Source organism: Gopherus flavomarginatus, chromosome 3, assembly GCF_025201925.1.
Source record: "Gopherus flavomarginatus isolate rGopFla2 chromosome 3, rGopFla2.mat.asm, whole genome shotgun sequence".
In the NCBI taxonomy this organism is placed as follows: Eukaryota; Metazoa; Chordata; order Testudines; family Testudinidae; genus Gopherus; species Gopherus flavomarginatus.
This window is the reverse complement of record NC_066619.1, coordinates 55,693,744-55,765,832: the sequence shown is the minus strand read 5'-3', so window position 1 is coordinate 55,765,832 and position 72,089 is coordinate 55,693,744. Positions and strand designations below refer to the sequence as shown.

Genomic DNA, 72,089 nt, shown 5'->3' with positions numbered 1-72,089 from the left:
GAGGCTCCCAACACTTCAATCCAAATTCACTTGGTTAGAAAAAACATTGCAACAAGTTTATTAACTACATAAAAATTGATTTTAAATTACTGTAAATACTGAAGCATAAAAGTCTGAATTGGTTACAAACAAATTAAAGACGTAGAATGCAAATTAATACCTAACTTAACAAGCTAAATGAACATAAGCAAATGGATTTCTCTCACCATACAGTCACAGCAAACTGGATTCCTTCAGCCAGGACCACTCCCCAGTTCACTCATGCTTCCTTTGTCTTTCAAACATTGTTGATGCTGTGAATAGAGATGAGGGGAGAGAGGTAATTTGGGGCATCTGTTCCTCCTTTTTATATATCATTTCAGCCTCTTTGAGAATCATCTCCATCTGGGGTTCAGGCAACAGCCAGTCTATTAACATGGGAAGCCCCCTACTGTTTTATTGCCAAGATGTAAATTTCTCACTTACACCCTTCTTCCTGCCAACAAATGGTTGCTCACCCATGTGACAGTTCAGTGGTTTTCAAACTTTTTTTCTCGCAACCTAGTTGAAGAAAATTGTTGCTGACCAATGAAGCTGGGAATGAGGGGTTTGGGGTGTGGGAGAGGTTCAGGGTTGGGGCAGAGGGTTGGGGTGTGGGGTTGAGGGCTGTGGAGTGGGGCCAGGAATGAGGGGTTTGGGATGTGGGAGGGGGCTCTAGGCTGGGGTAGGAGGTTGGGGCGCAGGCTCTGGGCTGGGTCCAGGAATGAGGGGCTTCAGGGTGTGGGAGGGGACTCTGGGCTTGGGCAGAGGGTTTGAGTACAGGACGGGAGCAGGGCTTTGGACTGGGGGTGCATGCTCTGGGTTGGGGCTGGGGATGAGGGGTTTGGAGTGTAGGAAGTGGCTCTGGATTTTGGGGGGGGATTTGAGCATGGGCTTACCTCAGGTGTCTCCCAGTCAGTGGTGCAGCAGGGGTGCCTGTTCTGGCACCGTGGACTGCGCTGCACCCCAGAAGCAGCCAGCAGCAGATCTGGCTCCTAGGCTGAGGCACGCAAGCGGCTCCATGCAGCTCATGCCTGCAGGTACCCTCTGGGATGTGGAGCCAGTGCTCAGGACAGGGGCAGTGTGCATAGCCCCATGGGCCCCCCCACCTAGAAGCCGGACCTGCTGCTGGCCACTTCTGGGGTGCAGCATGGTGTCAGAACAGGTAGGAACTAGCCTGCCTCAGCTGGGCAGCACCGCTGATGGGACTTTTAATGGACTGGTCAGTGGTGCTGACCAGAGCAGCCGCGACCCGCTACTGGGTCGTGACCTGCAGTTTGAAAACGACTGTAATAATTCATCTGATTTTGTTGACAGCTGGCTGAGGCATCAGTTTGCCTTTGTCTCTGAGGAACCCGTTTGGGTTGCTTCCCCATTTTTGGAATATGTCTTATAACATCATACAATAGAATCTTATAATTTAACATGTAATGTTTCTACACATTTTATCAGGACAAAAATTATCAGTGAATTATATGTTTTCAAATGATATCGCACAAGGGATACCTTGTTCAAAATTTATCATAGTCTTGTAAAAGTGGTGAACATAGGGGTACAGTCTGTCACTACAGTACAATCAGAAAAAAAAATGGTACTTGCCTTTTGAATTTTAACTAGTATGCAACAAGTTGGGGAGCAGCAATCACTAAAAAGAGGACAAGATGAGAAAGTCTAAGTAGAGGGCATGTGCACATCTTAGTGATTTAGGTGACATTTTTAAAGTGTATTTTTATTATTCATATAATTATCATTATGGCTTCACTCTTGTGGGCAGTTAATAGCTTTTAAAAAAAGTAAAGTCTTGATCCTAAAAGTTTTGAAAAAGTAATTATTGTTTCTTTAAATCTGTATCAGTAAGCCAGAAAGGTTGGGCCTGTGAAGATTCTAGGCAGAAGCTCTGCAATGAAGTAAGAAGAATGAGATAGAAAAGGTTTAGGGGCAATAGTGTTTTCCTTATTCCAATTCGTTCTTCAGCATTGGAAAGAAAGCATCTCTTGCTTGTACTCCTTTACCAGTATGATATGACAACAGTTAAACATATTAAAGCATTGAGATTTTTAATTATTATTCCAGAGATCTTTCATGGACATGTAACATTAATTGTTGCAATAATTTCTCTTGTTTTGGACGTTGAACAAGGCTATTCTATCAGTCTACATGCTTCAACAATAACAGAGGAGGTATAAGCTTCTCATCTATTTAAAGATATTACTCTTCAGACTAAAATTATTTATTTTTTGTTTTAGAAAAACATTGTGTGGGTTATTTCATAGCAGGAAAGTGTTCCCTAGTTGATAACATTGTGTTGGCATCCACACTGTGCCATATTGCAGGGTATCTCACATAAGAGGCATTCACATTTCCCATTGCCGGGAAACTGACATCTGGTTCATAATTTTCAGCATAGTTAGTGTGTCTCTTGATATAACATCAATACAGCAAATCAAGCACTACAAAAGCTCAAAGTAGGAGATCAAAGGGAGACATGCTGAAATGTCAAACCTATTTTCTGTGTCATTAATTTCTAATTGTGTATTAAGAAAAAATTAACTTTTTACAACAGGATATATAAGTTCAAACTGAGAACTAATGGTCTAAAAAGAAATGGCAATTTTTGAATAGTAAAACATTATTCCCGTGTGAGTGTTTTCCCCAGTCACTGAGGTAATCTCTAGTACTGCCTGAATATTAAGAAACCAGAGTAAACTTTAGAAACTCCTACTACTGTGTGAAATGAATATTAATAAAAGAAAACAGTTGCTCTTGACTACAATATGTGAACTGCCTGTCGGCATAATGAGGCTTGACAGAGCACTGCAGGCATTTATGTTCTAACCAAAGCTTGTCCAATGGCCTTATGTTATCCCTATCAAAATATTTTTGAAGCATTTTTTTCCAAAGAAACTGAGATGCAGTAACTGCCTTTGAAGGTGTAAGCCCTGTAATCCACCTCACAATGGACTTCAGCTTCAATTCCCTAAATACAGATCTCTCCCTGAGAGATCTAAAAGTCCCATTGGGCTTCTTCAAGATTTTCTCTGTATTTTAAGAGCTATGATCATCCCTTCAGGGAATCATGTGATTTATTTGACCAGTTAGAAAAGTGGGAAAAAAAACATAGCTTAAATTTTCAGTGTTAGCTCTGGCATGTTTGCACTGAACTCTTTAGGATCACTCAGTAATGACTAGAACTCAATTTGAGTAAGGGCATCAGCATCTGGATTCAAATACGTTCTAAGGAATACTTTTCAGATACATTTCAAAAGCAGAGAGTTGCTAAGTTAGTCAAGTCAGTTGTTCACTGTAAATTCTAGACTTGGCTGTATTTGTGGCTTACAGTTGAGCTAGCTAGTTCATTTATGGCCCATTCTGCAACCCTTATATGTTGATCTCAAAGAGACTACTCACATAAGTAAGTACAACTCAGCATGAGTAAGGGTTGCAGAATCAGGCCCTAAAATAACATACTATAATTATTTTAAAAATTATACCTAAATGTTCTATGTTCCAGGGGCAACGTGTCATGAATGATGTGTAAAAGAAGGTCCACCAATAGTTTGGACATGTACTTTGTCTTATGGATGATTGCTGGTACAGAATTGAGCTGGTTATCTCCTCCTCAGTCCATCACTACAAAACTTCAGGAAATGTAATGTTCTTAGAACTGCTAAAGAATTAAAATGCTGTCCACAAAATGGGACAGAAAGCTTCTTCCACCGTTCCTTCAACCTACATAAGGAGCAGGCTCAGTTTGGCCCACTAGTTTTTGGTGAGTCAGTAAATCTCTATGTTCCTTTTTCCAACATGTAAAATGGGAATAATAGTATTTATCTGTCTAACTGAGTTATAACAAGACTTAATTATTTGTAAATCCTTGGCTGGAGGTCTTACAGCGGTTCAATGTATTAGTATTTATTTGAACAGAGAGCGAGTGAGTATGAACTGCCTTAATCAAAGCAACTGAACATTTCCTTAAAATTAACTCATGAGTTTTCCCAGTAGCAGGGGATTTTTTTTTTAATGGCATATGGTAACACAAATGTTATCCTATGTATTTCCACTTTATCAGTCCTACTGAAACCACTCAAAACATATTTTGAAGGTACCAGTTGGCTTTCCTCTTATGATTTCAGTGAGCCACCCCACAAAAAATAGGGAATGTTTGTTTTCTTTTTAAGGTGCGTTTACAGCTTGCCAAAACTGAGAAACCACTCATTTTTTAAAAAAAATATCTTTCTGTGCCATTACCTTATTGCTTTTATACAATGGATGAGGTAATTGAACTTTCATTCAGAAGTTCAACTAATAAAATGACTCCTCATATTTTACTGTAGTACCCAGAGAAAATATTGGGTAAGCTATTCTTTATTATAATGTTCATTTTCCTTGTACTGCACTGCCCCTGGCCTTGGCATATTTCTTATGAGCTGTTGCTGGAAAATTCTCTGTGCTTGGCAGAAGGCAAAAATTTATGATATGCCTCTGAGCAGTACCGAGGCAAACAGCAAAAACTTTTATCCTTAATGCACTTTTGCAAGGCTCTCTCTTAAAATGTGCATCTGATCTGAAATTCCTGTTTTGTGAGTCAATATTGTTCTGACACTCCTTCACTAGCAAAAAACATGCCCTCTGTGGAATTCAGAAGCTGCATAATCCCATAAAACACAGATCAAATGTTTCTTATCTGCAAGGCATTCTAAAATAAGTCAGAAAACAAGAATGAATTACCCTTGGCCTTTTTTAAACCAGACGGTGATGTGTGGTATAAACATGGACCTTCATTATGCTGACTTTTGATAAGATGAGGACTTGTGCTTTAGCATCAATGACAACCTTGGTTTCTGGATAAATGTACACTACTAAAGTCAGTGTCATAAGCTTATGATGTGAATAAATACCTGAGATATCTGCTAAATAATTCATCACATAAAAGAACATATTAAGGGTGACTTTCTTGGGAATATCATTTACGTAAATGTATTTTGCAATGAAGACAAGTTAGCTGCAGCTGGAAAGATTCTAGGCTTTCTGTCTTCTCTTTTCCATCTGCTATGGGCCTAGCTTTTGTGATTGGTTGGTTGCCTTTCAAAGAGGCATAATTCTGTTACATTGAATAGAGTGTTCTGTGTCATACACGCGTATGAATGGAGAATTGGACCCTAAATCTCAATTGATTATAGCAAAGTTTTCTTTGGCTATCCAGTGTCAATGTTAGCTTAAAAATTCAGGTCATACAATATAAAGGCATGTGGTGCAGCATTGCTATATGACAGTAACTACCAGATTGTCTAATTTCAGCACAGTGGCCCCTCTTGAAAACAATCACTCAATATTATCTATCCCCAAATGAGTACCATCAGAGTTATATCTCCATCAGCTAAGGCTTAAGACCAAAACTACATGATCACATATAAGAGGCATAAGAAAATAAGAACAACCATACTGGGTCAGACCAAAGGTCCATCTAGCCCAGTAGTCTATCTTCTGATAGTGGCCAATGCCAGGTGCCCCAGAGGGAATGAACAAAACAGGTAATCAAGTGATCCATCCCCTATCACCCCTTTTCTGCTTCTGGCAACAGAGGCTAGGGACACAATCCCTGCCCATCCTGGCCAATAGCCATTGATGGACCTATCCTCCATGAATTTTTCTAATTCTTTTTTGAACCCTGTTATAGTCTTGGCCTTCACAACATCCTCTGGCAAAGAGTTCCATAGGTTGAGACAGCGAAAGAGAAAGAAAAAAGTTCTCAAAGAGGGGCTGTCTTGAGGACACAGTGAGTGAGATCTCTAATAATATTTAATATTCCAGTGGAGGAAAACTAAGAATCTGAGGCCTTGGGTACACTTGCAAGCTAGAGAGCATTAAATCAGCCCCAAGCGCCCTAACTCCTGATGTGTCCACACTGGCAAGGCATGTAGAGTGCCTGGACTCCATGGCTGGAGAGCCCTTGGTAATTCACTTGCACGAGAAGCATAAATCTTGCTGTGTCCCAGATGGAGCACTGCGGTGCCAGTGTGGATGCCCTGGTCTAGTAATGTGCTCTGATCAGCCTCTATGAAATGTCCCACAATGCCTGTTCTAGCCACTCTGTGTCCTAGCATTCCCTTTCAGATCTGAACCTTAGAGTTCAGAAAATGAGATACTAGTACCTGAATCCTCTAAGCTTAATTACTAGCTTAGATCTGATAGCACTGCCACCATCCAAAAATATAGTGTTTTGGGGCACTCTGACCTCCCCAACCTTCCCTGAGGACCCCAAGAACCCAGATCCCTTGGGTTCTTAAAACAAGGAGAAATAAACCATTCCTCCACCTTTCCCCCTCCCAGGATTTCACTCCCTGGGCTATCCTGAGAGATACTGATCCAACCTCTTAAATTATCATACAGAGAAGCATCTCCCTTCCCTTCCACAAAGAGGCAAACAGATTCAAGGAAAACAGAGAGAGATTCTATCTCTCCCCTCTCCTGTCTCCCCCATCCGTCCTGGTGAGTTATCCCAATTCCCTGGAATAAAACAAGGGAAACAAGGGGAAAAAATCAATCAGGTTCTCTAAAAAGAAATCTTTTAATAAAAGAAAGGAAAAAGTAAAGAATTATTTCTGTAACTTCAAGATGTAAATATTACAGGGTCCCATAGCGTAAAGACACCAGAAAGAGACTTTTCCACCAGTACCAATACAAATCAAAATATACCCAGCAACTATGCATATAAAAGTTAACCAGCCAGATCAATTGCAAATAGAGTAAAACAATCGAAAAGCCTAAACCGCCTGTTTTTACTTACTATTTGAAAAGAAACTTAGAGAGCCTGTAGTAATGTCTGTTCTCTCTCAGACCCTCCGAGAGAAGAACACACAACGGACAAAGAACACACACAAAAGCTTCCCTCCACCCAAACTTAAAAGTATCTTGTCTTCTGATTGGTCTTCTGGTCAGGTGTCCAGTTCCATGCTTGTAACCCTTTACAGGTAGAAGAAACATTAACCCTTAACAATCTGTTTATGACACGCCCCTCAAATCGCAGACAGTGGGGAACGTCACTGGCGGCAAATTCTTCCTAGAACTCTAAAATAAACAGATTAATACAACACATGCACCTTTACATATACTACTAAGTATATAACTTTTTAACTAATGGATTTTGGGAAACTTTCACGAGAGAGTGCATCAGCTACTTTGTTAGAAGCTTCTGAAATGTGTTGAATTTTAAAATCAAAATCTTGGACAGCTAAACTCCATTGAAGCAGTTTTTTGTTGTTCCCCTTGGCAGTATGAAGCCACTTTAGCGCAGCATGGTCAGTCTGTAGCTGGAACCGCCTTCCCCAAATGTATGGGCGTAGCTTTTCCAGGGCATACACAATGGCGTAGCATTTCTTTTCACTGATTGACCAGTGACTTTTCCTCTCAGACAGTTTCTTGCTGAGAAACATGACAGGATGGAAGTTGAGATCCGGTCCCTCCTGCATGAGAACTGCTCCTATACCATGCTCAGATGCATCTGTGGTTACTAGGATTGGCTTGTCAAAGTCCGGGGCCGTGAGCACAGGGTCAGACATGAGTGTTGCCTTAAGCTGGGTAAAGGCCTTCTGACACTCATTAGTCCACTTGACTGCATTCGGCTGGGTCTTTTTGGTCAGGTCGGTGAGTGGGGCAGCGATTTGGCTGTAGTGTGGTACAAATAGCCTGTAGTACCCAGCCAAGCCTAAGAAGGATTGGACCTGTTTCTTTGACTTTGGGAGAGGCCACTTTTGGACAGCATCCACCTTGGCCTGTAGGGGGTTTATGGTTCCTCAGCCCACCTGGTGTCCCAGGTAAGTCACTTTGTTTTGACCTATTTGACACTTTTTGGCCTTAACCGTTAGTCCTGCCTGCCTGATTCGCTCAAAGACCATTTCCAGGTGTTCTAGGTGTTTGGGCCAGGAGTCAGAAAAAATGGCTACATCATCGAGGTAGGCAACTGCATATTCGCCCAGCCCTGCTAGTAGACCATCTACCAGCCTCTGGAAGGTGGCAGGTGCATTTCGCAGCCCGAAAGGAAGTACATTAAATTCATACACCCCCGCATGGGTGATGAATGCTGACCTTTCCTTGGCAGGTTCATCTAGCGGTACTTGCCAGTACCCCTTGGTTAAGTTTATTGTAGATATGAATTGGGCATGTACCAACTTCTCCAATAGCTCATCGGTGCGTGGCATTGGAGAGTTGTCTGGACGAGTTACCGCATTTAGCTTCCGGTAGTCCACGCAAAAGCATATTTCCCCATCTGGTTTGGATACCAGAACCACTGGAGATGCCCATGCACTGGTAGATGAGCATATTATACCCATCTGTAGCATGTTCTGGATTTCCTGTTCTATAGCAGCTTGGGCGTGAGGAGACACCTGGTAGAGTGGGGTTCTAATTGGGTGAGCATTACCTGTGTCAATGGAGTGGTATGCCCGTTCAGTCCGTCCTGGGGTGGCTGAGAACAATGGTGCGGAGCCAGTGCACAGCTCCTTGATTTGTTGCCGCTGCAGACGTTCCAGGGTTGTTGAGAGGTTTACCTCTTCCACGCCACCGTCTTTTTTCCCTTTGTAGTAGACACCGTCAGGCCACTCAGCGTCATCTCCTCCCTGGACTGTAAACTGACAAACCTGTAAGTCTCTGAAATAAAAGGGCTTGAGAGAATTAACATGTTACACTCTGGGCTTTAGGGATGAATTGGGAAAGGCTATGAGGTAGTTAACTGCTCCCAGGTGCTCTTGGACTGTGAATAGCCCTTCCCATGATGCTTCCATTTTATGGGCCTGTTGCGCCTTCAAGACCATAACCTGATCTCCTACCTTGAAGGAATGCTCTCTGGTATGTCTGTCATACCAGGCCTTTTGCTCTTTTTGAGTATCCTTTAGGTTTTCTTTAGCAAGGGCTAAAGAGTGTCGGAGGGTGTTTTGTAGGTTGCTTACAAAGTCCAGAATGTTAGTCCCTGGAGAAGGCGTAAACCCCTCCCATTGCTGCTTCACCAACTGTAATGGCCCCTTAACCTCGTGACCATACACAAGTTCAAACGGTGAAAACCCTAAACTGGGATGTGGTACAGCCCTGTAGGCAAAAAGCAACTGCTGCAACACTAGGTCCCAATTATTGGAGTGTTCATTGACGAATTTACGTATCATGGCCCCCAAAGTTCCATTAAACCTTTCCACCAGGCCATTGGTTTTATGGTGGTAAGGGGTGGCAACCAAGTAGTTCACCCCATGAGTGTCCCACAGTTCTTTCATGGTCCCTGCCAGGAAATTAGATCCTGAATCTGTAAGGATGTCGGAGGGCCAACCTACCCTGGCAAAAATGTCTGTTAGGGCCTGGCACACAGCGTTAGCCCTGGTTTTGCCTAGAGCTACTGCTTCCAGCCATAAGGTAGCAAAGTCCACGAAAGTCAGTATGTACTGCTTTCCTCTGGGCGTCTTTTTTGGGAAAGGACCCAGAATATCCACAGCTACTTGCTGAAATGGGACCTCAATTATGGGGAGTGGCTGAAGAGGGGCCTGTCATAAACAGATAGCTAAGGGTTAATGTCTCTTTCACCTGAAAAAAAAAAAGTATCCTGAAACACCTGACCAGAGGACCAATCAGGAAACCAGACTTTTTTCAACTCTGGGTGGAGGGAAGTTGGTGTCTGAGTTCTTTGTCTTCTGCCTGAATCTTTCTCAGCTAGAGAAGGATTTTTCTATTTCCTGCTTTCTAATCTTCTGTTTCCAAGTTGTGAGTACAAAGTTGGTTTTTTGTTTTGTATTTACATGTCTATAGTTGCTGGAGTGCTTTAAATTGTATTCTTTTGAATAAGGCTGTTTATTCATATTTCTTTTAAGCAATTGACCCTGTATTTGTCACCTTAATACAGAGAGACCATTTGTATGTATTTTTCTTTCTTTTTTATATAAAGCTTTCTTTTAAGACCTGTTGGAGTTTTTCTTTAGTGAGGAACTCCAGGGAATTGGGTCTGCAGCTCACCAGGGAATTGGTGGGAGGAAGAAGTCAGGGGAAAACCTGTGTGTGTTAGATGTACTAGCCTGACTTTGCATTCACTCTGGGTGAGGGGGGAAGAGAGATTGACTCTCGGTAATTCTGTTCTCCAGGCTGGGAACGGGGAGGGTGGAATCCCTCTGTTTAGATTCACGGAGGTTGCTTCTGTGTATCTCTCCAGGAACACCTGGGGGGGCGGGGGGAAGGGAAAAGGTTTATTTCCCTTTGTTGTGAGACTCAAGGGATTTGGGTCTTGGGGTCCCCAGGGAAGGTTTTTGGGGGGACCAGAGTGCCCCAAAACACTCTAATTTTTAGGGTGGTGGCAGCAGTACCAGGTCCAATCTGGTAACTAAGCTTGGAGGTTTTCATGCTAACCCCCATATTTTGGATGCTAAGGTCCAAATCTGGGACTAGGTTACTGACAGGGCCTTGACCTGGTCTTGGAGTATTCCCACTCTTTGGCACACCCCACTAGACCGGACATACTTGGCAACGTCCTTGCCCATCCCCTCCCAGTGGAAGGACTTTCCCAACTGGTCTTTGGTTTTGTTCACCCCAGCATGGCCACTGGGATGATCATGGGCTAAGATTAAGAGCTTTTCCCGGTACTTAGTTGGAACCACCAACTGTTTTTGCGGATGCTAGTCTTCCTGGTGTCCACCAGAAAGAGTTTCCTTGTACAAAAGTCCTTGTTCTACAACAAACTGGGATCGATTAGAAGAGCTGAGAGGCAGTAGGGTGCTCCGTGCCACCACTCAAGCTTTCTGAAGGCTTTCATCTGCTTCCTGCTTAGTCTGGAACTGTTCCCTTGAAGTTGGAGACACCAGTTTTTTCTTAGACTGTGGTCTTGGGCTTGGTTCCCCTGGAAGCGATGTAGGTGATGGGGTTGTTTTCATTACTGGTAAACCGCTCTCTGCTGGTGCACCAGGGGGTATTTCAGGCTCTGGCTGAGCCTCTTGGGTGTGGTTGTCTGCTGCTTCTGCCATTTCAGGCTTGCTGGCGCCCTCTGGCATTGGGGTTGAAGATGGATTTGCAAGCATTGTCGTCAGTGCTGGCAACGGTTCTGGTGCTGGTTGCTTTTGCAGTTCCTGGTCTGGGACTGGAAGCACTGTGGCTGTTTCCGTTGTTGGCATGGGATCTGGGTCCACTACCTCTGTCTGGGTCTCTTGTAACACAGACGGGGCCTCTGTGGATGGCTCAGGAACAGGAATGGGTCTGGAAGCTTGCCTGGTTTGGCTGCGGGTAACCATTCCCACTCTCTTGGCCCGCTTCACCTGGTTGGCCAAGTCTTCCCCCAGTAGCATGGGGATGGAATAATTGTCATAGACTGCAAAAGTCCACATTCCTGACCAGCCTTTATACTGGACAGGCATTTCAGCTGTAGGCAAGTCTACAGCTTGTGACATGAAGGGGTAAATTGTCACTTGGGCCTTTGGGTTGATGAATTTGGGGTCGACGAAGGATTGGTGGATAGCTGACACTTGTGCCCCCGTGTCTCTCCACGCGGTAACCTTCTTTCTGCCCACTCTCAAAATTTCCCTTCGCTCCAAGGGTATTTGAGAGGCATCTGGGCCTGGGGATCTTTGGTGTGATGGTGGTGTAATGAACTGCACTCAGTTGGTGTTCTTTGGGCAGTTGGCCTTTATATGTCCCCGTTCATTACACTTAAAGCATCTTCCAGCTGACTGGTCACTGGGTCGAGGTGGGTTACTGGAGACTGGTGAGGTGGAAGAATAGGGCATCTGTGGATTTCCTTGGGTTGTAGGTGGGGTCTTTGGCTGCCCTCGGTTGTAGGGTTTATTGTCGGTGTGCCCTCTAGGGTATTCGTTCCCCTTGACAGTAGCTTTTTTCTTTTCTGCCACTTCCATCCATTTGGCTCCAATCTCCCCTGCCTCTATTATCATTTTGGGTTTCCCATCTAGTATGTACCTCTCTATTTCCTCAGGAATACCATCTAAGAACTGCTCCATTTGGATCAGGAGATGCAGCTCGTCCATGTTGTTAACCTTTGTTCCTGATATCCAGGCTTCATAATTCTTTGCAATGTGGTGGGCGTGTCGGGGGAATGACACATCTGGTTTCCATTTTTGGTTTTTGAACCGCTGACAGGCATGTTCAGGTGTTATCCCCATTCTGTATCTGGCCTTGGTTTGAAAAAGTTTATTATCATTCATTTTCTCCTTAGGCATTTCAGCCGCTACCTCTGCTAAGGGTCCACTGAGCAGTGGCCTCAATTCTACCATGTACTGGTCTTCAGAGATGCTGTACCCAAGGCAGGCTCTTTCAAAATTTTCTAAGAAGGCCTCAGTGTCATCACCTGCCTTGTAGGTGGTAAATTTCTTGTGCTGTGGAACAATTATTGGCGAAGGGTTGTTAGGATTGGCTGGGTTCTGTTGCTTAGGCTTTTCTAATTCCAGGGCCTGCTGGTCGATCTCCCTCTGGAGTTCCAGCTGTCTGTGGAGGTCTGCATCTTTTGCTGCTTGCTCTCTTTCGTAGGCTGCCTCTCTTTCTCTTTCTCTCAGCTCCATCTCTTGTAGTTTTTTTCCCATGTCTCGCCTGTGGTCTGCCTCTTTGATTTGTTCCTCTGCGTCAACTTTTGCCCTGGAAGTCATGTTTCCTGCTTTCTTGTGCTGAGGCGCCCTCTGGTGTTTACTGCCTGAAATGCTGGTTCTCTGTTGGCTTCTTGGGGTTGCTTAGCAGCAGAGTCCTTTTGAACTTACTAGCCTCTCCCGAAAGAGTTAAAAAGCAAAAGAAAACTCTCTTTCATTTACAAATGTGTCCTGGCTGGAGTGCGTTGCTGACCACTTAAGGCTGCTTTGTTTAACAAATGACCGTCATTAAACCTTAATAGCCCTCCCTATGCACAGCTAGAACGGAGCAAGGAAGAAAAAAAAATTTCTCTGGCTGCAGTTTAAAAAAACATAAACCTCTTCCCTCTGCTTATAACCAGCTAGCAGAGAAGCAAATTAATAATCTTACTGGCTTTTGGATTCTTATGTATCCCACTCAGCTGCCAACCATGTCCTAGCATTCCCTCTCAGATCTGAACCTTAGAGTTCAGAAAATGAGATATTAGCACCTGAATCCTCTAAGCTTAATTACCAGCTTAGATCTGATAGCACTGCCACCATCCAAAAATATAGTGTTTTGGGACACTCTGACCTCCCCAACCTTCCCTGGGGACCCCAAGAACCCAGATCCCTTGGGTTCTTAAAACAAGGAGAAATAAACCATTCCCCCACCTTTCCTCCTCCCAGGATTTCCCTCCCTGGGCTACCCTGAGAGATACTGATCCAACCTCTTAAATTACCATACAGAGAAGCATTTCCCTTCCCTTCCACAAAGAGGCAAACAGATTCAAGGAAAACAGAGAGAGATTCTATCTCTCCCCCCTCCTGTCTCCCCCACCCGTCCTGGTGAGTTATCCCAATTCCCTGGAATAAAACAAGGGAAACAAGGGGAAAAAAATCAATCAGGTTCTCTAAAAAGAAATCTTTTAATAAAAGAAAGGAAAAAGTAAAGAATTATCTCTGTAACTTCAAGATGTAAATATTACAGGGTCCTATAGCGTACAGACACCAGAAAGAGACTTTCCCACCAGTACCAATACAAATCAAAATATTCCCAGCAACTACACATATAAAAGTTAACCAGCCAGATTCACAATTGCAAATAGAGTAAAACAATCAAAAAGCCTAAACCGTCTGTTTTTACTTACTATTTGAAAAGAAATTTAGAGAGCCTGTAGTAATGTCTGGTCTCTCTCAGACCCTCTGAGAGAAGAACGCACAATGGACAAAGAACACACACAAAAGCTTCCCTCCACCCAAATTTAAAAGTATCTTGTCTTCTGATTGGTCTTCTGGTCAGGTGTCCAGTTCCCTGCTTGTAACACTTTACGGGTAGAAGAAACATTAACCCTTAACAATCTGTTTATGACATTCTGGTCATCACTTTGAACTCTACTGCCCTGCCCTCAGGTGACCAACTCTCAGACCTGCTCTTTAAATTCTCTGGGAATTTCTCAGCGCATCTTTCCAGGTGAGCATGTCTCCGCACACCAGACGATCCCCAGTACGGAGCAGTGGCCAAGTGCTGGACTCCATCAGTGTTTGGGGGGAAGAAAGTGTCCAGTCCCAACTGTGCTCCAGCCATAGGAATTATGATACCTATGGGCAGATATAAAGGGCCATGATAGGGGCCATGACTGGGAAACAGTGCAGGGTTAACGTGAAGGAGATGTGGAATGCCTACCACAGAGTGCAGGAGGCAAACTTGGGGTTGACCCCACCTTCACTCCGAAGAGCACTATGGACAATTCAGATGCCGTGGCAGCCCAGAGTTCAAGAAAGCAGGAGGAGGAAAGTGGGAGAGAGGGTTCTGAGGAGGAGGGAGGACCAGAGCCAGAAAATGGCCTGGCGTCCCTTTATTGCATTAAGTAAATGACAGCATAACCCAAGAAAGCAACAGGCACTGCAAATCAGTGCAACTTGCTTAGCAAACACAGGTGCCTACTAGCATTGGAACCACTGCACTTCACTCCCGTGCAGGGCCCCAAGCATTACTGGTGGCTTTCAGCATTGAATTGCTCCCTCAAGGCATCCCTAATCCTTACACTGTGCCCCTCTAATAGCCCTGTTCTCTCGCTGTTCAAATTCAGCCTCCAAGTGTTGAACCTCTGTGGTCCATGCCTGAGTGAAGCTTTCACCCTTCCCTTCACAAACGTTATGGAGGGTACAGAATGCGACTATAACCGTGGGGATGTCATTGGCCAGGTCCAGCTTCCCATACAGACAGTGCCAGCAGCCCTTTAAGTGGTCAAAAGCACACTCAGCAGTCATTCTGCACCAACTCAGCCTGTTGAACCACTCCTTGCTGCTGTTAAGCTCCCTGTGTATGGTTTATGAGCCATGGTATTAAAGGCTAAGCAGGGTCTCCAAGGACCACAATGGATATTTCAACTTTCCCTGTGGTTATCTTCTGGTCTGGGAAGAAAGTCCCGGCTTGCAGCTTCCTGAAAAGGCCTGTGTGCCAAAAGATGCATGTGTCATTAACCTTTCCGGACCAGCCTGCCTTAATGTCCATGAAATGCCCATGGTGATCCACAAGCACCTGGAGAACCATCAAGAAATACCCCTTCCAATTTATGTACTTGGAGGCTAGGTGATCTGGTGCCAGAATTGGAATATGCATCCCATCTATCGCCCCTCCACAGTTAGGGAAACCCATTTGTGCAAAGCCAGCCACAATATCATGCACATTGCCCAGAGTCACGGTTCTTCTGAGCAGGATGCATTTAATGGCCCTGCAAACAATTCCAATGGTTGACTTTTCCACTCTAAACTGGTTAGCGACCAATAGGTAGCTGTCTGGAGTTGTCAGCTTCCAGATTGTAATAGTCACATGCTTCTTCACTGGCAAGACAACTCTCAATCTCATGTCCTTGGGCTGGAGCGTGGGGGCAAGCTCATCACACAATCCCATTAAAGTGGCTTTTGTCATCCAAAAATTCTGCAGCCACTGCTCATCATCCGAGACTTGCATGATGATGTGATCTCACCACTCAGTGCTTGTTTCTCAAGCCAAAAGTGGCATTCCACTGTGGTGAGCATGTCCATGAATGACACAAGCAATCTCGTGTTGTATGCATTATGCGAGTCGACATCATCATCGGACTCCTCGCTGTCACTTTGTAGCTTAAGGAGTAACTCGATTGCAATTCGTGACATGGTGAGGAGACCCATTAGCATATTCCTCACAAGTTCAGGATCCATTCCCACAGACGGAAAAGGAAGAGAGAGTGCTTAGTACAAAAACCATTCAGAAGCACAGGGATTGCTGGGATGCGAAGTGATGCATCATGGGGCATTGGGACAGGATCCAGGATGCCTCGCAGCCCCCGCCTCCTTCCCACAAGCCACAGCGCCAGAATGGGAAGAGGTGCTCTGTGAGATAGCTATCCACAAGTCACAGCTCCCAATGCCGCTGCAAGTGCCGCAAATGTGGCCATGCCACTGTGCTTGCAGCTGACAGTGTGCACACACGGCAGCACTTTCCCTACTGCAGTCTCCGAGGTCTGGTTTAACTCCTGGCACTCTACATCTGCAAGTGTAGCCAAGCCCTGGGTCATCTGTAGCCAGTAACAGCAGCAATCCTTTTAAGAGCATACACATAAGTGTATTCCCACTATTTAAAAATATTAACTGTTTGAACACTAAAATGTTGTTGAGAGAATGCAGATCTCCAAACTTTTCCATCTTCCCACAGTCAGATTAACAGCATCCAAATATAACAGGCTGGGGGAGAAGCACTGTAAAAGAGATGGGGAGATCCATGAATAGAGTTCCCAAGATCGTGGATTTTATTATAAAACAGAACAGGGGAGAGCACAAACTGAGTACTAAAGGCTGCCAAATTCAGCACTCAGTATCAATACACTGGACCTGGAAGTGTAATTTCCAGATGGACTAGACATATCTGTGCTAATGCTGATTGAGCTAGAATACTTATAATAGAAGTATAGCTGTGGTGGCGCAAGGAGTTAACTGACCCAAGTGTGATCCCATCTGAGAAATACATATGTATTTGGGGTGGCTAGCTGCTCCCACACCTTGCACATCCATGACTACACTTCTATTTTTAGCATTCTATTCAATTAGAGCTATCATGGGTATGTCTACCTAAACTGGAAATTACACCACCAGCTCCAGTGTACCCTCAGTTTAACTTGCACACACAAATATTGAAGTCATTTGGAATAATATGTGTAAATACCATGAGAGATTTTAGGCCAGATCCTCAACATCAGTGTTGCTCTATTGACATCAATCAATACCAGCTGAGGATCTGATCTTTTGGCTGTAACAACAACAAAATCTCTTGGCAAAAGATCTGAAAAACAAAGAGGAACTGAGTGTGGACTGAGTGTGCAGAAGCCTCTTTAGGTACATGATTCTTTAAGTATGTAGTATCTTAAAGTACCCAAGAAAGAGAAGGAGAAGAGAATCTCCAAAATGCAGTCTAAAGTATTTTTGTCTCTTGTACTGTGTATAAGTCTGTCCAGGCTCAGTTGGTGAATTTTGACAGCTTTTTAAGAGATACCTCTCCAGTTCTAGCAAAAAAAGCAACAACAAAAAGAATCTCAACCCCCACAACTGTACACCGTACATCCTTTAGAGCCAAAGCAAAGTCTTTTAAAGTTAATGGAAAGACTCTCATTTACTTTGCTGAGCTTTGGTTCAGAACTTTAAAAATGATTTTTCTATGAGAATCTGATCCAAATTTTGTGTTATAGTTTTGAATGTTACATTATTTGTTCCAGCTCCTGCCACAGTTCACTGAGTGCCTGAATTACTTTCTATTGCTGTGGTATCTCTCTAAAAACAGACAGATTTTATCAATAAATGTGTTTTTTTGACAGCGGTTGTCCATTCTTTTACTCAACGTTCTTTTTATGGGTTTTTCTGTTGCTTCCAGATCACTATATATCACAATACACTGGTTTTCAGTAATTATGTACTGATGAACAATAGGCAAAACTCTGAATGAAATATCTAATTTTTCAATCACTGATTTTGAGAGGCAGAATAATTGCAGAGTCCTTGAGCAAGACTCCGAAGCTTAAACCATCAAAACATATTAAGAGGAAAAATACGTATAGGTACATGGCACAGTAGTGTTTTTTTTATTTATTACATTTATGTGCTAACATAGACTGCCTTCTCATATCATTGAGAGACATATTCTGATAGCCTTAGTTCAGAGTCTCATTTCTGTTTTCAATGTTTTTGAAAGATTTTTTTCAATGTTCTTCATGATCCCCTCTGCTCCATTTTTTTATCCCTCTGTTATAATCATTCTAGTGGAAAACAGCTTGATTTTGCTGTCTAATGAACTCATCTACCTTGATTTATATCTATTTTGCTGTGCAGTAACCTCAGACTTCTTAGAGCCTAGTATCAGAGGGGTAGCTATGTTGGTCTGGATCTGTAAAAAGCAACAGAGTCCTGTCGCACCTTATAGACTAACAGAAGTATTGGAACATAAGTTTTCTTGGGTGAATACCCACTTCATCAGCATCTGATACATCCACTCTCATTTAATATAATCTTATTACACAGATGATCCCATTGGATTCAATGGAACTAGTGAAGGAGTAAGGTATTACTCAATGTGCATAAGGGTATTAGACATTAAAAAACTTTCATAGCTTTCTAAGTTGAAGGGAGAAAGGCACTTGCAGCCACAATCTTGTGGCAAGCATGGACATGTGGCAAATGTCATTCTTGTACTATTTGCTTTTAGCTTTTGAACTGAATTCACCCTATCTCTTCAATGTAGTTAGTTAGCAGGGTCTGAATGAGCTCTCTCCTGACAGCTAGTGATGCACTGGGGGAAAAGACTTCAGGAGCAGACCATATTTACATAGTATCAGAGGGGTAGCCATGTTAGTCTGGATCTGTAAAATCAGCAAAGAATCCATGCATCTGACAAAGTGGGTATTCACCCACGAAAGTTCATGCTCCAAAATGTCTGTTAGTCTATAAGGTGCCACAGGATTCTTTGCTGCTTTTACATTTTTACATAGACACACCTACTCTGCCTAGGTGTTCAGCAGACAGACCTGTTTTGCCGAAGTGATCAGTTTTGACTGGTTTGGGGTTACAACTTTAGTACTGAATGTATGGGTAATGAAATGTTGTTATCCTCATTTGTAGATCAGCAAAACTGTACTTAGCATGCCCTGATTGAGGGTGTCACCCTAAACTGAACCTCACTTGCTAAGCAGGGGGTAACAATGTCAAATCCTAGTGAAGATGATGGGATGGACTCTGATGGGATGGATTTTGCCTAAGGAGTCCAAGACACCATTTGACCCTACTGTCTCCAGTGTTTAGAGACAGAGTTGATTGGACTTAACGGGGAGTTCTTCTTCCTATTTGGTGATTCCTACAGCTGAAATCTGTGATGATCAGGTCTAGGAGCTAAGTCTTAGAGCTGGGAGAGTATTGGAGTGAAAGACCATGAAGAGGTGGTAGCACAGAGGTTTCCTAACTATCCAATGAAGTCACTGAGAACTGGGCTAACTATGGGAACCTCAGAATGCAGCACTGCAGAAGTAGCAGTGAGTGGTGGCAGTAAGTGGGCAACTATGGCAGAGAGAGCGGCAGCAGCAATGAGCCAGTTGCAGAGGTGGCAGTAGCAGCAGAGGCATTACTTGAAACCCCCTATTCAGAGGTGAGAGAGAGGTGGACCTATGTGAATGTACCTATAAGTAAGGTTATGATTTAGTCATGGAGACTGTGGAATTCACAGAATCTGTGAATTCCAGAGACCTCCATGACTTCAGCCTGCGGCAGTCAGGAGCTGCAGGGTCCTCCACTGCTCACAGGGGCAGGGAGCTGCAGGGTATCCCTACCACCAGAGGCAATGGAGGCCCCCAGAACTCCAAGCTGCTGCAGGTGGTGGGGGTACCCTGCAGGTCCCCATTGCCCTGTGTGTGTAGGGGGGGATCCTGGAACTTAGACACCCAATCCTCAGTGGGGGACACTGGAGCTCCCAGCTGCCCTGTAGCTGCCCCATCTTGGTTGATGTGGGGACTCGCAGATCCCTATTTTGTCACAGATGTTTTTAGCAAAATCACAGTCAGGTCACAGCTTCCATGAATTTTTCTTTAATGGCTGGGACCTGCCTGTGACTTTTTTACTGAAAATGTCCATGACAAAATCTTAGCCTTATGTATGAACTCTAGGTCATTGCTGGCTAAGGGCAACTAACTGAGTGGAATGCAATGACTAGAAAGGGAAGTGGTGTGTTAGAGGGACAATCATTCATCATACTTACACATTGAAAGGTGGGAACCTGAGGCAAAGGACACTGCCCAGTGTACTGTGGGGTATATGTTTGCTTATCAGTACATGCTTCTGAATCATGATTGTGGTGTTTTCCCAAATTAATGCTGGGTTCTCTTTCCCTTTTGGTAGAAGTTGTCCTTTTGTTATAACAGACTCAGTATTTGTGAGTGGAGAAGTATTGCCTCTTAGAGGCACCCAAGGGTGGTGTTTAGTTTTCAAAAGTTATTTGGTGGGGGTTTGAGCCGGTTCTGTTTTGTGTTGTTAAGAGGAACTCTTATATATGGAATCTGGCCCCTGTTGCTACTGACTCCACCTGGCACAAAGGTTTCATTAATAAAAGGTACAAGTGAGTTTTCACATTGAAAGATTGCCTCTAAACTTGTTTGTCTGAGGTAGATCTTACACCATGCTCCTGCTCTCCCCATCAAGCACCATGTACCCTTTCCCCCTTTTTATTTTGCAGTGTAAACGGTGAACAAAGTTATCTTGGGAGCTTGAAATTAATTTTCTTCCCATACTTACCCTTATCCACTGGAGAAAGTGACATTTTCCTGTGCTTTAATTGGCGCTAGCTTTAACATGGATGGGTTTGTTTTGGTTTTCTACTGTCTTTTTACCATTGTCATCTAATGTCAGCAAAGTACAGGGAACAAGATATTGTTCACTTATATTGTCTCTTCTAGCTATTGGTAGGAAACAGTAAAATATTATAGGATCATGAATAAACAGTGGCTATTTGGAGGAAGAGAGTTGTTTTTATTCTTAATTTCTTTGCTCTTGAATAGTAGAATTTTTTAAAATAGCTATTCCAGAGTCTTACTTTTTCAATCAAATTTAAACAAGTGATTTTACATGTAAATTGTTCGATAATATGCTTTTAGCATCACTTTTTGTTGTGTGATGGACCATTAGGAATAGTAGTAAGAAATAGTATGGGCAGACACTCTGAATGCTTCCTAGACTTCTGTCAATGAAGTCAGACCTTAAAGCAGCCATTAAAATTCTTGTCCTCTCCTGTGCAGAGAATCACATTTGTGCCGGACTGCTTGAGGTTTTTTGGTGATAACTCTGAGAATGCCATCAACACTTGTGGCCCAAGACTGATCTGAATATGTTTTAGTAGAGGTCAAGAGCTACTGCTTTCAATAACTATTTATTTCTGGCCAAAGTTCTGCTCCTAACTTCCTAAGGTTCACTAGTTAGGCCTACTGTACACTGAAGAATGAGTGAAAATTCAGTCCAGTGCAGTCACTGAGCCATCAGAAAAGTCAAAGTACTTCAGGTTAAAAGAAACACAGAAACACATTAGGTTACCATTAAGAATGAGATCAGTGTAACATTATTTATTGCAGCGAACAGCCACGTTTGGTGGAATCGAGGAAATGTGAGAGACCTGAATATCTGAAAATGGAATTGGGTATATGGATAATGTAACAATGTATTTGAAATAGATTAAATAAACAGCTCATAAAATGATCTCCCCAACCCATAAATAATTCAGTATTTACTGAAAGTTATTTCCTCTGTTTATAAAACTGAAGCTGTGGTACTAATGCAGAAGAGAAGAATCCTACCCTTCTGAATACTTACTACTCAGGCTGATAGACAATATCTGGGGTTAAGGTGAGTGGCAGTTATGCATCCCGTCTTCTGCTAGATCAGAGGCAATGCTCCTCCTTCTCTCCTTGGTTTGGAAAGTGGTAGTCCCCCCATTGTAACCCTCTTTCTGCTTGGTTTAGTGAGAATTCACCCTCCTGTTTCGATCTACTTTAACCACTGACTATACCAAAGCATCAGTTCTGAATAAACAAATATCCTACTGTTCAGTTACCCCAGTTTCTAAAGCTCTCTTTTCTCTCAAATACCCAAGAGTTATCACCTAAGATAGACTATGCTCAGGTTTGGCATCTGCAACTAATTGTTTCACACGTATAGGAACCAAACTGGCTAAAAGTTGTTAAGACTCTGCAAATAAAATGTACACTTTTTTTTTCATACCATACACATACCGAAGTTAGATAAATCCATGAAATACTCTTGCAATCAACACTACTTTATTTCTTACAATCTCAAATACAAATACAGAACCCCAAAACAGAAAAAAACAAAGCAGGCTACTCCCTAAGGCAGGCACAATTCACCCCCGGCTCGCTCTTTCCAGACTGGCTTATTCCATCATATGGTTCCCTACAGAACACCTTTGCTATGGGCAGGACTAGGAACTCTGCCTCTCCCTACTCACTCTTAAAGTGATAGCTTGCAGTTTCAACATAGTCCTCAATATGCCAGATTTTCAGTTCATGATTCAAAACAAATCCTAATATTGTATTCCTGTTGCTTCTGCCAAGGGAAATAGACAGACAGCAAATACATCATAGTGAATACCTCTTGCTAACATGTTTTAATAGAAATAGTATCTTGCATAACTAGAGCTGGTAATTACTACAAAAATGTTATGTGGAAAGATTTGTGCTCCTAAATCCCTTAGTGCCTTTAAAATCATCCTACACAATGATTCTGCTTCTGGGTACAGCACTTCTCTGGGAGTAAGTGCACATGGCTCTGCAGCATAGAACCAGAGCCCATATTTAGACTCAGATGGATGCAATGCTCAATCACTGGAAACATCCAGATCCACAGTGCAGTGTGTTTTTCAGCGATATCAAAGAAGTCAAGCTGAGATGGGGTTTTAATTAGATCCCAAAAGATTGGCAACAGCTTTAAGCTGTTTTTTTCAATCAGTACAAATTTATAATTTATCACTTCTGCCATTTTTTTTCTCCAGAAGCAAATAAAAATAGAAATGTTTACATTATAAATAAAGATCGTGGGAAGCTGATAACATCTGAAAGTAGGTAAGCAGACCTGATGTGCCCATTCCATAAATGTGCAGAGGGGAAGATTCCCTCGCTATGGATTAGAATGCTCATTCCTTCCTACCGTGCCTTCTGGAACTCCAGTATTTGCTCTGGGCATCAGGCAGCTTGGGTTCCACTGATCCCTGAGTAGTAGAAATTCCCAGTGCCATTGGAAACTATCCTGTATTGTGTGGGTATACCTCCACCCAAATAAATGGTGCTTTCCCCAGCAAGCAGTATCATTAGCAGACTTAGATACTACACTAGTGAACCCTGTTTTTCTCTGTCTGCATTAGACTTCCAACCTCACCTGAAGTTCAAGAATAAAAGACTGGATGCCTTTCACTTCTAGTTCACTGGTTTTGCATAGTTTGAAAGAATATGGAGTGTAAATTATCTGACATTTTTTTGATTTCCTCTGTAAAACAAATTGGTGGTTTCAGGTTGTTCCTCCTACAATAGAGGTGACTGGTGATTCTGTAAAGATTATTCTCCCTCACCCCACACCTTTCTAATGCAAAATAAGTCAGTTAAATATGAATGTTCTTCCTCCAAATCCTTTCCGTGTGCGTAATGATTTGATCATGGTAGATATAACTTGGTTAAACTTGCCAGTTTGGGAACAAATTAATGTTTTGCACACCTATGAAAAAAATACGTAGGGCCAGATTTATGATTAACCTTTATTTATTTTAATCTTTGCTGATTTGAATTAAACTTGCCCTAGACTTGAGAGCTTTGCAAGCTTTTCATAAGGAAGGAAATGAGACTTTGATCTCATGCTGTTCTAATTTTAAAATGATATATTGTAGATTTACTATTACTCTCTAGAGACACATATATTTTTTTAATAATGGAGAACCTGGTGATTATATTTAAACAATATTCCCCAATGATAAAATTTTGACTACCTATTTACGTGAATTAGGAAATGTTTATGGAAATAATTATCGTTTGTTGCTACTAATTTAGTTTTCATGTTCTTTGTTTAGCTATACTTATGGAAAGCAATCATATTCCTACAGCTGAACAACAATATATATTATTAGATGAAACAGTTCATAAAACTGTGTGAGTGTATGTGTATAAAATCTCAATTTATAATAATTAAATTATAACTTGCATATTTTTTAGTGGCTCACACTTTTGCAAACGTTGAGACAATGGGGAATTCATCTTCACATTATAGCTTGTTTGGTAGTGGTTGGAAAGACAGTGGCATGAGAGCATGTTTATGTATTTGCCAAGTGGGAAATAACTGTAAAATGAATATTCCATTTACAGAACTAGTGTCTATAATGTTTCCCTTTTGATTAATTCTGTAGCACCAAATGATGAACAAATAGATCAGTACCTCTCATGCATTTTTTTTTTAATGTAACACAACTTCCCATACAAATCTCTGGCAGACACTGGTCATGTAAACATATTACTGTATACACCTTTCAAGCTTTTTGGATTTCCTTCTGAGGAAAACAGTCTTCTGTTGCATGAGGAAAAACAAGCTTAATTGTACATGTGATCAAATGAATCTGGGTATTTAATCCAGATAGTTTATAATTTTTTGTTTAATACTAATTTTTTAACACAGAAATACTTTAAAGATATGCTGAAGCATCTACTTTTTTTTGTATGTAAAATCAGATGCTGTCTAGTGTCGGTGCAATTCCTTCTTCATACTGAATTATGGAAATATCTGTCTTTTAAACACAGCCTGCTGGGTGATAGTCAGAGATTTCTTGTAACAAAATATTGTTGTGAAAATCAATGCAGAGCTCAGCTTGCAAAACAGTTTGGGATAGCAGCAGCTGTTTTTAACAGTAGGATTATTTCTCTTCAAATTTAATTCAGCTATCTGTCTTCTTTACAAAATCACTAGCTTCTCTATTTACAGCTAATACCATTCTCAAGATAGGCTACAAATACCATACAATTACACTCCAACACAAAATTTCTTTCTCCTGTACCAGTGCTTGCTCATGCTCAGAATAAGTTATAGTGGGACTAGGAACCTGTTCTCTTATCTGATATTCATTTTTAGTGTATTAATTGCTACCAAAAAAGGTGGGAGGGAGAGTTATGGCTGTCCTTCTTAGAATTTTTCCTGCCACTTATCTAGTTGGGGTGTAAATTAAGCCTCTATTTTATACATTCATTAATTTATTTATTTAGGAAGATGGAGGAAAAGGAAAGTTAACTGTGTCTCCCTTATTCATCTGTAAGTGCTTCTTGCTTGATACCTACCTGAAGTCCAGCATAATGGAGCTGGGGTGGGGGTGAAGATTCCCAGCCCCATCAGTTCTGGTCACCCTTGATTTTAACCTTATTATGATCTTTTTCTTTCTTCCCCCACTCCTGCTGTGATTCATTGGGGACATATTTTTCCCAGCCTGGGGGAGGAGGAGGTGTCTCTTCCTCTTTCAAGTACTGCTTACCAATAGGCACAAGTGCTCATGTATTAATCACTAAGGAGTGCATGAGAGAAATAGCTGGGTGGTGTGTGAAGATGAGAGAAGAGGAGATGATTATCTGAGCTCAAATGACTAGTTGAAATAAAATTATCTGCCAGCCATGATTTCCCACCACCCCCCAACCCGCTGCCGCTCTTGCTAAGCCACTGGCCCATCTCTTCCCTCCTTTTTCAAAGGAGCACTGAGAGTGAAGGGAGAAGTGGCTCATGTGGGTTTTCTCATTTGAGCTCCCAGAGAAGAAAATTTACACATGTATGTGTATGCCTTCATTCTTCTACTGCTTTTCTTGTGATCTTCCCCTTCCATCCATATTTGACCTGGTTGAAATTCCCAAACAGACATTTTGAGATCTGACTGGATTGTTCAGGAAGTCATTAGTGCAAAATTAATAAGAGGAAAGGAAGTGACAAAAGAACGATCAGATATAGATGCCTTGTGATTCATAGGGTCTGTATAACTGAATCTTCTATTGTCAATTTCTTACTCTTAGTAGTGTTACATGAATGCTCTCCTGAACCACACGCTGGTGGTGATGGTCATTGTTTGAAGTCAGAATTAACAGATGAAAATAAGAGTTCTAGTAACTATTGTGTCTTTTCCCTATACTTAATCAAATCAGCAATCATCATTCTTTGTTTCAGTTTTCACCAAGAAGGTTGGTGGCGATTGGACATCTAACATAGTGAATGCCTATGATGGATGTTCACCTGTTGGAGACTGTCTTTTGAATGATAACTAACCTGATTTCACCATACTTAATTGCTAAAACCCGTCATTACCAAAAGTGTTTGATTTCTCTCCATTTTATTTTGCCAATGATACTATTGTTACTATCAATTTTAATATTTTAAACAATTATTTTAGTTAAAATAAGGTGATTAACTCAATCACTATGGTGCATCTAAAATGGATTGAAATCAATGTCTAAATTATGATTGGTGGTTTTAGTTCAAGTGCTTAGTTTCACAATATCTCAAATATGCACAGTTTGTATGTGAGTCTGAAAGGTTAACTATACATCATGTGCTCTTTCTTCACAGATGATTACATTCCACAGATTGTTTGAAATCAATTAGTTTGATTGCTAGTCTATTTTATTTGAAAGTCTATTAAAAACGTAGTAAACTCATAATGCACCTCTTAATATTTGAAACTAGTTCCCAAAATACATGTTCATTTTACCTGTCATATCAACATAGAAAAAGAAGGAAGATACTGTAAGGTTTGTAAACTCTCTCTGTCTCTTTTTTTTTTTCCCCCTGCAAAATTTGAATCAGTCCATTTGATATTGTGTTTGTCTTCTAAAGTGCTAGGTGCAGTAGAAATGCCATAGCTAGACTAGATTCATTAGGTACATATGCAAGACATGTTCACTTGGCCATTTAAGGGTTTAAATGACACTCATAATTGTGTGGAAAATGCAAGGTCCTTTATTTTAGTGTCTCTAAGGAAGTCCATGTAAACATTGGTGCGTCTTGAAACTAAATGGGGGAAAAGGAAAAACATGTCTGTGTACTAATAACTTTTTAATAATTTTCAGACTGCACTAAGGAAAATTGAACATCTGTTTATTGTCACTTCTTCTCATTTTTTTCTTCTCTTGGTCACAGCACTCTTATTTGTTCCTGCCTAAGAAAAATGGGACTAAAATTGCTCTCTATTGTGTATCCCAGAGCCCTGTAAGTCAGTGTTGAGGGCTAGCTCAAAAGAGGTCTCTACTTTGAGTTTATGAAATGTCATAACAATTTCTTTAACCCCCTGCAATAGAGGAAGCAAAGGGTCAACGCATTAAATCCTTTTTTTTTTTTTTGGTGGACTGAACATAATGTTTTTTACTCCAGCGTAAAAACAATTTAATAAGATAATTATCATTGACAGTCATGTTTCATTTCCATAATTATTATGAAATGTACCTAAACATGTAAAAGAATTAACCTTGATGAAGCTATGATTTTGCCAGAAATCCTTAACTTTTAAAGCAAAAAATTCCCCCATGAAACTGAGAAATCATTACAACAATCACTTTTTATTCAGCTTTACTTGATGATGGAATATTAATTAAACCCACCTTGTGATCATGGCTTATCATGTACTCAAAGTAATAGTCTATATACAGTAGAAGAATCACAAAGGGCATGAAAACATGAATATGCAGGAGACCTCCGATCACAGTCAGGTCACTGTATATTTGCTTGCAAAATTCCCTGAGTCCTGCCACAAAGTTCTTATTATGTGAAGAAATCAGCTGAGCATGAATTTGAGAAGCAAACAGGAGAGCACGGTCACTCAGTATTGAAGGCAGTTGAAAGGTTTTATTGTGTTCTTCTCAGCTAAGGATGGAAGGATCAGGGAAAAACAGTTGTGGCTCTGATTCAGGTTCTGCTCTAGGCCAAAAATGTCTGGGGGGATGGGGAGTCATAAATAGCTGTGTTGTCTACAATGATTTCTGCTACTAATAGAAGAAAAGTAGCTATTGGATTTTTTCCTGTTTAGTTAATAACGTGAGTATCCTACTTCGTCCCAGGCCCTGGAAGTGGTGCCTCAGTCTCTCAGTATGGGCTGATCCAAAGACATTTGATTTCAATAGAAACCACTGTCTTCACTGGACACTGGATGAGTCCCTCTATTTGTGTTTTTCTTCGTGATGAAAGTAGGTGAAGTGGAAGGTAATGAAGCTAAAATAACAGCACTTAGCATCCCCTTCAAGCAAATGGCACTTGGCTGACTGCTGCCAGCACTAGAGGCTTTGTCACACCATTTCTCTGTTCTGCTGGTGTTCACAGTATTACTAATTACAAACGTAAGTGTCTGCAAAACCAGACAGACTTTGCAGTATGCCCTGGAGGTGAATACTTTCAGGATAATTTGATCCAAAGGAGGGAGTGGATTCCAAAGCTGGAAGGCTCCCCATGGAAAATGCCTTGCCAATAGCTCTCTTGCATATTGACTGATCACCGTTGTGACAGTATCACACAGACACAAATGACAATGGCTGCTTAACACTAGCACAGGTTGTCTTTCATTGAAAAAGGGGGTAAATGCTCAACTTTTTTTCCTATGGTATCTTCTAGTATAATGCTATATGGTGGTGCAATCACCCCCTAGAGCTTTGTGAATAATAGATTTATCTGTTCACTGAAAATTATGGGAGAAAATTTATGTTGAACTGAAAGTGAAATTTTTGAGCATATCAAAATGTTGGGGGAAAAAAAATGGTCGCTATTCAGACAAAACCTGTCACTTCAACCATATCAAACTACTCCATTTTTATTTTGATCATTTAATTTTTTTATAATAAAGTTAAAGGACATTTCACAACTGAAGTTATTTTGATTTTTTTGTTAAAAACTGCATATTGACATTTTTGAAATTTTGTGCTTTGAGATTGTATCTTCAGATTTATTTGTTAGGGGTGTGGCGGACGGGTTTTTTTTTTTTCTCAGACCAAAAATATTTGGTGAAACTGACATCAGTTCATGAAACATTTTGATGTTGCTGAATCTGCATTTTTCACCAATAGAAAAATTCAGCCAAAAAATTTCACCCAGTTTTACTTAGATTCATAGATTCCAAGGCCAGAAGGGACCCTTGTGATAATCTAGCCTGATCTCCTGTACAGCACAGGACACAGAACTTCCCTAAAATAATTCATAGAGCAACCTTTTAGAAAAATATCCAATTGACAGTGATGGAGAATCTACCATGACTCTTGGTAAATTGTTCTAATGGTTAATTACCCTCAATGCTTCCAGTCTGGATGATAGAAGAGCCCATTATTAAATATTTGTTCCCTATTTAGATGTTTATAGACTGTAGTCAAGTTACTTTTCTGCATTATTATTGATAATTCACTTAGAAAATTAGATGCCTGCAAGTCACCAGGACCCGATGAAATGCATCCTAGAATACTCAAGGAGTTAATAGAGGAGGTATCTGAGCCTCTAGCTATTATCTTTGGAAAGTCATGGGAGACAGGAGAGATTCCAGAAGACTGGAAAAGGGCAAATATAGTGCCCATCTATAAAAAGGGAAATAAAAACAACCCAGGAAACTACAGACCAGTTAGTTTAACTTCTGTGCCAGGGAAGATAATGGAGCAAGTAATTAAAGAAATCATCTGCAAACACTTGGAAGGTGGTAAGGTGATAGGGAATAGCCAGCATGGATTTGTAAAGAACAAATCGTGTCAAACTAATCTGCTGGCTTTCTTTGATAGGGTAACAAGCCTTGTGGATAAGAGAGAAGCGGTGGATGTGGTATACCTAGACTTTAGTAAGGCATTTGATATGGTCTCACATGATTTCTTTATCGATAAACTAGGCAAATACAATTTAGATGGGGCAACTATAAGGTGGGTGCATAACTGGCTGGATAACCGTACTCAGAGAGTAGTTATTAATGGCTCCCAATCCTGCTGGAAAGGTATAACAAGTGGGGTTCCTCAGGGGTCTGTTTTGGGACCGGCTCTGTTCAATATCTTCATCAATGACTTAGAAGTTGGCATAGAAAGTAGGCTTATTAAGTTTGCAGACGATACCAAACTGGGAGAGATTGCAACTGCTTTGGAGGACAGGGTCAAAATTCAAAATGATCTGGACAAATTGGAGAAATGGTCTGAGGTAAATGGGATGAAGTTCAATAAAGACAAATGCAAAGTGCTCCACTTAGGAAGGAACAATCAGTTTCACACATACAGAATGGAAAGAGACTGTCTAGAAAGGAGTATGGCAGAAAGAAATCTAGGGGTCATAGTGGACCACAAGCTTAATATGAGTCAACAGTGTGATACTGTTGCAAAAAAAGCAAACGTGATTCTGGGATGCATTAACAGGTGTGTTGTAAACAAGACGCGAGAAGTCATTCTTCTGCTCTACTCTGCGCTGGTTAGGCCTCAACTGGAGTATTGTGTCCAGTTCTGGGCACTGCATTTGAAGAAAGATGTGGAGAAATTGGAGAGGGTCCAGAGAAGAGCAACAAGAATGATTAAAGGTCTTGAGAACATGACCTATGAAGGAAGGCTGAAAGAATTGGGTTTATTTAGTTTGGAAAAGAGAAGACTGAGAGGGGACATGATAGAAGTTTTCAAGTATCTAAACAGGTGTCATCAGGAGGAGGGAGAAAACTTGTTCACCTTAGCCTCTAATGATAGAACAAGAAGCAATGGGCTTAAACTGCAGCAAGGGAGATTTAGGTTGGACATCAGGAAAAAGTTCCTAACTGTCAGGGTAGTTAAACACTGGAATAGATTGCCTAGGGAGGTTGTGGAATCTCCATCCCTGGAGATATTTAAGAGTAGGTTAGATAAATGTCTATCGGGGATGGTCTAGACAGTATTTGGTCCTGCCATGAGGGCAGGGGACTGGACTCAATGACCTCTCGAGGTCCCTTCCAGTCCTAGAGTCTATGAATCTATAAAACATTTCCATCTAGTAATGGACCATTGTTAGGATCAGAGCCAAACTGAGTTATGCTGCCTTTTGGAATGAATGTGCCAATTCTAAGTGGATGAGATTCAACAGGTTAGAGACCTGAGTTCTATTCCCAGCTCTGCCAGAGAAATAACCTCTTAGTTACCTTATTTGTAAAACAAGTGAATGATGTGCACCTGCTTTTTGGGTAGGAGTTTGAGGCATTGCTCAATCATAAGGGCTGTGAAGAATTGCACAAAATTAGCATTGATCAGGGAAGAGCTGAGGCTAAATGTTATGGTCTTTTCATGGCTTCCAAACCAGTGAACTTTTTCATTGGTTAGAACTGAAGATGCCTGTTGATGATGAATCCCCTATGCAAAGTTAGATCGCTATGTGTACTGTGTAGGTCAGTGAAGACTGCGATTCTCAGTGCTGTTAGCATGTAGGGAGATCTACAGAATGTGCTCAGAGCAGGCTCAATGTTCAGAGATTTTAGTAGCAAGTCCCTAACAAGCTTTACTGATAATTTTCAGAGACCTGTAATTCAGCCAAATCTCAGTGGATTTTCACCAGAACTGCAAAAGGCACTTCTATTCCTGAGGCAGAAAGTAATCCTGGCAAACTTCATTCTGAATAGTTATAAGTAAATGAAAACATGAACTAAGGATAGAAAGTGCTAGGCAACCTGAACTATAGGTATTGCTACCAGTTCTGCCCATAATATACTATTTTATCTTTTCAAAAGAAACAAAAGGGCAGCAAGTTTACACCGTCTAGAACAAGTTACCATGCAAAATGTCTAACTTAAATGAGAAGGTTTTTTTGGTGTGTTTAGTTTTATAGTGCAAATTTTTAGTGCTGAAAGGCTGCAGCCCATGTTTTCACAATTTATAGTTGAAATATAAGGATGGTTATTTTCCTGACAGTACTGGGTTTGAAAAAAAAACTTGCCAATTTATTTTTACTTTAAATCTATACTGACATTTCTAACAGCATATAACACACACACTGCAACTTTCCTAACAATGAGAGAATGAATGCTCAAAACAATAGTGATGCAATGCAAAACAATGATATATGCGGAAACAAAGATTTCAACCTGCTAAATCATAAAGTTTTGGAGAAAGCTGGCACAAACAATAGTATTCATTGTGATTATCTGGGGTAACTGAGGGCAAGTAACACAATATTAACAAAATAATGCTTTTCTCTCCTGTAGCACCAGTTTAAAACAGAAAAGCTGATGAAGGGCTGCTCACAATGAGAGCCTTCAACTTTGGAATATCTTTGTCCCATCTTGGTCTGATTTAGTGACCTTTGGGGATTGTTGGAATTCTCCTCTATATTCTTGGTCTTTTCTAAGGCATGAGGATAGGCCTTGAATAAGGCTTTGTAAGATAGCAAGGACAAGGGGAGAATTTCCTTTGGATCAAGAAGTCTTTCTAATGGATGTTTTACCTAATTAATTTGTCGTTGTATTTATAATAATAGCTTTGTACTTACAGCCAAGAATGGACACTTGTTATAAATGTCAGATTGTCTATAATATTTTTAAATATCCATATTTCACCCAGCTAATTGAGCAAGTTTCCTATTTCTTTTGAACCAAACACAAATATATCAATTTCAATGTAATTTGTAAGGTCCAAATCTTCCTTCCCCCCACAGAAACCCCCACAAGCAGGCTTTATGTGGGAGATGCAGGAAGGGTTTGGTGGGAAGGAACCTTCTCTAGTAACCCCAAAGTTTTATGCAGAGCAGCTGCATTACTGTTGGCTGCTGTTCTGAGCATGGGCTGAAGTATTACTTAGGTTCCCCCATATGCTCCTTTCAAAGATTTCTGAAAAAATTGATTCCATAATAACAATAATCTGAGTAGCTTTATATGTTGCTGTCATTGCCTGCAACCATACATCAACCACAGCGAGTCTCACTTCATTGTTCTCTTTATCTCAGAGATCTTCACATAGTATCAAGGATTACAACTGAATCCATGAGGCAGATTCTGCTTTCTCTTCTCTGTGCTCGGATGACCTGACTGCAGTGTAGTTGATAAGTTTCTGTTTGGCAAAGACATCGAGAACCCCGGAACCTGCACAGAAGGTACAAAAAACAGCCTTGGGCTCTGTGGAATAGCTTCCAAGGGACCCTTTCTATGATCACACGGAACATGTGGTTATTCCCACACATATAGCCTGCAGAGTACAACAGTTGTGGTCTTCTGCTTCCAAGTCCCACTTCTGAACCCTATCATGTTTCCCTGCACCAACTTCATATCCTTAGGCTTTTTTCAGGGTCCATGATTTGTCTATGAGTAAATATTTCAGCTAGAACTGGTCAGGGACCGAATTTTCCATTTCATGGAAAATGCTGCACCTTTGATATTTTTTTCCATTCCAAAATGGAACATAAACAAAAAAGTTTTTGAAATTTCCCACAAACAAAAATTTAAAAAAGGGAGGGGACTGAAACTTTTCATTTTGATCATATCAAAACATTTTGCTCTGATTTTGACTTTTACATTTTATTATAGAATAACACAATTTTGATGAAAAGTTGTTTCAGATTCCCAAAAGGAATGTTTCAACTGTATCTTAGTGCTCAGTTTTTTTTTCTAAACAACATTTTGTTGAAATTGACATGTTTCCATGAAACATCTCACTTTCCTGAATTGATATTTTCTGTCAAAAACACTTTACAGAAAATTTCCATCCAACTTCCGATACATGTGTGACAGCTATTGCAATCCCATCAGATATCTTAGGGGACCATACTGTATGATGTTTACATATCACTGTGGGCCAGGGATTGTAAGGAGTTCCTGAAGGGAGGGTTACCACAATCAGGAACCAAAAACAAGGTGAATCACTTAGGTTGTAAACACTGCCAGGAATGTACTACTCTCTAAGGAGATTTGCATATATATTGGTTTAAACTGGGCTTTCCAGACCAGAAATCAACAGACCAAAAAAAAAAAAGGCTTTTGAAATTAAAAAAAAAAAAAAAAAAAGAGTGGGGGGTGGGTAGATTGACTCAGAACCTTCTCTCTGATCCAGCAAATGAACAGGACCTGGTCAGAAGGGAGCTGTACAAAGATCCCTAGCCAGAGACTGCTGGAGACATAAGACCTGCGTGGACATTCCTGGAGTGGACCACAGAATGGGGGATACAGGTGCAGTTATGATGAAATTGGGCCATGTACTGTTCCACCCCATTCAGCGCTCTGTATTCCACTTACCTTCCTCTTAAGGGTCAAGTTCTACTCCTTCACTGTGGCCTCCAGAGTCAGAGTCTCCTTTGGCATTGGAACTGGTGCAGTTCTAGGATACAAGGAGGGAGGACAAGATTTAAAGATTTTAGGGCAAGAGTTATATTTGTGTGACAATGAGCTTAGTTCTGCTAGAGTGATAGGTGGCAGGATATGGGCATGGCTAAAACAAGGCACAAATGAGATAAGTCTGGGTGTGTAAGCCTTTACAGAATTTCCTGTACATCCAGCCCGCCTTTGAGGTAGTTATATAACAGAGTGGAGGGCAAGGGAATTCTACACCAGAGCTTGCCTATGGAGCTACCCATTACACAGCCCAGTTGACTTAGGTTTTATGTTCACTAGATAGATTTGCCCCAAAGATTTACATAGACCTTAACTGGTACATAGTACTTCTGTAGACTCTCTGCTCTGGTCCATAACATCCCTTTAGTTATTCTGAAAGCATAAAAATTTTGTATATATTTTTCAAAATTATTGTTGTTATTATTATTATTTTTAAATCATGAAGACTTAGGCAACAAGAGAGATCAAGTGAATCATAACCTGGAATAAAATGAAAGCTTTTTTTAAAAATAAAACAAAACAAAGCAAGTAATGGAAACTTCTGCCTGTTTAGTTAATGAAAATTATGTGATATAAATAAATACTTATTGAAGCATAATAGCACTAAGTACATATAATTTAGAATAGATTGCTTATACTGAGGACTAACTCATTTTAAGTATTGTTTCTCAGATAAACTAAAGTTCTATCTCTGAAATAATTAGCGCAATCTCTCTCTTGCTCTAATTTTTGACTGAAGCCTGTAGTTGACATTTATGACCTCCTATATCTTTAATCATTGTAATTTTTTAAACCACACACACAGTGTTTTTTCACTTGGACTTTTGATTTCATTTTTCCCCTTATTTGCAAGTTTTTAGTTTTGGGCTTAGGTTCACAAAAGGACTTAGACACCTACTTGACACTGTAAGCATCTAATGCCAGGACCCACTGGGATTCACAGAATCCTTGCTCAGTTGCATTTGAACATTGTAGATGCCTAAACTCACCCAGTGCCTAAATTTTTGTAGTATAAATTTCCTAAGGGCCTATGTTTCCACTTCTGTGCATGCACACTGTAGCCCAACACCAGAGCAATGCATGAAGCAGGGGAAAATAGATGTTTCTGTGCCTAAGTCACCTGTGGGGCTTGATCCAGTAAGCCTGCTCAGACCTTGCCTACAGGATTCAATCTCCTACAGGTGAATTTACAGAAAATGGCCAAGGGGGAGGAGTATCTATTTCATAACTTTCATCCCAGTGGTCACTCATGGTTCAAATCCTACTTCTATCTGAGAAGAAAGGATTTGATCAGTGCCAACTCTCAGCTGAGTGCCCTAATCACTGGGTTATGGGATATTCTGATGTGGGAATTCTTCAGTCTAGTTATAAGGCAGATCCTCCTCCTTACCCTACCTCCAGCTTCTTGCTAAATTGGCATAGGTGATTAACACCAAGAGAGTTTGCAGATGAAAAGCCCAAGCCCAAGGGATGCATTATCTTGCAATCCAGACTTTGGGTCCAAACTTCTTGAGAGGGTGGTGCTTACTACATGCCCCTTGGCTTGATATCTCCCATTAGTTATTTTAGGCAAAGAGCCACCTAGCATGCTGGCTTTTGTGAATCTCATTCTGAGATTCCTATCTCTTTTCATTTGTTGTATCAGGAGCGTAGGTACCAATCTCAGGTTTCTGAATCCAAGTAGTTTTCTGGGGACCTAAAAGTTAGGCAAGGCAATGCTCAGTGTGACTGCACCTAAATTCATTTGTGAAGGTAGCCTCTGGTCTTTTGCTTGATGTGGCTGAAGATATTATTTCAAAGGGCTTGTTTTTATTTGCTTTTTGTTTCATTATTAAGGTGATTTCCGAATGGCTCAAGTTGGTAAAAGAAACCTGTAACATTTCATAACATGGAAGTTTTGTGCTTAAGCAATTAGGTCCTGATTCTGCAAGTTCTCACTGAGATAGTTTCCTGTGAGATTATGATCACTCTTAATGGGAGCTGAGTTTGCTCAGCATTTTGAAGGATCAGCTCAATTTCACTGGCTCAGAAGGTTCCATGCCAGGTCGAACTAGATATTCATAGGGATTACCAAGCAAAACTGTGTTTATATGAATAGACTGAACAGCAAATACCATCTTGTCATGTTAAATATCCTCCTTCTGTTTTGTTTTTATGTGTAGGGGAAAGTTAAATGTAAATCAAGAATGTGCAATACCTATCAGGACATGGAAGCACTGGGAGTGTTATCTAATTAAAGATCACAATACTGTAAAAATTACCCAGAGGCACAAAGCTCACAAAATCTGTCATAGCCAGCATTGGAACTCCTAATCTATGATGACTAATATGTAGCCTTTTAGCCTATCTAGGCTTATTAGAAACAAGCAGCATTTACTGTATTCCGCAGGCTTCCACTATAAACTCATCTTTCGTGACTAGTTAATGTGTGCAGTCCATTGAAACTGACATCGTAGCTTCTGAAGTTGACTGGACACTCATCACTTGTCAGGAGATGCTCAAAATCTTTCAGGATTGGACAGTGTTTGAAGATCACTTAGAATATGAAAAATATTATTTTTATTATATATTGAATATGTTGATCACCTCCAAACAGGTTAGTTATGCTGGTGATTATTATAAAACATTACTAAATTATTCCTTACAGAAACCAGCTGACTGACATGTTACTGAGATAAATTAAATTTAATGCTTATCAAACAGATTCATTTATATCTAATTTATATCCAATTCTAATAATTGTAACGATGCCTTGAAAAATTTAAGACCCCCATGGGAGATGAGAGGAGGGAGTTATTACACACAAAGTGAGTGGGGAAAAAATCTGGTCACTGGTAAAATACTTAAGGTTTGAACTTAAAGCTTGAGGCCTAAATATTTTGAACCAGCTAAGCTGTGCTTGTCATCTAAGCTACCTTTACATTCCCTGGATCTTGGGGCCACCAGGCGCATGACAGGTTTCCAGCATAAAATAGAGCAGCCTGCCAATGGACCATGAGGACTGTTATTGCAGCTGTGGATCGGCCAGACACATGCCCTGTTTACCTTTGCATACCCCATATACTAGGACATGGGAAGAGAATGACTTGCCACAGCAACCTTACAGCCGCTGGATGTTTCCTTGGCAGAGGGTTATCCTGAACTGGCCATTTAAACTGAGTTTAAAGCTGATTTGCATAACTAGAAAAAACAGAAATGTTTATTGAGGGGTTGGGAGGGACTGAATTAACTGGAGATGCCAGAAGACAATTCCTTCCTATGCAGGGAACTTAAAGCTGGTGGAGGGGCATAGCTACCTCCTGGGCCAGGCACAATCACAAGCCTACTGTATGAGGTGATGAAGGCAGTGGAGTGTAATCCTGATTCTCCTCTGGCAATAGGCAGTGACATAAATTTGAGCTATTCCTATGCAATTTTAACTCACTCTGGAGGCAAAGGGCTCCAAATAAGGGAGCCATGACCGGCTGTCTGTGGTCACCATTATTACTCTATACATGCATAATGGGGAAGGTGATCAACACTGGGGAGGTGGATTTTCCATACATCTATGTATATTAGGTAACAACTTCTGATCAGAAAAATATTAGGTCAAGAAAGACAGCCTGGAGGAATATTGAATTAGAGCTGGAAAAGATCATTTGAAGACCTTGAGAGGACAATACTTCCCCCCCACCCCCATATGGGGAAGGTCTGGTTTGCCTTACTGCGTATCAAAGGGTATGTCTTTGTATCAAAGGGTATGTCTACTCTCTAAGCTGGTGTATGATCCCCAGCTCATGTAGAGGTACTCGCACTATCTCCTATTGAGCTAGCATGCTAAAAATAATAGAGTAGCTGGGGTAACACAGGTGGTGGTGAGTGGCCAAACAGGCTAGTTGTGCTGAGTAAGTACCTACTGGGTCTGGTGCATTTGTACTCAGCACAGCTCGTCTGTATTGCCATTTGCTGCTGCCTTTCACCACTGCCTGTGCTATCCCAGCTACACTACTGTTTTAAGCATTCTAGCTCAATGAGAACAGAGCAAATTTCTGCATGAGGTAGGAATCATTCCCCGAGCTCACAAGTGTAGCCATAACATAAGTTAATGATTCGTAAAATGTAAGATAGTGAATATTTATTTCAACACACTTGGAAAATATGCATTCTATTATATAAACCATGCTTAGATTGCAATGTGGGATTAATGTATGAAAATGTGAATATATTAGATGGAATGCTAAATAGTGGCAAGACAATGCACAAACTTTTGTGGCTGTTCATTTGATTTTTAAAACAAATCTGTTATGACTTGTGTGAGTTCTTTAGGACAAAAGAGTGAAACTGGAATTTAATAAACATTTTCATTAGGAACCTGGTTACAGGCCTGATTCTACCATGTGCTTTCTACTAACAGCCTCATTCAAGCCTGCTGAAGACACTGTGAGTCTTTTTCCATTGACTCCAGTGCACTTCAGATCAGGGCCCTAATAAGTGTTGTCACTTCCTATTGAATTCAGTGGAAGCTGGGCATACACAGCACCCCTTCAGGAAGAGCCCAGGGAACAGAAATAATACAGTGTGACTTCTAATGAATCAGAACTCAACAACTCATGCTGATGTACGTAATAAAAATACCTAGATTTAGACTTAAGTAATAAGCATTTTAATATTTATAAAATAAAAAGCCTTCTGACCATATTCATACCAAATTCTACCTTTTAGAAGTATCTCATCATTCTACTGTGTATCTTCTGTGTTCCCCATTGCTCAGAATAAAGATTTATAAGAAGGAATGGTATCTATGCATTTCTAGAAAATGATAATTATAGCAAAGAATCCTGTGGCACAGGATTCTTTGCTACTTTTACAGATCCAGACTAACACTGCTACCCCTCTGATACTTGATAATTATAGGGCTCCCTAAATGCAGTATTTACAGGATGGCTTTTCTTTTCTATTATTTTATCAATGTACTGCAGAAATACTGTAGCAATAGACCTTTCTGATGTCCCCTGCGAATGATCTAGGACTATGTTACTATCAAACATTAGGTTTAATTTGCTATCCTTTGAGGGAAATTTTGACCATTATCTCTTTTAATATCTGCTGAACCACACATCCCTAACTTCTAAGGCTTCCACCTAGTAGGAGAAGTGAAGGATGCCAGCAGTATCCTGGGTCCTTAAAGATATTTTCTGAAGTTAAATTTAAAATAATAAATGACTGAAAAGTGTAATGTATTTTGTGCTCAAGTATTAGGATGATTTTACAAGATCCATATGATGATCTACACTGTATCAATCTCTCCTTCACATTCATTACAATATAGCCTGAGATGAAATAGCCAATAAAGGTTCCTTTACTATTACCAACTTTGTTAATGAGCTATAGACCATATAGCCCTGTAGTAAGTGTGGCTTCTCATGAAGATGTAATATCAGATATGACTGTCCACCACATCAATATGTGGAAGAATGGCAAGCAAGCTCAGGTCACCAGCTACAATGCACATATAAGAGCCTGTTGGGCAGGTGCTTAAGAAAGAAACAGTAAAATGTGAACAGCAAAGTCAGACAAACTGAGACTAGAAGTCTTATTCATTCTTTAGCACAGATAATAATATAATAACAGTAATAATCCAGAGAAAACAAAGTACTATTAAAATTTCTCAATACGAGGTCACAGACTTGGACTGTCTCCTGAACAGAACATTATGAGAAACTGCACAAAAATTTAAGGCTATCTTCTGAAATTTGTGCACTCCAAATAATTTTCCTTGAGGCACTCCGTTTCCTGTAAGGTCTCATAAATGTTCATAAACTTCCTCGTAAACAATGCCCACAACATTTTCTACAAAATCCTGTAAGTTTTCTCATAAGTCTTACTGTTGGCTGAAGACTAACAGATATTTGTAGTAGCCTTATGTTCCAATCCAGCGAGGAATTTAAGCTCGTGACTAACCTTAAAGATGTGCGTAGTCCCAATGATTCCTTGTGTACTTGCTTTACTATATTCAGCCATGAGAAGCAGGGGAGAAGACTAGGATTATGATGAGCTTGATTTCCTGCAGAGGACTGCACTCCTGAGCCACACACTTTAAGCTTCTCAGAAATGTGGGAGACTCTAGTTCAAATTGCTGCTCTGCCTAATTCTCAGTTTATTCTGTTGGAGCTTTTCCACTCTGTATCATAATTAAACATTCACTGGGCCAGAGGGAGAGACTGATTCTGTATCAGGCAGAACAGGAACTTAAACCTGAGTCACCCATATCCCAGGCAAGTTCCCTAACCACCAGATTTTGGCTATTCTGGTTTTGGCTGGTTTCTCATTCATTTTTCCTCTGGTTTTGACCATCCTACACCTGAGAAACCTCTTCGGTGAACTGGCATTTTCCAATGAAAAAATGTTCAGTTGAAAAATTTTTGACCATCTCTATTAAAGATATTGTAACTGGCTGCATTTCTACTTGTGACTATTACTCTGACCCAGTGAAGCACATAGACATATGAGAGTAATTTCAGGCACACAAGTATTCCCATTGATTGACTAAAAGGTAGTCAAAGTGACCATTTTGCTATATCCCATAGCCTGACATTTATTTGCATAAAAAAATGTCTGTGTGTAACAAAGAGCTCAGGAGAATTTTTAGAGTCAGTTCACTAGTGACTTGCTAACAGAAAAAATGGGCTAAAGTCTTTGGACAATTTGTTAACAATATATAATTGGATCGGCTGTAGAAGATATGGAGCCAGATTTTTCCATTCACTTGTACCAGATATTTTCAGGAAAACAATAATAAAATAGGTGAAACTATACTGCTGTAAAACTGTTGTTAGTTCAAAATCAAGCCTATATCTTGTGTATATTACAAAAAAATTATATTTAAGAAAGCATTATTGTTGATAGCTGAAAAAATACAACCTGGCAGCAACATGGAAATGACTGTTGACAATATAGAGTAATAAGCTCATTTATGCATATAATGTGTTAATATGATACTTGAATTTTTCTTCCATTTGCTATCTGAGACACATTTCTCTGAGGGACTGCAGTTGCTGTTCTCAAACAGCTGGCTGAACCTTCAGAAGGAGAAACCTGTAGTTACTAAAGAAACAGGTTTCCTCCAGTTGTTTGCATTTGCTGAGGAACATCTAGTTTGATCATGACCTTGAGCAACAAATACTATAAAAAATAACAAAGTACCATGCATAACTATATACGGGCAGACATTGATGAATGTGCTATTTGGCACTGGAGAATCTGAGAGAATAATAGGCTGCCAGTGTTTTGTTTTTAAAAACAGTGGCACATAGAAAAGTGATTGATCACAATGGAGAGAATCACATAATCCAGTGTCCTGAAGACTAGATAAATGTATTAAAAAGTCTGAGAAAGACCTAGGGGTGATAGATAGCGAACTAAATATGAACTCGTAGTAAGGGGAATTTGAAAAAAAAAAGTCATGCTACTCTTGGATGTTTACATATAGAAGATGACATGGAAGAGTAGGGAAATGATAGTACTGTTCTATATAGATCTGGTGTGAATTCACCAGAATATCATTGTTATTGTTTATATTGTAGGATCTCTAGTCACAGATTAGGTGCTGCTCTACAAACAGAGAAAAAAAAAGATAAGGCAAGAGACAACAGGTGGATACAGACAGACAGGAACACAAGGAAACATTGAGACAAATGGCAGTATGATAGGCAAAGTTAACAGTTGGGCTGTGGGTGTGCTGTGGTCGTTTTTGTAGGCTTTGTGACAAAGGACGGGGTTTTTTTTTAAGGAGGGATTTGAAGGAGGACTATGAGGTGGCTTTGCAGATATTTTGTGGAAAAATATTCCCAAGCATGAACGAGCAGCACAGGAGAAAGCTCAAAGTTGATTGTTTGAAAATTTAACAAGAGATCTATGAAGGCCGGCATCATTGGCTGATCAGATGTGGGAAATTACACTTTAATAGTGATTAGAGATGATGGTAGCATAAGAAACTGTGAAGGGTCTTCAAAACCAACATGAGATTCCATCATTCCTTGAGTAGCCCTTGAACGACAACTTTTGGAGATAAGCACTACTCAGTGTAGCTAAGGGTATCACAGGCTGTCTCTAAATGAGGAACATAAATCTAAATGAGCTGGACCAATGCTTACTACCCTCTCTCTCACTCTGTGATTAATCCCACAGTTGTGAATGTTGTACTTTTCCTCCACATTTTCTGCTGCTTGATTTCTTCCATATCAATAGCAAATAGAAATGACCAACAATCCATCTCTTCAATCAATTTCAGAGAACAAGAGTCTTTGTGATTCAATCCCAACTCATAGGAATGGAATTGCATTATCACAGCAAATGCAGCCCCTCAAGTTGTCATTGGTGGGCTCGCCTACTTTGAAGTGCTGGGATTTAAATAGTGTTGCTGACTTGTTTTGAGAGTTGATTTTCTCCTGCCTCCAAATAGCCTCTTCCAATATTAGGGGCCTTAAAAGCAAAATAATTTAAAAGTAGTATATCAAGTCTTTCAACATTCACAATATTCCTGTAATATCTGTTTCCAATTACTAACTGAAAAATGGGATGCAAGACAGAGGGATGGAATTGGCAGCATTTTTTTTTAATCCAAGCTATTTTGGGTTTTAATTATTTTTTAACACATTTCGCTTGTGAAATGCATTTTTGTTTCCAAATTGCCTATCTCTAAATCAGATATTGGACTACTATGCAGAACAGCTAAAGACTGCATTCATTTTCGGCTTATTTTTTTTTAAGTCATCTTATTTCAGACTATTTTGTTACCCTTTTCACAGAGATCATTAAAGCACACACACAGCCTCCAAAGTCCCTTGTATAGATTAGAATGCAGATGGTCCAAAAGTAATGGTAAATAAACAAACATTACACTGTTTGCTGGAGCCTTCATTGTAGTTTCAGCAGGCTGCCTGTTGCTCCATCTTCGAGCAGAATTAAATGAATGCTTTTCTTAATATTATTGTTGATAATTACACAACTGAAACAGAATAAGAGAGGGACAGTGGAGGCTGAAACAGAAATTCAAGGGTTAAGAAGACCCTTGTTTGATTATGTATCCCAATTGCTCCAGATTCAGGAACTCCATTAGACTCTTGTTAGCACTAGTTTAAATTGTTCACATTTTGCTTTTACAGCTGAAAGCCCTGGAGGCCCTCCAGCTGAGCCTACCCAGAAACTTTAATCCAAGATGATCATGAACTGATACCTTCCTTTAACTTTTGAAAAAGAAGCAGACTCTTTCTGCACTGCTCTTAGTTCAGCTTTTTTCTAATCTGAACTCAGGAGACAAAGTGTATTGGCCTAGAGAAAACTGCTCTGGGAGCAGATTTCAAAGGGGAGAAAACACCACCAGTTCCTGGCTACCACTGTCCTCCACCACCTCCAACAGTGTTTACCTGGCAATCTATAGTCTTAGACTCCGATTTTTTGTTACTTTGTTCCTGTGCTGAGTGCAGGAGTAGAGGGGGAAAAGGGAGAGCAAAGGAGACTTCTATTCTGGGACCATTCAAGCTGCCCCACACAAGGGACTATTAAGCTTTTAGAAGTGATTGCGAATGGTAAATTAGGCATGAGTTTGAATTTGTGGTCTAGAATAGCAGCAAAATACTTCAGTACAATTTTTGGCCACTTATGCGAAGGCCTCTGCGTGGCATGAAGAAAAGAATAGTCCCTTTCTCTGTGGTGATGGCACAACTGCACCTCTTTGTGTTCATTTCTGGGGACCAAACTTCAAAAACACAGAATACCCAATTAGGATAGGGAGCTGAGGGCAAAAAGTATTAGTCGCTGAAGAGATCATCTTGTGAGGAAAGATTACGGGCTCACTTTTGAGGGGTAGAAGCTGGTAGGAAGGCTGGCCTGCGGAGTGGACTGGGACCAGTGGCAATCTGGCAATCTGGGCTCAGTGTTTGCAAAGCTCTGCCAAGAATTTCTTTATTTCTTGAGCAAGTAATTTATTCATCTGTGCCATAGTTCCCCAGTAGCAAAGCATGAATAACATTTTCTTTCTCCCATCATTTGCCTGTCTTGTCTATTTAAACTGTAAACTCTTTGGAGCAAGATTTGTCTCTGTGTCTAGGACAACATGGCTCCGATCTTTTCTGTGGGCTTTTTATCTACTAGAGTAAGATAAATAATTGTCAACAATATGAAACACTTAAAACTGGATTGGGTCAAGCAGTAGAAATGATCTGCAGGGAGCAACCTAGGAGCTGATCTTGTAAACCCATCTTATAGGGATAATTTTCACATGAGAAGTCTTATTTGATCTACTTATGGAATTTAAGGGTGAAAGATCAGGATGACCTGACTCATGTAGGTTTTTTTCCTCATTAATTACTACGATCATATGAGAATAAATACAGTTTCTTTAACATATTCACTTTATTTTGAGATTTGTATTTCAAATAAAAGAACTGGCTTCTTTATTCTGGAAAGACATTTTAATGTCTTCTAAGAACTGCTGTTTTTTATCTTATTATTCTGAGCTTGTGGTAACTTTTTATATATGTCTGTTTTGTTTTAAAAAATTAATAGCACTTTAGAAACATTTTAATATCTGAGAGAACAATATAAGAAACCTACCTTTTCCAGTCATTTGTATATGGTACTAGCCAAATTCCAATATTGGCCTCTTTGCGTGTATAGAAGAAATGAAAATGATATTGAATGCCTTGATTGCCAGTAAACAGAATATCCTCCAAGAGTACAGAGGTCTTATAAAGTGAGATTTAGTAAATACATTGTTGTGCTCAATTAAAAGTAAAGATGCACTGGAATATTGGGAGAAATAAACTGTTCTCTGGTGGTTATAAAGGAAGGATTCAGTTAATTTCTAAGTATTTGTGAATGTGCTTTCCCTAAATTTTAACACTCAAGGCTTGGTAAAATGTGAGCTACAGAACTTCCTGGTTGGAAACCTTCCGCATAGTTGGGATAGACGAGGCCAGCTAATATGTCTTGTCAATCTATAATTTCTATAGACACCAGGAATGCTGCTTATAGATGAAGCACTTCACCATTATGTGGTCTGGTTCTGTTCTCTTTAAAAATCAGATGGCAAAACTCCCTTGGAAATCAATGGGAGAAGGTTTGCAACCACACACAATGTTATGCACACAATCCTATTTAACAAGCAAATATTCACCTTGTAAATTTTGTGAACTATAACATCGCACTTACCAGTAAAAATGAACAGCAGCAATTTATATGTCAAATAATTTTGACAACCAAAGCCCATAACAGATATCATTATTCAGAACAATGGTGAAGGAAAATAACCAGAATGGTGAATGGAAAATAAACAGGACTTGTTGTCAGATAATAGACAACATTTAATCATGGTTATATTGAAGATTGAGTGTATTCCAGGAAGTGTTGGGTCTATGCATGTGTGCTTCTGTATTTATAGCCTCTCTATTGCTTCTGAATGTATTTATTAAAAGCAAGATGTACCGGTACTATATAAACAGTGAACTTTAAGCTACAGGTTACAAATATTAAAATTGGCTTAGGATAACTGTTGGGCTGTGGCAATGAGGTCCTATCTTCATTTTTTATACTGTTGCACTTCTCTCTGAGCAGTAGCCCAAATTTAGGGCCTTGCAGGGAGGCTTCCATTTGGATGAGAAATCAATGTCATGGAGCCAGGTAAATTCTTGATGTAATTTTGTTTGTTCACAAAAATATGTTCCAAGTCCTGTTTCTCTGAACAGAAGTAGGAACAAACAGGCAACTTTCCTGTTCAGAAATCCCTAAGCGAGACACTCCAATCCTCCCTGTGCCCAAGAAGTATTCTGTCTCATTGCTTCTAGCCCAGCACCACAACCATAATCTTGGCTCAGTGCAGAGGGGAGGCTCTTCACCCACAGCAGTGGCTCCTGTCCCACAGGGCTGGGCCTGGGTCCAGGAGTTGCAAACTGGAACATGGGGTCGCAGTTCTACTCAGATTTAATCCAGTTGCCCCTCCATCTTGGCAGAGGGGTGGCTGGGCCAAATTTAAGTGAATGGTTTTGCAACCCAATGCATAGGATTGCAGTGCCAATCAGGTTTGGCCCAGTCCTCCCTCAGGTCGCAATGCCAAAAGCAGGGAGCTGGGCCTCACCCCAAGGGACAGAAGCCACTGCTGCAGGGTGGGCTCACTCTGTAATCCCCTCCCGACTTAGGGCCTCCCCTCTGCACTGGCCCAGGAGAAGTTCCTGGTTACATGTTTTTGCACCCTTGGTTTCATGATTTCTGTGGGTGCAGTGGAACCCATGCCCAGGATGCCCCTGGTTGCATGCACAGTCTGGTCAGTTCTAGCATGTGTGAGGGGTTAGCACATGCCCAATGAGGACAGAAACTTCTTATAGTCCAACAGCTAAAATCTCCAAAGTTTCAACTGATCATCTGCAAAATAAGATTTTTTCTGAAGGTTTATAACTTCACCAGATATAGGTTGATTTTCACAGGAGCAGCAAAAGGCATATATCCTTGACACAAAGACCACTTGTGTGCCAAATTTCAATACCCTGTTCCAAAGTATGCAGACACTAGAACTTTTCAACAAAAGGTCACCAGAACTGTTATAACCAGCAAATCAATGTATTTTACCCTAATCTCTTTCCTGGAAATGACTGAACCATTTTAGCTGAAACTTTCCAAAAACATTTCGCCTGAGCTAGATGAACAGAATGAAAAATTTCAATTGAAACAGTTCAGTTATTTTAGAAATCTTGGAGCATTGATTTTTAGGATCTTTTTATGCATCATATTTAGTTGCTTCAACTTTTTCCTGTGTATGGCTTCTTTGTGTTTGATCAAACAACTACTACCTTTCTACTTGTAGTTAAATTAAAAACTGCCCCCCAGAGCAGAGCCAGTTGAAAATTTCTCAGAGAAACATTTTTAAAATGTTTCATCGAAATAAAAACTATTGGCAGGAACATGTCAATTCAGGTGACATTTCATTTAGAAAAAATGAAAGCAAAGTGTTTTTGATAATGTCAGAACATTTTGCTTTTATATTTTCACAATGGAATACTTCAATTTTTCATTTCAAACTTACTTTTTTAAAAAAAAGTAATATATATTATAATATAAAATCTAATGTCAAAGTCTAAATGTTTGGCACAAAGGAAAGTTTTGAAAATAAAAATGTTTCATGGGGAATTTTGAAATGCCTTTGTGCCAGTTCAGGATAAAAAGAATTTAGAAAATCATGAAAATTCTCACTAAATGGAAATTCCAGTTTCCACACAGTTCCACCATATAGTTGCATAGATACAGCATGCTTATAGGATTGTCTTTTCAGAAGCAAATACAAGATTTGCTGTGATGTAGAAATTATATTTGTCGCTGAATGAGTGGTTACTTGAACCCTGAGGTTGACCCATCTAACCAATGAACTTGAAAGTATTGTATGCAACGTAATCGAATTGCAACAGGCACCTATTTTATTTATTTATTTATTTTATTTCCACATAATGCATAGAAATATTCTTCTAATAGTTTATGCCATTGACAGAAGCTGGCACAGAAAGTAAGCTGTTGTTATTGACATACTGTGGTATTTCCTCCTGCCATTAAACCATCAAATATGTATTTCAGACGTGGCTTGTTATTTTATCTAATAGTGTGTGTAATAATGAAAGCCTACTGCACCTCATGAAAGGGACACAACAAGGTATATCACCTGTGAAAAAGAGAAGGCTAATGTTTAGAGTCAGAAACTGGAAAGGAGGAGACTCTCGAGTGCTAGGTGGGTCCGCTGTGTGTACGGTGTTTTTCTGTGTTTTTTAAACAGGAAAACTGAAACAATTAAAAAGACATAACTCATCTTTGTCTGAGTGAATTTTCACAGATCTCTGAAATGAAAGCAAAATCTGTTTTCCTGGTGGGATTGCATAAAGAAGAGTCCCACAGTTGGGCAGACAAACATAGAGAATACAACTAGTTTTAAAGCTGTGTAAAGCAGTGTGGCTGCCGACTGCTAGCTCTTGTACTTGTTCACAAGATGGATTGGTAAATTAAAATCCCATTATCTGAGTTGCATTTTATAGCCTTATTATGTATAATTATCAAAGTTAATTTGCTGCTATAACTTGATGACCAAATCTTAAGATAACCTCTTCAAAATGCAAGTAATTGCTAACAATGCTGTAAGATTTCATAGTACAGACAATGTGAAATTTGCTAGTGAGTATGCTGTTATTCTTAAATGTATACTCTGCAATCATATTTGATCTATGTACAATATCTCAGACTTGAGTAACATACACAGGAGCAGAGGAAGTAGTAGCTGTTTAGACGGACAGCATGCGTGTAGAGGAAAGGAAAAATATTTGAGGCCTATTTTTTCATTTATACCAATTTTGAATTGCAATTGTCAGTTACATTAAGGGTCCTTTACAAAGTGGGGTAAAATGACCTTAGTGTAACTGACAATTGGTGCCTTAAAATAAATAAATAAATAAATAAATAAAAGACTATCTCTTCAAGAAAGGGACCTGAATGGGATTCCAAACAGATGCAGGAGTCAGTGATAATGGTTTTCAATGTGAGCATGGGACCTTGAACAGCTAATGTCACTACTGTTCAAAGTAGAGGTCACTGACTATTCAAGTGAATTACTGGCAGGTAGTATTACACAGAATGAAGAAAACATTTCATGTTAATGCAATATGCTTCAAGAAATAACTTCCATTTATCCATGGAATAAAATCAATATTAAAACTTTTTTTTTCTGAATCATAGAATTGCAGAACTAGAAGGGACCTCAAGAGGGCATCTATTTCAAGTCCTCAGCACTTGTGGCAGGACTATTTATCTAGACCATTTCTGACTGGTGTTCGTCTAATCTGCTCTTAAAAAATCTCCAGTGATGGAGATGCCACAGTCTCCTTGGGCAATTTATTCCAGTGCTTAACCATCCAGAGAGTTAGGAAGTTTTTCTTAATGTCCATCCTAACCCTCCTTTGCTGCAATTTAAGCCCATTGCTTCTTGTCCTATCCTCAGACAATTTTTCTTCCTCCTCCTTGGAACAACTCTTTACATACTTGAAAACTGTTATCATGTCCCCTCTCAGTTTTCTCTGTTCCATACTAGACAAATCCAATTTTTTTCATCTTCCCTCATAGGTCATGTTTTCTAGACCTTTAATAATTTTTGTTGCTCTTCTCTGGACTTTCTCCAATTTATCCACATCTTTCCTGAAATGTGGCATCCAGAACTGGACACAATACACCAGTTGAGGCCTAATCAGCATGGAGTAGAGCAGAATTACTTCTAATGTCTTGCTTTAAATACTCCTGCTAATACATCTGAGACTGATGTTTGCTCTTTTTTTTTTGCAGCTGCATTACACTGTTTACTCATATTTAGCTTGTGGTCCGCTATGACCCCCAAATCCATTTCAGCAGTATTCCTTCCTAGACAGTCATTTCCCATTTTGTATGTGTGCAACTGATTGTTCTGTCCTAAGTGGAGTACTTTGCATTTGTCCTTATTGAATTTCATCCTATTTACTTCAGACCCTTTCTCCAGTTTGTCCAGATGATTTTGAATTTTAATCCTATACTCTAAAGCACTTGAAACCCCTCCCAGCTTGGTATCATTTGCAAATTTTATAAGACTAGTCTGTATGTCATCATCAAAAATCATTGATGAAGATATTGAATAGAACTGGGCCCAGAATGGATCCCTGCAGGACCCCACTTGTTATGCCCTTCTAGCATGACTTTGAACCACAGATAACAACTATTCTGTGAGAACAGTTTTCCAACCACTTTGAACCCACCTTTTAGTAGCTCCATCTAGGTTGTATTTCCCGAGTTTATTTATGAAAAGGTCATGTGGGATAGTTTCAAAAACTTTACTAAAATCAAGATATACAGTGTCTACTGCTTCCCCTGCTTCCTCAAGGCTTGTTACCCTGTCAAAAAAAGCTATCAGGTTGGTTTGACATGATTTGTTTTTGACAAATCCATACTGACTGTTATCTTCTAGATCAGTGGTTTTCAAGCTGCGGTTTGCAACCCAGTACTAGGTCGCAGAATGTAAGGCACTGGGTCATGGTGGCTCTAGTCAGCACTGCCGATCGGGCCATTAAAAGTCCCATTGGCAGTGCTGCCCAGCTAAGGCAGGCTAGTTCCTTCATGTTCTGACACCATCGTGCGCCCAGGTGGTGGCCAGCAGCAGATCCGGCTCCTAGGCGGGGGAACCACAGAGCTCCGCGCACTGCCCCTGCCCTGAGCACCAGTGTTACCAGCCAATGGAAGCTGAGGAGGACAGTGCCTGTAGACAAGAGCTGTGCGTAGCCGCCTGTGAGCCTCCAGCTAGGAACTGCAACTGCTGCTGGCTGCTTCTGGGTGCAGCACAGTCTGTGGTGCCAGGACAGGAAAGAAGCCTGCTGTACCACCCCCGTGGAGCTACTGACCGGGAGCCGTCTGAGATAACGTCGCACCCCAACCCTGTGCCGCAATCCCCAGCCCCAGTCCTGAGTCCCCCCAAACCCAGAGCCCCCTCCTGCACCCCAAAACCCTCATCCCCACCCTGGAGCCTGAACCCCCAACCCAGAGCCCTGACCCCCTCCCACACCCCAACCCTCTGCCCCAGCTCAGAGCCCCCTCCCACACCACAAACCCCTCATCCTTAGATCCACTGGGTCATGGGCCATCAACAATTTTCTTCAACTGTGTCACCAGAAAACTTTTTTGAAAACCACTGTTCTAGATGTTTGAAAATTGATTGCTTAATTATTTGCTCCATTATCTGTCCAGTGTTTAGAAAGCATGCTAAACTTCACTACTTTCATTTCTGTTCTATTCCTTTACCTTCCCTTTATTTGTACATTGTCCATGCAAATTATGGGTCCTCCAGAACAGGGAATATGTGTCTTTATTTGTTTGTGTAGTATCTTCCATACTGCATGACCAATATAAATTAATCAGTCTTTAGAAATGATAGTTTCTCATGCATGGTACCTTACAGAAACATACTGAAGTTGATTATTAATTAAAATTTTAAGACTTTTTAAAAAAATAAATACTGAAAGCTTAATCAAGCCACAATCTACATAGAGATAAGTCCCTATTTTCCATGTCAGAAAATATGCAACTTAACCAATTCCAACAGATCACTCAGTGGCTCTTGAAATGGCACCTCTTTCTTCTAGATTTGTTTCCCCTCTCAGCTGCTAGACATAGTGGCAAGCAGATTAAGTAGATTGCAGTCTCATTCTGCCATGGAAGTCACACTCAGTACTGACATTAGGAAACAGCTTCTCAGCTCAAGGTTAGATATGAACAATTGTTGAACTCATAAACTCTGTCCATTGTGCTTACAAATTCTCTCAGCTCTGTCACTGTTATGTAAATTACTTTTTAAGGGGCCTTGAGAAACCTTAACTATGAAAGGGGTTGGAAAAAAACCCTATTTATTATTCAACTCTTTTCTAGATGAGTTTGTTCATTAGGAATTTCTGAAGCACAGATAAGAAGAATAGGACTTACATTGTTAGTTTTCTGTACTAAAGGTTAGGAGAAATAATTATCTTGTCTTTGTCACTCTAATCCATAGTTTTATTTGCAGTGCAGAGTGTGGAAGCAAATGTGGGAGCTATACTATTTATTTAAGTATGTGACGGGGTGGACTGGCCCTCCACTGGAGTGGAAGGGGTTAAGCCATGCCCCTTTGACCCTGCTGGGCATGCGCCAACTGCTGCTGCAGTATGAAAGGCAACAGCATAGCTCAGTCTGGGCTGACTGCAAAGGAGGAAGGATGCTTGGTAGAGGCTCCAGCCCAGGAGCCATTACAGCCCTTACCTAAGGGAGCCAAAGACCCCGGACCAGAGGCCTGCCGTCATCAGAACCCCAGGGAACATCCTGAACCGAGGACCCTAGAGGCCTTAATGCCCTATGTACTGCATGCAGGAAAGCTGATAGGAAGTGACACAGGGAGGGTGAGCAAGTGGTACCTCCCACCCTCATGAGATCAGCATGTTTCGATGGCATTCCCTGCTGAACCAGCAGTGGACCATGCCGCCACTGTTAGGGCCCTGGGTCGAGTCCTGGTGGAGTCGGCAAGGCCTGGGCCCCTTCACCGAAGCTGCCACTCCTCTCATCATGGCTTCCAGCTCCTGGCCACGAAGCCCCACTACCCTGCATTTGAGGACAGTTCTATTGACTCCAGCCACTAGGCCACACTACCCTTCTATTGACTCTGGCCATTGGACCATACTTCCCTGCTGACAAGGGGAGTTCTACTGACTCTGGCTTTTGAGTTGTGCTTCTCTGAAGACAAGGGGGGTTCTGTTGACTCGGGCCATTGGACTACGCAGCCCTGTGGCTGAGCGCACCCATATTGACTTAACAGCAGGGCTACCACACCCGTGCCCTGCCCCCAAAACGATGGTGGGGGGGGAGTACTGGCCCCGTGACAAGGTATCTAGAGTCTCACACTGTTACTGCCAGTGAATAGCACCTTACTCTCTGTATAGTCTCATCAATTTTATTGGGTCTACCTGCAGAGTACGATACTACTAAAAATGAATAAAGATGGTAAATCAGGTCAAACTATTAATGAATAATATATATAAATGTATGTGGTAGTGGAGACTAAGCTCCATTTACAAATTGCAGTTATATGCTAAACTATGTTCATCATGCTTCTTAGACCATCTTACCTTCATGCTGCTGTTCCTCTGCAGGCTGTTCAATCTGTGCAAATACTTTTAACATTCCACTCTTCAAAGTAGTTTCAAAGAGCTCCCTCTCATTTTGAATCTCTTCAGCAAATTACCCCTGCCTTCGGTGAAAGATGGTAAGATTCAGCCATGGGCCTATGTGATGGGGGATACAAACCCCATACTGAACAACATGGGGTTAAATGAGCTAATGTGGGCTCAGTTGGCTCTTCTCTCTGGCACTTATGAGAAATGTCAGGCTTGGAAGGAGGTGCTTAAGAGGGAGAGCTCCAGCTCAATGGAGACACACTAGGAAGGAGAGCAGAACTTCAGCGGTCAGAACCTGCAGACAGGAACTCCCCAGACAACTGCTGCTTGACAGGCCTTCCCTGAGGAAAGGGACGCCCAGTTGTTGGCACGCCTTGAGAGGGAACCATTCCCCTCTATTACCTGTGGAGTCTTTATTTGTGTGAATTTCCCTTGTTTTTTGTTTGACTACCTTGGAAGAGGAGAATCTGTAAAGTGATCTGGCTTCACGTCCAACTCAAAGGAAGATGCAGATCACTGCAGGCTCAAACTGGCCATCAGCAAAAAGTATCTGATGGGGAGAGAGCTGTTGTGCTATGCCTGACCATCAGGAAGCACTCACAGTGAGAAAAATCGTGAAAGCGTTGAAACAGCTTTTCTGTGCATAAAAAATCCACAGTGTAAAAGTACAATATATTACCATATTGCTGGGCTTGAAACAAAGTTTTATATCTTCAATAGGAGTAGTACCCGATTTGTAGTGGAGCCTGAACACTGCCCATACACACAAGAGGGCTCAGTGGAGACTGAGCCGCAGTTCTGCAAACACATGTATGACTAACTTCACATATACGAGTATCCCATTTAACTAGGATGACCAGTTGTCCTGATTTTATAGGGACAGTCCTGATATTTGGGACTTTGTCTTGTGTAGGCATCTATTACCCCCCACTTCCTGTCCCAATTTTTCACAGTTGCTATCTGGTCACCCTACATTGAGTATATACCTGTTTGCAGGACCGAGGCTGAAGCACAATACTCTGCTGAGCTGCTCAGAGATTATGTGGCTCTGTTGCCCTAACATAGGCTGAATCCTATTGGCAGAATGGAGTCCACAGTGAGTATACATTATAATAGGAATCTTATGTTACACATGTGAAACCGAAATGAAATTATGTATGTAACTGAGAACAGAAATTGGCCAATTTTCTGTAAATACAACGTGAATTATTATGAGAACTATTACTGAATGTAATTCTGTGATTATTCTGTGATTGCTTTACAAAAATATAGCTTAAAATTGTGCCTATAATTAAATTATTTTTGTTCGTTCTATATAGAACTCATCATTACTATCTACAGTTCCTAGTTAAAATTAGTATTATATTATTTTTAACCCCTGGTCCTTAAACAGATACAAATTGTACTGATGCACGGTAAAGTACATCTACAATTTTACAATGACCCTATTAAGAACTATTCCAAGAATAGCTGTACTAATACTGAATTACAGGGCTTATATTTTACATCATTAAAAAGTCTGTTTTACTACAAAACTGAGGTAGAAGAATAATGTAATGCAATTTTGGCAATATCCTTTTTATTTTGGCCAGACAACCTACTAGTGCATTGTTTATGAAGGGATGAACACTGCACTGAATGGTAATTTATGTGCAATACAATGTATGCAAACTTGCTTCTTGCTTAGTGGGAACAAAGTGGGATGGGAGAAAAGGGGAAAATCTACAAGCAAAAGGCTGAACTGAGAAGCTGACTTTCATCTCACACACTGTATTACAGTAGTGGAGCTTCATTGACTTTAGTGGAATTACTCCTGTGTCACTGCAAGAAGAATCAAGCCCTTTGTTTCATGTGTTATATATCCATAGTCTTAAATCAGACGCATCCACATTCAAGGGTAGAGGCGAGTGTTGCAACAAGAGACGACATGTTGCCTGACCCTTTGTAGGTGGGAAGCCTGGGAGGGTTAAAGAGCATTGACCCACCGTTTTTGCAATCTCCACATGCTTTGCTAAACAATGTATGTACATAACATTATAAACGAAACTTTTTTTTATATAGTCCTCATGATATTTAGTATGACCTAATGTGGCACTGTACTTATTTTGGCCATTTAAATGGAACATTTGACAAAATGAAACTTTGTTAAAATACACTGTTTTGTTAAAACAAAATGTTTCATGTAGGTAGGTAACTTTTGATGATTTCATTGTGAAGGTTTTTGAGAGACAGACACTGGACTGACTGACTTTCTCACACTCTGTAAGAGTGGTGGGAAACCTACGGCCGCAGATCTCATGAGGCCTTTCAGGGTAATCCACTGGGGGGCCTCCAGATAGTTTGTTTACATTTGCATGGCTGCCTGCAGATCCCAGTGGCCGCTGTTTGCTGTTCCCGACAAATGGGAGCTGTGGGAAGCAGCAACCAGCACGTCCTGTGGCCCGTGCTGCTTCCCACAGCTCCCAATTGCTGTAGTTCGCCGTTCTCGGCCAATGGGAGTTGCAGGAAGTGGTGGCCAGCAAGTCTCTGCAGCCCACACCACTTCCTGCAGCTCCCTTTGGCCAGGAACTGCGAACTGCAGCCACTGGGAGCTGTGGGAGGCCATGCAAATGTAAACAAACTATCTGGCAGCCCGCCAACAGATTAGGACTTTGGTCTGGGATGTGGGAGATCCAGGTTTAGATTCACTGGTCTGACACAGTATCATGTAAGTCCCTGCTCTGCTTGATCTGGAGTGAAAAGCTCTGAACTGAATCAGATAAAAGAAAGACATGAATCTTGGTCAATGCCACATCCAGCTACTTTTCCTGAAAATCCCAAAATGGACATTATGATGCAATTATTATTTATATGAAAATGTTTACAAGGCTTTGTTCCAATACAGAATAAAACCAAATTTTGACATCTCCAAAGCTGCAGTGAAATGGAATTGTTATCCTTCAGTTAGCTCTAAGGCCTGGTCGACACTATGACTTTAGGTCAAATTTAGCAGTATTACCTCGATTTAACCCTAGACCCCTCCACATAATGAAACCCTTTTTTTGGACTTAAAGGGCTCTTTAAATCGATCTCTTTACTTCACCTCTGATGAGGGGATTAGCACTGAAATTGGCCTTGCCGGGTCGAATTTGGGATAGTGTGGATGCAATTCAACAATATTGGCCTCTGGGAGCTATCCCAGAGTACTCCATTGTGACCGCTCTGGACAGTGCTCTCAACTCAGATACACTGGCCAGGTAGACAGGAAAAGGCCCGTGAACTTTTGAATTTCATTTCCTGTTTGGCTAGCGTGGTGAGCTGATCAGCACAGGTGACCATGCAGAGCTCATGCAGAGCTTATCAGCATGATGTGCACATTGCCAGGGCACATTGCCCAGCCCGTACTTTCTGAGAAGTCTATGACCATGTCTATGTCCTCATCACTCTCATACCATACTGCCGTCACCTCCTCGCCTGGTTTTGCATGAAACAATTGTCTGCTGTTGCTCTGACAGAGGGAGAGGTGACTGACAACATGGCTTACAGGGAATTAAAATCAACAAAAGGGGTGGCTTTGCATCAAGGAGAAACACAAACAACTGTCACACAGAATGACCCCCTCAAGGACTGAACTCAAAACCCTGGGTTTAGCGGGCCACTGATTTCACAAAACAAATTGGGTCAATTTCTTGTTTTGATCCACTCCATCTATCTTTTACATCTTAGGCTGACAGCAGATGGTGCAGTACGAGTGCTAGCCATTGTCATCTCCTGGGTGCTCAGCAGAAGATGGGCATGACCTGGCTGAGTCACTCCCATGTCTGCCCAGGAGCCCCTGACCTACCTCACCGAGGTTGGCTAAAAGAGCACCCAGGAATATGATGACGATGGCTACCAATCATAATACACCATCTGCTGCCAAAAGGCAATGAGCTGCTGCTGTGTAGGAATGCAGTCCCACGTCTGCCAGCACCCAGGAGACGTACTGTGATGGTGAGTTGAGCAGGCTCCATGCTTGCCGTGCTACGATGTCTGCTCAGGTAACCCAGGTAAAAAGGCACAAAATGATTGTTTGCCGTTGCTTTCACAGAGGGAGAGAGGGAGAAGGGGGCCTGACAACATGTACCCAGAACCACCCACAACATTGTTTTTGCCCCATCAGGCATTGGGATCTCAACCCAGAATTTCAATGGGCAGCGGAGACTGCGGGAACTATGGGATAGCTACCCACAGGAACCCATAGTGCAATGGTCTGGAAGTCGATGCTAGCCTCGGTACTGTGGACGAGTCCTCAGACTTAATGCACTTAGAGCATTTTGTGTGGGGCACACACAATCAACTGTATAAAAACGATTTCTAAAGAAAACTACTATAAATTCGACCTAATTTCATAGTGTAGACATACCCTTAGTCAATACTTCCAAGAAAAACAGTCAGGTCTTTAACTACAACGACACTGCTTGACACAAACCATTCTCACAAACAGAGATCTAGCTGAGATAAGCAATTTTATTTTCTTGGCTTACATGGTTTTGGGAGTTTCTGCCGTTCTGCCAAAGCCAAATCAGTCTCTGGCAATAGCAAGCAGACTAAGGATGTGTTCAGATCCCCAAGTGCATGTTCTGAAGTGGATGAAGTTTCTAAACCTATTTTTCTTTAAACCCATCTTCTTTCATCTTCTTTCTCTTTAAAATCTATAATACTTCCCCGATTCTCACAGAGTAGATCAAGGAATGTCCAGTGCCAAAGGTCTTAGAAGTGGTACAAAATGGAAACATCCCAGAGGAATGAATAAATTACATATTCTTGGTTGTGTAGGTCACTGATGTTCACCGGTCAGTTCACAGATTTTTTTAAGGCTAGCAGGGGCCATTATGATCATCTAGTGGGGCTATCTACATAGCACATAGATTATCACCAACTTACTTCTGCATCAAGGAACCATCCATTTGAGCTATAGCATATGTTTTAGAAAGTCATGCAACCTTGAATTGAAGACTTTGATGGACCCCCCCCCCACCGATCTCTAATGTAAGTAGTTCCAGTGTTTGTTTAATCTCGCGTTAAACTTTTGGACTCTAGCCTCAGTATGTTTAGCATCAGTTCAAAGCCATTAGATCTCATCAAACTTTTGTTTGCTAAATTAAATATCCCTCTATTAAATCTCATTCCTTAAATTTTCTTCCAAGGCACAACTCTTTCACTGACAGTGTGAAAGGCTGAAGAAGGGCTACACAGAGGATTCCCTATACACTAAGGATGCCTTTACCAACATAGACCTAAAAGAACTTATCCCCAGTAGATTTATGTGGCTTGGGTGACTGGGAATATTAAGCTCCTGGAAATCAATTTTGTTGAAATGGAAGCTTATGACCTTTTCCTTCTATCTAAAATTTGGAAGAGCTACATTGCCCAGATAAAGCATCCCAGCCATACAAGCCCAGGAGACATTCAGCATCTGTTAATCCTGGGAACAAGGTTGCCAGGCGGCCTGTTTACAACTGGAACACCTGGTCAAAAAGGGACCTTGGCGGCTCCATCAGCACCGCTGAGTGGGACACTAAAAGTCCGGTTGGTGGCACAGCATAGCTATGGCAGGCTCCCTGCCTGCTCTGGTGCCACACAGTTCCCGGAAGTGGCCGTCATGTCCAGCTCCTAGGTGCATGGGCAGCCAAGGAGATTCCACATGCTACCCCTGCCCATAGCACCGGCTCCCCACCTGGCCCCTCCACCGAGGAACTGGGTATGCCAGCTGCTTCCGGGAGCTGCCTGAGGTAAGCGCTGCCCAGCCAGAGATTTACCCCAAACTCCTTCTTACATCACAACCCTGAACCCCCTCCTGCACCCCAAACCCCTTCCCCAGCCCAGCACCCCTTCCTGTACTCTGAACCCCTCGACCCCAGCCCCCAGCCTGAAGCCACCTCCTACACCCCAAACTCCTCATCTCTGACCCCACCCCAGAGCCTTCACCCCCTCCTGCACTCCAACCCCCTGCCCCAGCCCAGGGCCCCCTCCCACACCCCAGCCTCCTGCCCCAGCCCAGTGAATGTGTGTGGAGGGGAGACAGCGAGAGATGGAGGGAGGGGGGATGGACTGAGTGGGGGGGTGAGGCCTCAGAGAAGGTGCAGTGCAGGGGGCAGGGTAGGGGTGTTCAGTTTTGTGCAATTAGAAAGTTGGCAACCCTACCTGCACCTTAACCCTCTGACCCAGTCCTGAGCCCCTCCCACACTCCAAAGCTCTCATCCCCAGCCCCGGCCCAGAGCCCACACTCCCAGGTGTAGCCCACACCCCCTCCCTTGCCACAGCCCACTACTGCAGCCAATAGCCCCCTCCCACACTCTGAACCCCTCAGCCCCAGCCTGGAGCCCCCTTCTGTACCCCAAATCCCTCATCCCTGGCCCCACCCAAGAGTCTGCACCTCAAACTGGAACCCTCAACCCCTGCCCGAGCCCAGATCCCGCTCCTACACCCAGAATCTCTGGCCTCACCACTCAGCCCAGAACCCCCTCCTGCATTCCAACCCCCTTATCCCTGGTCCCACCTCTGAGCCTGCACCCCCATCTGGAGGCCTCACTCCCTCTCGCACCCCAACTCCCTGCCCCAGCCCAGTAAAAGTGAGTGAGGGTGGGGTGAGTGAGGATGGGGGGCAGGGGGTTGAGCAGGTTTGGGGCCTCAGAGAAGGGGTGGGACCCTTGGGAAGGGGTGGGGCAGGGGGCGGAGCAAGGATGTTTGGTTTTGTGCAGTTAGCAGACCTACCTGGGAATAGCCTATTACAGAATGGGACTGATGATTCTAGCGCTCAGTCTTTTGAACACATTTCATGGTCTGTATCTTATAATGGTTTGCCATCATCATGTTTATGTTTTGATGACTTTTCTAGTCTTTGTAGTTAGGTAGTTTCTTCTGCATATTTCAGTTTCTTATCTCACTCTCTTCTTCACATTGTTCTCTCAGTTTCCAGATTTAAAAATTTACACAGAAGTAAAAAATACCCAGGAGAAATGGGAACTACAAGGCATGGGAAGCAAGAACAATTCAAGCAATAAGTAAATAAATTTATTCTATCCAGAGACATATATATGACATGGCTTCTGAGACATATATTTATAGTACCTAAGTTATGAACACGGTGAGATTTAGACTGTTTTGACATAAATTGAATTTGATTTATAAAGAGTCATTGACTCCCCAAAAAGAGAGGGCTGGGAGGGCGGGATTGGTATAAATAAATGCTCATTTTATTCTGTTGGTTCTGCTATAGTAAAAATTAAAAGTGACTTGATTGTTCAATAAACAACTAACCAGAGATTTCAGTTTCATTGCTCCCCACATCTTTATCTGACATCCGTATCCCTGCAAAAGCCCTAACTGAATAGCTGATATTCATCAACCAGATCAGAGTTGAAACTTAAATGGTGACATTCAATTTGTGAAGCTAGAATGTCCTGCAGCTAAATTATCCTTTAGTGCTGTCATTTGATTTGTCACTTAACTTTTTAATTCACAGCTCCAGCTGATCATTTGTCTCCTGAAGATATTACTTAGTGTCATTTAGATCCTTGGTGCCTGTGTGCGTGTGCGCTTGCTTAAAGTATTACAAGAAGGATCTCAAAATCATCAATGTTTTGAAAACTACAAATTAAGAGTTCCCAGTTCCTATTGTTCAGTAGCAAAGTCTCTAATATGAATACCAAATAACTATAAAAAAGTCTACTGCAGTGACTATAGATTTAGCTGACTGAAAGCTGAAGTCCATTTCACAATTAAAATCTGACTTCATGCAATATTGCTTCATAGCTCATCCTCAGTGCCTGTCTAGAACACAGTATTGATCTGATGACATAGATAATCATGCCATGCTTACAAACACAGTGTAATGACTCAGAGTGCGTATGAATTGCATGAACTAGTGTCTGATTTACATTCCTGTTAACTGAAGTTTCCTGGATTTGATTTTCTGAATAGGATACTTTTAGGTAATCAGGCTTTGTTCTTTCATTTTGAATTAGAAATCAATGCAATATAGTCTTTAAAAACTTGCAAAACATATGAAGCATTGTTATTTTTCTCAGTTTATTTTGGTGTTCTTTGTAAAGATTTGATGACTTATTTTGCTACCAGTGAAGAAGAAATAGCATTCTGCTGGGGGTTTAGCAGTGTCTTAGGAGAACTTCCATTTTTTGTGTCTTCCAAAACAATTGCTCCTCTTTGCTTTCCATCCATCTAAATTCTGTGCCTAGCTGAGGTGGGCAAATGGATGGTGAGTACAATTGTCCAAGAATTTTTTTTGACAAATAGGTTTTTATTGGAAAATACCAATTTTGAATCTAAAATGTTTTGTGTAAACTTATTGGGTCCAATGAACTTCTGACAAACCATAGGCAGGATTCTGTCAAAAACCTGTCTGGTTTCCTGCCAGCTTGCTTAACGGGCTCATAGGAGTGCAAACTTCAAGGATCCAGTCCTGTTCCATGCCTCACCATATGACATGCCTCAAGGCAGGAGATCCCCGGGCTTATAGGATCCCTATTGCACAGACAGGACTTTGAGGCTTTCAGCTTCATGGCAGGGAGCCTGGAAGCCCCTGCTGGAGTTGCCAAGCTCTCATTTACAGCTGAGCACCTGGAAATCCTAAGAACCCCAGCTTGAGATGAGATTTGCAGGGCTTTTAGCTTCCTGCTCTGCAGTAGGGGACTTCCTGACTCTAGGGGACTCCCTAAACTGCTCCAGGGCAAGGCAGGGCAGGGCAGGGCAGAGCAGGACAGTCAAAGCAACCACCTACTATGTTTGTTTAAAAAACCAAAATAAAACTCTTATTTTTTCAAAAACAAAATATTCAAATTTCCTTTCTACAGGAAAACTGGAAATTTCACTTTCTTGTTTAGAATCAGATTTTTTTTTATTTATTTTCTGAAATATTCTACTGTTTTTGGACCAGAAAGTCTGAAATTTGACCAGCTCTAGTGAAGAGTGTTTAGAGTGGCTTCTCCCTCACTTTCATACCCATGCAGGCTAAGGACAATGGCCAGGAAATACTCTGCTCCACCTAGGACCATTCTCAATGCTAGCAATTCCAGACAAAGGAGAGAGAGAAGTAGGAAATATGTGAAATCACCTCTTCTGTTCAGCATTGGATGCTGCACCCTTTGAAAGAAACAGGTAGGGGCGGTGAGTTATATAGGCCCATGGTGCCTGTGCTCCAGCAAATTCAAGGCCCGGGTCCCAGCTTCACCTGTCTGCCACCCCCGCGCACCTCCCCTAGAGTGTCCCTGCCTGCACCCTGGGCAGTGAGCAGCTGCCCCGCTGCTTCGTGCTGTGCTTCCTCTAGGGAAGGAGGCGCACATGTGATGGCAGCCCTTCCGCACCCGACACTCATCTCAGGGGAGGTAAGGAGGCTTCCTGGACCTGATAGGAACCCAGCCCCTAGGAGCACATGCAGTGACAGTGCCAGGTGACTGTGCTGCAGGGGGGGAGGGCTAGAGTGGGGGGGACAGTGGAGTCCTCCTCTCTAGCCCCAGGCCCAGGCCAGCCTGCTTGTACCCCAAACTCCTCATCCCCAGCCCCACATCAAAGCCCACACCCCTAGCCAAAGCCCTCACCCCCACGCACACTCCAACACTCTACCCCAGCCCTGAGCCCCCTCCTGCATCATGAACCCCTCATCCCCGGCCTTACCCCACAACCTTCACCCCTGCATCCCAACTCTCTGCCCTAGCCCTGAGCCTCTCCCAAAACCCTCATCCCCAGCCAGAGCACTTATCCCTCCACACTGCAACCCTCAGCCCTAGCTCTGAACCCCCTTCCACATCTCTCATCCCCAGCCTCACCCCAAAGCCCTCACCACTAGCCAGAGCCCTCATCCACTGACACCCTCCCACATTGTGCAATATAGGGAAACTGTTAAATGTTATGGTTTCTAGTCCATTTTTACATTATTCTAAATATATATATATATATATATATATACACAAAGCAGGTGTAGGGGGGCGGGACTTGGACGTGTTCTGGGCACCACCAAAAATTATACAAACCTGCCACCCCTAGATACAGGAGACACACTCTGCTGGGACTGTTTTAGCTATTGTGTCAATTTGCCAGTTCTAAATTCCAGACGTTTGGGATAAAGTATGGTTTCAAGCATTTAGCTTCTAGCCTCCCCTATCCACAGGGAATGGAGTGGCAGAAAACAGTAAAGATTGCTAATATTCTACCAAATAATGTTTTCTCTCGTTGCTGAACAGGTCAATTGAACAAAGTGGCTTAGTTGCTCAGCTCAGACAACGCTGCCAACCTTATAGGTAAATCTTCATCTAAGACAAACCTGCCTATTGAATGTGAAGGTAAGATGCTAAATCTAAGAGTAAGAGAGCAACAAAATCTTTTATTAGACCACTGAAAATAGTATTATCCCTAAATTTTCTTATTCATTATTAGAAGTGACTGTTTCTCTGGTTCTTTGCTATACTTACATGACAGAGGTGGTAGAATTATCATCAAAACATTTCAGAGCTCATGGGCCTATAATCAGCTTCTTGTCCTACCTTAATAGGCAATCCTGAATGAGTGAAAAAGAACAGATAAATAGTAGTAGTCAGTCCACAGGGACAGTTTTTCTTCCTCCAAAAGTCGAAGATGCTCCCTTCTCTTTTATTATGTCTGCAATGGCAAACTCATCTCTACATTTCCAAAGATTAGGCAGCTGGTCTCCTCTGCGCTAGATCCTTGAGAAGCTGATCTTCAGTGGAGCTGCAGTTCTATCAGCTCTTGCAATGTTTTTCTTGAGTCTCACAATATTAGATGTTTTACTTAAAGTCTCAGTTCCTGAAGACAAGTGATTATGGTAGAATCTCTTCTTTCTCTTTCTTTCTTTCTTTCTTTCTTTCTCTCTTCATGTTTGTAGCGAAAAGTAGAGGACAGCTCATAGGCTCAAAAGACAGAGTCAAATAAAAAGAACCTCAAATTGGTTTTAAAACTCACGTATTTAAGTTAGTTTAATAGTTTTTTTCAGACATTTACCCACCTTAGTAAACATTTAGATAAATCAGGTCTGAATTTTGAGCTTTTAAGCAAGTCCAAAACCAGTTGAGTTTCATTTAGATTTTAGTTTCATTGTGGATATTTTACACAGATGTAATTGTTCCCCTTGAGTGCACGTGTGCGTGTATACAGTAGTGCTAATTATCATGAACAAAATTAGAAAGTATTTGTCTACCACAAACATCAACTTCACTGTCGTCATGTGCATTTTTTCTCCTTTTTAGAATTGTGCTCCATAGCTCAAGTCAAGCATAAGCCTGTGGCACCAGAACTCCTCAAGGTAATGAAATATAGCAAAAATATTACTGAGATGATTGAAACTGTGTTTTTTTTATTAAATAATAAGGATGCAAAGTCAGGGTGTCCTTACTTCAAATAATGCATCTAACACTGTAATTACATGTGAAGAAAAGCATTACCAGCTTATATGATTTTTTCTACTCTTCTTATTTATGTATAGGTATTTTGTCGGGGGGAAAATTAGCTTTATGGTAATAATGCCCACAATTTGATTTAGGTTCACCGACTGGCTAGAATTACAGTAGTCAAAGGAAAATATTTTGTTCAGTGATCTGTAATAACCACACTTTTTGCTGAAATTACTCTCCAGGCGTTGTGCGTTGTTTCAATACTCTTTTCAGAAGAATGCAAAGCTAGAGGGTAATTTTTAGCAATGGAATGAGTGTTAGAGACTGGCCACAAAGAAATCATTAGTTGCAATGATATTATTGCAGAATGCTGATTTACCTTTTTCACTGGAGGCTTGGGTTTACAGTATATATGAACAGAACTGTATCCACTGGAGGAAAGAAATATGTTTTAATTTTAAAGCCTAAAGTTTTCCCAAGCTGTGCTATCCTACAGCATGCTAAGCAAAGCAACTGGGCTTATATCGTAAGCTTGAAAAATGTCCAAAAATGCAGCTGCATCACTATAGCATTTCAATTATCCCACATACCAATTAATTTTTGCCAGCCCTCTTTTAATGTTTTGTCAGCACTTGAGAGAGAGTAACAATGCACAGCCTTAGAAATACGATGGCTAGATTAAAGTGAAACTATCTAGACCTCAGTTTAGGAAGCAGTCTCAACTAAGTCAGTAAGTTCCATATAGGATGTTTTCTTGTTGCTATTTAAAATAAACAAAATAATAATAAAAAGTCTATCACTCCATTTATGGATTTAAAATGTTTATGACATACTGTGGTCATGGCACCAAGTGTGGACAGCTAAATTATAAAATTCAAAGTTCATTCTGAAATTCCATGCTTGCTGTCCCTTGGCATGTGACATATTTGAAATTTCACCTTCTTTAGTACTAAAGTTTAAAGCTTTTTATGAGAGAATACCTGTGTACCCTTTCTATAATATCTGTGTAAAATGGGAAAGAATATGATTCAGTTTTAACTCGGAACTTGTTGGCTTTTGTCTCACTAAAACAGCTTAATAATAGATGCTAACATGACCTTAAGAGTCCCTTTAAGGTTGACAGATAGGAACACAAACTTACCTGGAAGACAGTTTTTTTCTTGTTTTTAATGACATGTTGAGAAAGGGAAAAACAAACAAAGAAAAAAACATTCAGTACTCCAGAAAGAACAAGATGGTGGTCAGTGTCCTTCCTGAGTAACTTCTTGTCATAAACAGATAGTTAAGGGTTAATGTCTCTTTTACCTGTAAAGGGCTAAGAAGCTCAGTAAACCTGGCTCACACCTGACCAGAGGGCCAATCGGGGGACAAGATACTTTCAAATCTTGGTGGAGGGAAGTCTTTGTTTTGTGCTGTTTGTTTTGTTCGTTGTTCGCTCTTGGGGCTAAGAGGGACCACATGTGCAACCAGGTCTTTCTCCAATCTTTCTGAAACAGTCTCTCATGTTCAAAATAGTAAGTACTAGCTAGAAAAGGCGGATTAGTCTTATGTTTGTTTTCTTAACTTGTGAATGTGTATTTTGCTGGAAGGAGTTTTACCTCTGTTTGCTGTAACTTTGAATCTCAGGCTAGGGGGTGGGGGAAGTCCCTCTAGTCTATATGAGCTGAATACCCTGTAAACATTTTACATCCTGATTTTACAGAAATAATTTTTACTTTTTCTTTCTTTAATTAAAAGCTTTCTTTTTTAAGAACCTGATTGATTTTTTTGCCCTTGTCTAAGACCCAAGGGGATTGGGTCTAAACTCACCAGAGATTGGGGGGGGGAAAGGATGTGGGGGGAAGGTTAATTCCTCTCTGTTTCAAGATCCAAGGAGTTTGGATCAGTGTAGCCTCTCAGGGTACCCAGGGACAGGAAAGTCTGGGAAGGGGATAGGAGGGGGGATGGTTTATTTCTCCTTGTTTTAAGACCCAAAGAGTTTGGGTCTTGGGTTCCCCAGGGAAGGTTTTGGGGGAACAGAAAGTGTGCCAAACACTATATTTGGGCTGGTGGCAGCACTATCAGATCTAAGCTAGGAATTAAGCTTAGGAGAGTACATGCAGGTCCCCACTTTTTGGACGCTAAAGTTCAAAGTGGGAAAAATACCTTGACACTTGTGTTTAACAATGGATCGGTAAGGAAAGTTTTTTTTTTTTTATTGTTTGAACAGGTTGAATTCTGGTCCTGTTAACCTTGGGTGTGATCCTTTTAAATACAGGTGCTTCAGTGCAACCCGAATTTGGAAGTATGTTCTTAAAATAGATTAAACCTCTTTCCAATGTTCCTGTGATAAATAAAGTGAGTGGCTTGCTCCCTTTGATGGACACCTAGTCAGCTAGTTAGCTGTAAAATCCCTCTTGGTAGCTGTTCTCTGCTTGCTTTACCTGTAAAGGGTTAACAAGCCCACAAGTAGAAGAAAAGGAGAGGGCATCTGACCAAAAGAGCCAATGGGAAGGCTAGAACTGGGACAGAAACTTTCCCTTTGTCTGTTGTTCTCCAGAGGAGACATGGAGCAGCAATGCTATAAGCAGGAATTCTGTGTAAGGCTTGAACCAGTTATGAAAATTCATCAGATCATACCTAGAATTATGTATTTGAAACCCCCTAAATATGTAAGTAAATTAGGAATGTTTAGCTAGGCGTGATCAGGTTTTTTTGTTTTTTTTTTAATTTTGGCTTGTGGATCTTCTCAACCCCAGTGCTAACCCAGGTGATTTTGTTTTGCTTGCAACCTTTAAGCTGAACGACAAGAGAGCTATCTTGCTGCTTAATTTTTGTAATTGGCTCTTTTAAGATCTAGCAAAAAACCTGTTCCAAATGTATTTCCCTTCTTTTTGTTTTTAATAAAATTTACCTCTTTTAAGAACAAGATTGGATTTTTGGTGTCCTAAAAGGTTTGTGCGTGTTATTTGATTAGCTGGTGGCCACAGCTAATTTCCTTTGTTTTCTTTCTCAGCTCTTCCTTCTTTTTAATCTTTTAATCTGGATTTGAAATACATTAAATAAGAATCAGACCAAACATTAATCCAAAACACAAATCAACTCAAATCTGTTTTGAGCATCAAAGAAGTTCTCTATTTTTTCTTTATGTAAATATAGTATGTGTGCCTCTGGGCCTTGGTTCTTGATGGGTCTTCTCTACCAGGAATGTACACCAGAAAGTGTACACCAGGTGGGGGAGTGAGCTTCTCTCATCTGATGTGGAGGGTGCAAAGCAGGTCTCACTAAGGTGTTAGAGGGAGGTTGATGCAAAGAGAAAATGGGACTCCAAGCATCTTCCCAGAACTTGTTCCTTCAAATCCACCTTAGAGACACAGACAGAAATGCCTGTGAGTTCAGTGTTAGGTCTAACTTTGTTATGAAATAAGTAGTGGTTAATATTATAAATAGTTTGGTAATTATATACTTGCTTTTCACACTCTGGGCAGTTGGTTTTCTAACTGGTAATTGTCAATTTGCTAATTGGTATAACATAAAAATAATTTTAATATTTTATATTATAAAATTTCAAAATAAAAAGTCAATTTGAAATGAAAAATCAAAATGTCCTATTCTGATAAGATCAAAACAGAATATTTCAACCTTAAATAAATGCTTAGTTTTGATTTATTTTTTTTAAAACAAACTTAGCACGCTACCATGGAATGTGCCAATTTTGACAAATCAACATTTTGCAATGTGTTGTCAGAAAGTTTTTGATCTGCTCTAGTAAAAATATCAGTCTGTCTGAAGCAATCCATCTGTATGGTTTCTATTAGCAACTGTTGTCCCTGCATTCTAATTTAATATGACTTACTAGACACCCATATTGGGACTATGAGAAAACAAGAGTGAAAAAACAGACTTCTTTACTAAGTAATTCCTTAAACCAGAAACAGAAAATACTCTCTTCTAGGAATAATCTCTTTTCAAAATTACTGCAGTTCCCCTGGAAGGATGCTATGGGAGCAAACTGAAAGGTTCATTCTTTGCATGAATGGAGTCCTATTTGAAGAGAACTAAAGGCTTGTCGTCATAGGGTTTTTAAACTGGATCATATTGAGTTAGTCTGGTTTGAAAAAGCTTGTGTACGCTCAGTGTAATACATCACTGCTCACTAACTGCACATTTATTGGAAACTCTGGAGCCTTCTTGGAACATGGACTAGGTTTGTTTTGAATTAATTAGTTTGATGTTTTATTCTCATGCACACAATTGCTGTGCACCTCTCTTTTCATGCTTCCAATGGCTATCCCAGAGTGCTTTGCAGGTCAGCCATTACTGACCCATCTGTTTCCTTGTGTGCCCTTCCTGTCCTCATGTCACATTTCCAGATGACCTTTTCCCATTTTAAAACCTGACACTGAACCAGATTTTGTCCATTTGTTCCTGGATCCCACTGCAGTATTATTTTGGTGATACAATCACTATACTACTCAGGAAGCCTCTCAATATTCCTTGTGTAGCTGCTTGGAGTCATGCTGAAACTTTGAATCTTATCACCATCTGAGGGAGACACGTCAGTTCAGGACCTGTTGTGGCCAGCCACGGGAATAAGGACCTTTTTTGCGGACATTGCAAAGCAGATCTCATGAGGGGTAATGACTTGGATACTGACCAATGCTGGATAAAGAGAAAGTATATTGAAACAAAGGAAACAATTTTGTAGGAGACATGTGACCTGTCAATTTTTTGAGGAACTGGACACAGTTCTACACAATTATAGTATGATCAATCCTAGACTCTATTAGAACCTGCTACTTACACTTTCCCCACCTGTTACCAAGGACAACCAGCTTGACCCATTGGAGGATGAGCAAGAGCATGACAGAGGAGCTGGCTCCTGTGAGCCAGGATCTTTTTATGTGTCAGTGCTCACAATGGCTCACAATGGCTGGCTGGAAAGGCAGTCCCACTTCTGCCCTACTGCAACAGACCAGGATTCCTGCCCTGTATTGGAAATCCAGGTCGAGACTGAAGAGTCAGATCCCTGGAGGGAACTACTTCATGTAAGTACCTATTTTTACAACTTATTATTGGTGGCTGTGCATTTGGACCCTCCATCTCTCACCCTACTTATGCTGCTTCAAAATGGCACCCACCAGCATGGCACAGTCACAGTCTGTGCACTGCCTACCCTGCCATCCTTCCTGCAGCAGATACAAATAGTGAAATCATTTATTTGTTCAAAATTCAAGAGTTTGAGACAGTGCTGAGAGGAAAAGAAATATGGTTAGTTCTTGTAGTTTACATGAGGTACAAGTTTGCATTGCACACCCAGTTGAGGCACAAAACACCGCTCCCAGCTGAGGCACAAATGCCCTGTAATACACACTGTAGCTGACAGGAATTGTAGCACCCTATCTATTTTTCTCTGCACTTTCATCCTTGTCTGCAGGGGTGATAGAGTAGAACTTAAGACTGAGAAATTGCTCCTCCCCCCACCCCCAACACAAACATGTTGTGGTGAATAGCCACATGCTCATGCCCCAAATTATAGCTTGCAAGTCTGTTCCACTCCTGCAGCTGTTCTGGGGGGACCATCCGACCTAATAACTTGACAGTGTATCTCTGTTCTGCCCTTTGTTTTTTTTAATAAGACCAATTTCTACCTTCCATCCTAGAGGGGATTATGATCCGCCCTTCCCCCCCATGCCCCAGCAAACTTGCTTGCATATCTCCAACCACCCCACCTCATCCCTAACACCATGAAAATAGATACAGTAGATGGAAATAAAAATGCAGCCAACACCTTCCTCACATGCAGACCACTTACCATTTCTGAGGTTCTCCCACAAAATGGGAACAGTCCAAAGGAAGAAAGATCACACAAATGATCATATTTTATGTACTAAAAAAGCTATCATGACTTGTCCATGCTATGAACAATAAGTAATTGTTGCTCCCCCCCATTCCCACAGCCATGGCACCTGCAACAATCAGAATGTCAAGAACAGGACCTTTGCATACTGCTGACAAGCTAGCCAAACTGAGGGGGAAGGAAGACTTGGGGCAAGATATTAGCAGAACACATGGCAGAGGCACAAAGGAAAACCAGGCTGGCTAAGAGATGAAGCCTGTAATGGGGACCTAGAGGGAGAAATAAATGCATCTCTTACAGGAAATTGTGGCTGTGGCCAAGGACAGCAAGGCAGTGACCAGGCAAAGCATGGCGTGGGGCAAGGAGAGCATTGCCATGGTGAAGAAGAGCATGGAAAAAAACAGATGCAGAGGCAACTCATGTATGTTATCCTGAACCACACACTTGACTACCATTCTGGAGCTGCTTGGATACTAGTTAAGATCATCTTTTTATCCAGTGGCCTGTATAAGGTTTCATTAGTTTATCAGGGGATAAGCCAGGTCTCCCAAAGTAACCATGTCATAAACAGATAGTTAAGGGTTAATGTCTCTTTTACCTGTAAAGGGTTAACAAACAGGGAACCAAACACCTGACCAGAGGACCAATCAGGAAACAAGATACTTTCAAATCTCGGTGGAGGGAAGCCTTTGTTTGCGTTTTTTGGGTTTTGCTTTGTTCTCTCTGGGTCCTGGAAGGGACTAGACATGCAACCAGGTTTCTTGCCAATCTCCCTGCTACAGTCTCTTATATATTCAGAATAGTGAGTATTTAATAAGAAAGGTGGTTAAAGTCTTTTGATTGTTTTCTGTATTTGCAAATGTGTATTTGGTTGGAAGTATTTTAAATTGTATTTCTGCTGGAGGAGGCTTTTTCTCCAGTTTCTATAAGCTGACAGACCCTGTAACTTTTACCATCTAAATTACAGAGATAACTTTTACCTTTTTCTTTCTTTTTTTTTATTAAAAGTTTTGTTTTTAAGACCTGTTTGATTTTTCCCCTTGTTCAGGCTCAAGGGAATTGAGTCTGTACTTAACAGGGAAGGGGAAGGGAGGGGAGAAGGGGGAATTCCTTTGTTTTAAGATTCAAGGAGTTTGAATCACGGTAATCTTCCAGGGTAACCCAGGGAGGGGAGGTCTGGGAGAGGCAACAGTGAGGAAAGGGGTTTACTTTCCTTGTGTTAAGATCCAGGGGGTCTGGGTCTTGGGGGTCCCCAGGGAAGGTTTTGGGGGGACCAGAGTGTATCGGACACTGGAATTCCTGATTGGTGGCTGCTTATCAGATCTAAGCAGGTAATTAAGCTTAGAGGAATTCATGCTGGTACCCCAGCTTTTGGACTCTAAGGTTCAGATTGGGGAAAGATACCATGACAAACCAGACCAAACTTCACACCATTGATGTCCTTAGTGGTCCTGGGGCAAATAATTCTTTCTTCATTAATCTAAATATGACTGAGTTCCAAAAGATCCTATCATCGTGGACCCACCCAGCATTTTTGTCTTTAAATTTCTCATGGAGGTCCACTAGTCCTTGGAGTACCATGGACAAATATCCGTTTCTGATGATAAATTCTGCACCCTAGTAGGGAGGTAAATGATGGGCACATGGGTTTCATCAATTGCCCAAATATAGTTTGGGAAACCCATGAATGCACGCTCATCAATAATCTCCTGAGCATAATCCAGTTACAGGGGTTGGTTAGACAGCAACTTGTTAATGGCATAGTAGACCTTCATGAGAATGGCCCCTACAATCAATATCTTCATGACAAATTGGTTTGCTACATTGGGACCAAAATAAGCTTCCAGCTAAGCAGTGGTTGCTGGTGATCTCCGAGTTTGAAGTACAGGTATGAAAGATTGTCTATGCCTCTTCAGACTTCCAAACTGGCACTACATTATGTCCTAGGTGTCACCATGAATTCCTCTCAGGTATTTCAGAGTAGTGCTTACTAGTGAGTCCACTATATCACCCTTGAAAAGGGTACAGCTGGCCAGTGTAGGGGTGAGGAAAAGCTTTAAGAAGGAGCAGGAGTTGTCTAAAATGATTCTAATGGTCTTCTAGCACCCACCCTTTTTGGTAACACAGGGTTTATCCAGAATTTAGCCCCTAGACTAGAAATTCTGTGAGAATATTTTGGAATTCTTGAATTTCCCATTC

At 41.2% G+C, this 72,089-nt stretch overlaps 1 long non-coding RNA gene across 1 annotated transcript; it reads left to right on the top strand.

Moving 5' to 3' along the window:
* The first annotated feature begins 32,742 nt into the window (after window positions 1–32,742).
* Window positions 32,743–65,782, top strand: LOC127047038 (uncharacterized). Its single transcript, XR_007773279.1, has 4 exons — window positions 32,743–33,786; window positions 62,888–62,986; window positions 63,908–63,963; window positions 65,365–65,782. It is a non-coding gene; the product is annotated as an uncharacterized LOC127047038 (long non-coding RNA).
* Window positions 65,783–72,089: the final 6,307 nt, after the last annotated feature.